This window comes from Papilio machaon, chromosome 29 (genome assembly GCF_912999745.1).
Source record: "Papilio machaon chromosome 29, ilPapMach1.1, whole genome shotgun sequence".
Taxonomy (NCBI): Eukaryota; Metazoa; Arthropoda; class Insecta; order Lepidoptera; family Papilionidae; genus Papilio; species Papilio machaon.
This window is the reverse complement of record NC_060014.1, coordinates 4280631-4352719: the sequence shown is the minus strand read 5'-3', so window position 1 is coordinate 4352719 and position 72089 is coordinate 4280631. Positions and strand designations below refer to the sequence as shown.

Below are 72089 nucleotides of genomic sequence, written 5' to 3'. Positions count from 1 at the left end.
CCGACTACCTTGGACCACTGAACCTCTTCGCCCCCGGATGTTTGGGGGGCAGGTTCAGTGGCTGCGGCTTTGGCCTTTGTGGCCGCCCTTGCGCTCCCTTCTCCGCCAGCAGGTGGAGGGGGGGGAGGGGCGGCTGGTCCAGTCTTCTTGATTCGCCTCTTCGGCTTCGGGGCTGGACCGGCTTTGGCCACAGGGGCCTGGGCCGGTCGTGCTTCGGCGCCTTTGGTGGCACCGGTTGCCAGTCTTGGCCGGGCCACAGGGCGCGGCGGCGGCGGGTGGTGTTGGTCCGCTTGAAGAGGCGGTCTGACCACCGGCTCAGGGGGGAGGCGCGTTTCCAGGTCTCCTAGGCGGGCATTTACCATCCCGCCTACGGACTCTAGAAGGTCGCGCCTCATTTCCTCGAGGGCGCCCCTGAGCACGGTCTCCACCCCCTCCTCCCGGGCCTGAGGAACCTCCCTCGGAGTCGCGGCCGCTTTCCTCTGCGACTCCGAGTACGCTTCTTTGAAAGCCTTGAGCTCCGCGCGGATGAGCTCCACTTCCCTCGCTAGCCTGGCGTTTTCCGCGCGGAGCCGGCGCTGTTCCTCCTGAGGGGTGATCGAGCGGAGCTCCTCCACCGCCTCGATCACCTCTTTTGTGGCCCGGTTGATCTGGCCCAGGACCGTGCCCTTAATGTGGCCGCTCTTTTTAACCTCCCCCTGAATGGCGGCCACATTCAGGAGGGCTTTTGCAGCCAGGGCCTCGATAGTAGCGGCCTCCGGCTGGGAGCACCTTGGCTCCGAAGAGTCTCTGGGCAGGAGGCAAGGAGGCCGGTAGGGGGGGGGGTTCGAGCCGCTTGCTCCACTCTCCCCCTCCTCCGCCATGTGCGCTCTCGCCTCCTGCAGAAAGGTGGCATGAGTCCCTGGGCGTCTAGGGCGGCCTCTTGCCGCCGTGGACACCTTGGTGGCGACCGGGGCCGCCGCTCCGTCATCTTTTAGCGCCCTCTTCTTCGGCATCTTTGCCGCAAATCTGAGGGCGAGTCTCGGGGCTGTGGGGGCGGCCTTATTCGCCTCCCCTGGGTCTTTTATGCCCTCTACCGTGCTGTCCGAGTCTGAGGATAGCCCAGACAATCCCGACATTCCGGACATTTCGGATACAGACACTAGCTCAGCGTCGCTAGTGTCGTCCTCCTCCGTCGGGTTTTTGCCAGTCTTTGGCCCTCTCTCTCTCGACGCTTCCCGTCTTTCCTTTTTCAACAAATCCAAGTCGCTCGCAATCGTTGTCAGTGTTCTTGCAGTGGTCGTGTGGCATCCTTTGGCCCCCCCAGAATACGTGGGCCGGCCAGAGGTCAGAGTGACCTCTGGGAGGGATTCTCCGCTGGCGTAGCCAGCGGTACCCTCCTGGGGTAATACATTTTTCGAGTCTGCCATGGTCATTGTTTGTCCGGCGTTGTCGGACACCGGAAGCCGCCTTTGTTGTGCAGGGTGAGGTCCCCCAATCATGACGCGCGGCCTTGGAGGCCGCCATACTCCGACCGAAGTCCACTGCCTTTTTACGTGATGCCGCACGCCCTCGCCGATGTTCCGCAGGCCTGCCCGGTATGGGTGGCCCTATCCGGTATAGCCCTACGGAACATCCTCCTCCTCCTCAGGGTAATTTTTTATAGAGGTTTTCTTCCTCGCGGCCCCACGCTCAGTGCGCAGAGCCCCCGTTTCCGCTCAGTGCGGACTTACGGTTTACTTGGCGTCCACCGATCATAAAGACCAGTGGGCGCCAAGTGTGGTGTTGCCACCAGGGTAATTTTTTATAGAGGTTTTCTTCCTCGCGGCCCCACGCTCAGTGCGCAGAGCCCCCGTTTCCGCTGGGTGCGGATTTACGGGTTTTTGGTGTTTGGTTCGCGGGGCGAAAAAAGCCCTACCCCAGCAATATGCCGGGGCGTTCCCCTATCCACCACCCGGGGACGCGCCACGTCGGAGTTCACCTCTCCGCCCACTCGGACAACCGAGCAGGTCCGTGGAACCTAACCTAACCTAACCTAACCTAACCTAACCTAACCTAACCTAACCTAACCTAACCTAACCTTTTTTTTTTTTTTTTTTTTTTTTTAAAGAGGGGAATGCTTTATGCATACGCCGTGCCCCGGGGGGGACACGGAGTTATGCGAGATTCTCTCCCAGAATGGGAGCATACCCGCTAAACCACCTCTGTTCCTCCTGCGCATTGGTGACGGGGCTACGGGCACGCTTTCGCACTCCTCCGCGGCCCCATCTGCGCTAGCCGCCGAAGCAGCTCCACCACTGGGGTGGGTAAACCCACCATCCATCCTTTAGGGGAGGCGCGCCGGAACGATACGCGCCATCCTCCTTGCCCTTCGAAGCGGGTGACAGGTCCCCCCGAACCTGCCACCACGGGGCTATGGAAGCCGGAGAGACGAGGTTTTACCCCCGCCTCCCCAGCCACCATCGGCGGGTCCGATGTCGGGCCCCGCCGTTGACCCTACGGGCCGCGGAGGGGCTGGGTATGCCAGTACCCCTCCGCGGCCCCACCACACATCCGGCCACGAGGGCTGCAGGGGGCATGATAAACCAGTACCCACCCGCACCCCCCGCGGCCCCACCTCCAGGCCTGCTCCGAGGCGGACCCCCAAAGTCCACCTCTGGCAGCCTCCTCCGGGTGGGTCGGCCCTGCACGCTGGACCAGTCCAGTCCGGCCCAAGACGACCGGTCCTGCACGCTAAGCCGACCCTGGTTCCTCTTAGCTTCACCGTGGGAGGCAGCCACGGTTACTAGAGCCCCACCGCCACGACAAGGCGGGAACCGTTGGTGGGGAACCTAACCTAACCTAACCTAACCTAACCTAACCTAACCTAACCTAACCTAACCTAACCTAACCTACCTACCTACCTACCTACCTACCTACCTACCTACCTACCTACCTACCTACCTACCTACCTACCTACCTACCTACCTACCTACCTACCTACCTACCTACCTACCTACCTACCTACCTACCTACCTACCTACCTACCTACCTACCTACCTACCTACCTACCTACCTACCTACCTACCTACCTACCTACCTACCTACCTACCTACCTACCTACCTACCTACCTACCTACCTACCTACCTACCTACCTACCTACCTACCTACCTACCTACCTACCTACCTACCTACCTACCTACCTACCTACCTACCTACCTACCTACCTACCTACCTACCTACCTACCTACCTACCTACCTACCTACCTACCTACCTACCTACCTACCTACCTACCTACCTACCTACCTACCTACCTACCTACCTACCTACCTACCTACCTACCTACCTACCTACCTACCTACCTACCTACCTACCTACCTACCTACCTACCTACCTACCTACCTACCTACCTACCTACCTACCTACCTACCTACCTACCTACCTACCTACCTACCTACCTACCTACCTACCTACCTACCTACCTACCTACCTACCTACCTACCTACCTACCTACCTACCTACCTACCTACCTACCTACCTACCTACCTACCTACCTACCTACCTACCTACCTACCTACCTACCTACCTACCTACCTACCTACCTACCTACCTACCTACCTACCTACCTACCTACCTACCTACCTACCTACCTACCTACCTACCTACCTACCTACCTACCTACCTACCTATCTACCTACCTACCTACCTACCTACCTACCTACCTACCTACCTACCTACCTACCTACCTACCTACCTACCTACCTACCTACCTACCTACCTACCTACCTACCTACCTACCTACCTACCTACCTACCTACCTACCTACCTACCTACCTACCTACCTACCTACCTACCTACCTACCTACCTACCTACCTACCTACCTACCTACCTACCTACCTACCTACCTACCTACCTACCTACCTACCTACCTACCTACCTACCTACCTACCTACCTACCTACCTACCTACCTACCTACCTACCTACCTACCTACCTACCTACCTACCTACCTACCTACCTACCTACCTACCTACCTACCTACCTACCTACCTACCTACCTACCTACCTACCTACCTACCTACCTACCTACCTACCTACCTACCTACCTACCTACCTACCTACCTACCTACCTACCTACCTACCTACCTACCTACCTACCTACCTACCTACCTACCTACCTACCTACCTACCTACCTACCTACCTACCTACCTACCTACCTACCTACCTACCTACCTACCTACCTACCTACCTACCTACCTACCTACCTACCTACCTACCTACCTACCTACCTACCTACCTACCTACCTACCTACCTACCTACCTACCTACCTACCTACCTACCTACCTACCTACCTACCTACCTACCTACCTACCTACCTACCTACCTACCTACCTACCTACCTACCTACCTACCTACCTACCTACCTACCTACCTACCTACCTACCTACCTACCTACCTACCTACCTACCTACCTACCTACCTACCTACCTACCTACCTACCTACCTACCTACCTACCTACCTACCTACCTACCTACCTACCTACCTACCTACCTACCTACCTACCTACCTACCTACCTACCTACCTACCTACCTACCTACCTACCTACCTACCTACCTACCTACCTACCTACCTACCTACCTACCTACCTACCTACCTACCTACCTACCTACCTACCTACCTACCTACCTACCTACCTACCTACCTACCTACCTACCTACCTACCTACCTACCTACCTACCTACCTACCTACCTACCTACCTACCTACCTACCTACCTACCTACCTACCTACCTACCTACCTACAACACGAGACAATTCGGATTTAAAGAGCAGACCAACACAATATCAGCCATACACAGCGCATTGGATATAATTAAAACTGCCAAATCAGAGAAACGTCTTGTAATAGCGGTCTCTCTAGATATTAAAGCAGCGTTTGACAATGCCTGGTGGCCGGCACTCTTTCATCGTCTCAGATTACTTAACTGCCCTAGAAACATTTTTGAACTCATCCAAAGTTACACACAGAATCGTAAAGTCACTATGGAGCATGCTGGAGCACGAGTCACCAAAAGCATGACCAAGGGATGCGTCCAAGGCTCAACCTGTGGACCCATCCTTTGGAATATAATCCTAGATGAACTTCTCGATCTACCCCTCCCCCCAGGATGTCATATACAGGCGTTTGCTGATGACGTCTTCCTCACGATTACCGCAAAAAACGTCGAAGAGATAGAACACCATACAAACAGCGCCTTAGACACAATAGTTAAATGGGGAAGGAGCGTTAAACTGGAGTTCGGCCCATCTAAAACTAAAGTAATTTCATTCACACCCAGATGTAAAAGAGCCATTATTAAAATAGACAATCACAACCTCATTTTTGATAAAGAAATTAAATATTTAGGCTTAATAATAGACGAGAATTTGACGTTTACCAGCCATGTGCATTTCATTATAAATAAAGCGAGTCGAATTTTCAATAAACTTTGCCTTTACACAAGACCCACTTGGGGCGCACATCCAGAGAACATCAGGACCATCCACAATCAAGTAATAACACCTATAATCACTTACGCGGCGGGTATTTGGGGACACATTGCCCATAAACTATATATAAAAAATGACCTACAGAGATTACAACGAGGCTTTGCAATTAAAGCGATCAAGGCATTCCGCACTGTCTCCACAACCGCAGCGCTAGCGCTCGCTCAGTTCACTCCTTTTGACCTAAAAATTTTAGAACAACATGCTATAGAAACCACCCGACTCACAGGTGCATCCCCCATCATACCCAACAATATCCCCTTAGAACGTCCTACCCCACCAGGCAAGCTTCTTCACCCTGCACTCAGAATAAATACTGAAATCAGTAAACTAAGCAACCAGGAGGAAATCGTCCAAATTTGCCCCCCACACGCCTGTCAAATTTACACTGACGGCAGCAAACAAGAGAACGGGGCGGTAGGTGCAGCATTTGTATGCTGGGACCCACATACCAATAGATCCACACCCAAAAAATACAAACTCCACCACACTTGCACAGTTTTCCAAGCAGAGCTTTTTGCCATCGCAGAAGCATGCAACTGGGCACGCAATAAAAAATTCATAAGCACATATATCTTTTCCGACTCTCTCTCATCCATACAGGCCATTCACAATAGGAGTAACACCCATCCACTAGTCACTAAAATTCATTACATTATACACTCACACAGAGATATAGGGGAAATCAAAATTTTATGGGTCAAAAGCCACATTGGTATAACTGGCAACGAGACCGCAGACTCCTTAGCCAACTCAGCAGCCACATTACATAGAAGCCCCGATTATGCCTACTTCCCCCTTTCACACATCAAGCAACAAATACGTCTTCGTCATCGTCAGTCTTGGGAGAGGAGATACCAGAGCGCGCCTCAAGGGAGTCACACACGTTCTTTGCTCCCCACTTTAGACAGCGTTGACAATCTATGGTCTGCTGCTAAGACATCTTTTCAATTCACGCAGTATCTCACAGGGCACGGCTTTCACAAGTCATACCTCTACAGATTCAAAATCGCAGATAACGAAGCGTGCCCCTGTGATGATACCACTGCACAAACTTTTGATCACTTAATTAAGGACTGCCCACGCTTTCAAAATTATAGATTAGACCACAAGCTCCTTTGTAGGTGCCTCAAGGTGTCTCCATACTCCCTGCCCGAACTCCTGTCTAAGAAATCTGCCCTTGATTCTTTCACTAAATTCATCACATATATAGTTGACCATTTAAAAGCATTCAACAATCCCAACCCTTAAGACTCAAATTGACCCTTCTTGTTCATTACATTTACACATATGTCATATCCATTTATATGTTTTATTTTGTTGTATAAAATTTTTCTATAATAGTCTAGCTTTAGGTTTAATTTTAAGTTAGTCTTTATTATGAGCACTGTGTCCAGGCAGCAGTCAGACAATAGTATCAAATCGCTAAGGAAGACTGCTGTCTGGACCACGCGAACAATGTTTTATATAATTTAATGTGTAAGACCATGTATAAAATTTTGTGGAACATGACAATATACTCCCACCCGGGAGGGTGTACTCTCGGGTGGAAAATAAAAAAAAAAAAAAAAAAAAAAAAAAAAAAAAACCTACCTACCTACCTACCTACCTACCTACCTACCTACCTACCTACCTACCTACCTACCTACCTACCTACCTACCTACCTACCTACCTACCTACCTACCTACCTACCTACCTACCTACCTACCTACCTACCTACCTACCTACCTACCTACCTACCTACCTACCTACCTACCTACCTACCTACCTACCTACCTACCTACCTACCTACCTACCTACCTACCTACCTACCTACCTACCTACCTACCTACCTACCTACCTACCTACCTACCTACCTACCTACCTACCTACCTACCTACCTACCTACCTACCTACCTACCTACCTACCTACCTACCTACCTACCTACCTACCTACCTACCTACCTACCTACCTACCTACCTACCTACCTACCTACCTACCTACCTACCTACCTACCTACCTACCTACCTACCTACCTACCTACCTACCTACCTACCTACCTACCTACCTACCTACCTACCTACCTACCTACCTACCTACCTACCTACCTACCTACCTACCTACCTACCTACCTACCTACCTACCTACCTACCTACCTACCTACCTACCTACCTACCTACCTACCTACCTACCTACCTACCTACCTACCTACCTACCTACCTACCTACCTACCTACCTACCTACCTACCTACCTACCTACCTACCTACCTACCTACCTACCTACCTACCTACCTACCTACCTACCTACCTACCTACCTACCTACCTACCTACCTACCTACCTACCTACCTACCTACCTACCTACCTACCTACCTACCTACCTACCTACCTACCTACCTACCTACCTACCTACCTACCTACCTACCTACCTACCTACCTACCTACCTACCTACCTACCTACCTACCTACCTACCTACCTACCTACCTACCTACCTACCTACCTACCTACCTACCTACCTACCTACCTACCTACCTACCTACCTACCTACCTACCTACCTACCTACCTACCTACCTACCTACCTACCTACCTACCTACCTACCTACCTACCTACCTACCTACCTACCTACCTACCTACCTACCTACCTACCTACCTACCTACCTACCTACCTACCTACCTACCTACCTACCTACCTACCTACCTACCTACCTACCTACCTACCTACCTACCTACCTACCTACCTACCTACCTACCTACCTACCTACCTACCTACCTACCTACCTACCTACCTACCTACCTACCTACCTACCTACCTACCTACCTACCTACCTACCTACCTACCTACCTACCTACCTACCTACCTACCTACCTACCTACCTACCTACCTACCTACCTACCTACCTACCTACCTACCTACCTACCTACCTACCTACCTACCTACCTACCTACCTACCTACCTACCTACCTACCTACCTACCTACCTACCTACCTACCTACCTACCTACCTACCTACCTACCTACCTACCTACCTACCTACCTACCTACCTACCTACCTACCTACCTACCTACCTACCTACCTACCTACCTACCTACCTACCTACCTACCTACCTACCTACCTACCTACCTACCTACCTACCTACCTACCTACCTACCTACCTACCTACCTACCTACCTACCTACCTACCTACCTACCTACCTACCTACCTACCTACCTACCTACCTACCTACCTACCTACCTACCTACCTACCTACCTACCTACCTACCTACCTACCTACCTACCTACCTACCTACCTACCTACCTACCTACCTACCTACCTACCTACCTACCTACCTACCTACCTACCTACCTACCTACCTACCTACCTACCTACCTACCTACCTACCTACCTACCTACCTACCTACCTACCTACCTACCTACCTACCTACCTACCTACCTACCTACCTACCTACCTACCTACCTACCTACCTACCTACCTACCTACCTACCTACCTACCTACCTACCTACCTACCTACCTACCTACCTACCTACCTACCTACCTACCTACCTACCTACCTACCTACCTACCTACCTACCTACCTACCTACCTACCTACCTACCTACCTACCTACCTACCTACCTACCTACCTACCTACCTACCTACCTACCTACCTACCTACCTACCTACCTACCTACCTACCTACCTACCTACCTACCTACCTACCTACCTACCTACCTACCTACCTACCTACCTACCTACCTACCTACCTACCTACCTACCTACCTACCTACCTACCTACCTACCTACCTACCTACCTACCTACCTACCTACCTACCTACCTACCTACCTACCTACCTACCTACCTACCTACCTACCTACCTACCTACCTACCTACCTACCTACCTACCTACCTACCTACCTACCTACCTACCTACCTACCTACCTACCTACCTACCTACCTACCTACCTACCTACCTACCTACCTACCTACCTACCTACCTACCTACCTACCTACCTACCTACCTACCTACCTACCTACCTACCTACCTACCTACCTACCTACCTACCTACCTACCTACCTACCTACCTACCTACCTACCTACCTACCTACCTACCTACCTACCTACCTACCTACCTACCTACCTACCTACCTACCTACCTACCTACCTACCTACCTACCTACCTACCTACCTACCTACCTACCTACCTACCTACCTACCTACCTACCTACCTACCTACCTACCTACCTACCTACCTACCTACCTACCTACCTACCTACCTACCTACCTACCTACCTACCTACCTACCTACCTACCTACCTACCTACCTACCTACCTACCTACCTACCTACCTACCTACCTACCTACCTACCTACCTACCTACCTACCTACCTACCTACCTACCTACCTACCTACCTACCTACCTACCTACCTACCTACCTACCTACCTACCTACCTACCACGCCACGCCAACAATTCGGTTTACAAGTGATCCTATAGATGTTTCACATCAATAAATATAACGTGAAATACAGTATTAGAATTTATATTCTAAGAAACAGAACACAGCTCCATCTATTGGGTATATTTGCAACCTAGATGTCAAACGATATTGAAGAGTTTTATGGATAAATCAACGTACACCGCCATCTATGAGTACTTCATAAAACTAAACATTAAATAAACACTTGCACAAGAAACAATTGATAAATTTTATTCACGACATAAGCTAATAATTGAGATGATAACCATTCTATCAAGTAAGTTAGACCAAAATACGGGTACATGTGAATTTTTAATACGAGCCACCTCCTACATTTAAGTCATTAACACCCCCCCCATTTTTTTTTTTTTTTAGCTCCATGGGAGGCGGTAGTTATTTGCCAATTTAGCATATTTTATGCTAAATTTCGCAGATTTTAGTCAGTTTAGCATTTTATTTTTCGTTGTTTAGCATATGGCATTTTATTTTTATATTTTTTTATTTAGCATATCAACTTAGATACCTCTAAATGAAATTTAAGAACGAACTTGATACAAATTTAGACTTATTCAAGAGAATCCAAGGTGATAATTTTTTTTTTAAAATATAATTAAGTTCGGCATTAATAACAACAATTAGCAATAGAGCCACTTTAATAGGCAACATTTGACACTTTGTCAAAATTCAACAATGTACAACTTAACGTAACTTTTAACGGCGGCCATAAAATAATAATTATCTTTTTGAAGTTAGACCTATTAAATTATAAACTAGTTAGGGGGAGGAAAAGCGGTGATTTAAGGATTTACTCGAGTGAGACAGTTAGGCTGAAATTTATAGTCGGTACTCGGACTTTGCTTAGACTTATCTTACCAGTTTGAAATTTATAGTCACATGCTAAGCTTACCTTAGACGTTTGCTTAGCAAATGCTAAGTCACCAAAATCGTTGACTTAGCGAAATCTGACACGTTTCTCGACTACTTTTAAATTCGTATAATATATGCATCCGTAATTGCAGATACGTTGCCTACATATAATCGATGGAGGGACAGAAAGGGTATATTTCCCCTTCCTAGGCATCCACTCCTCCGTCAAATCCTCTTCCCCTTCCCATCCTTTCCTTATAAGAAAAGGGTGGAATAATGAAGAGGACTAAACATAGGCCTCAGATACGCCCATTCATCAGACGAAACAAGGAATTACTTCTATTTCCACCTGTCTTCTGTGTGGTCGTGGTATTTCACCGGGTGAGCCGACCCATTCGTGCAAAAGATATTGTTGTTTTGTGTTTTTTATATATTTTGGATTCACCTGATGACCACTCCGTTTCCAAGGATTTTGTACCTGCCTACTCTTACAAATACTTCTTTCTCGCTTCAAAGGATTTCAATTTTGCTTACGACATGGATTGCTACAATAAAGTAAACAAACAAAAACCATATTCTGAACATTTAAGAAGAAATATTTAATTTAAGATAGAAGAAAAATTTATTAATATTTATTTATTAAGAAAAATATTGTTCAGGCCATGCAGGTTGTTAGTGCTACCCAATTCTTCGAATTGCGTATGTAGGTGGATAGGGAAACGTATAAAATTGCGGTAGAAGTTGACTCAATTTTCTTGAAACTTTATTTATGATGACGGGGGGGCATTAGTGTGTTCCACCTCCTCGCGTGAGTAGAAAGCATCCATCCACGCGGACGTAACACCCCAAATGGATTGATTACGAGACTCCGCAGACCTCCACGCCAGCACAACCAACTGACATGCCCACTCCACAAGAACAGGAGCAAAACACCAGAGACAAAGTCGCCGACGATGCGTCGACCAACAGTTCTGCAGCAGAGCAAACCAAAGGGGATCAAACATCACAAGATCCCCAGGTAAGCATACCAGGCACGTCAGGCTTGCAACAAGTGTCCTCCCCTGCGGCTGGGGAGTCTCTCGGTACCCTATCGGGAGCCTCCCTCTCCGACGGGGATGATGCTGAAGCAATGCTGGCGAGCCTCTACCTCGACGAAGAAGGCAAGGACATCAAGGAACGTCAAAATGCCGTCCCTTTCGTCGAGTAACCACACCCAATACCTACAAATCAACCTCCACCACAGCGAGACTGCCACGGCTCAACTACGTAAGTGGCTGGAGGCACACACCAACACCGTCGCCCTAATACAAGAGCCGTGGGTTAGGGCTGACAAAGTTCTAGGACTTTCTAAAATATCAGGTAAGATTAACCTATTCACAAGTCACGATCGGCCAAGGGCATGCATACTCACGTCTAAAGGTATACATGCCTTTCCGCTGACGGATTTCTGTTGCAGAGACAACTGTGCCATAAAGGTGACAGACACGCAGGGAAGCGAATTTGTAGTCGCCTCCACCTACATGCCGGAGGCCGATGAACCACCGCCGGCCAACCTCGCCAGACTGGTCAACTACTGCGAATCAGCCGGCCTGGAAATGATCATCGGCACCGATGCGAATGCCCATCATCAGCTGTGGGGCATGGACAAAAACAACGAAAGAGGTAAAAATCTAGTTGATTTCTTATTCACCACCAACCTAAACATTCTTAACATAGGTAATGAACCAACCTTCGTGACGAGGAGGTGCAGGACTATCATTGACCTCACTTTAGCAACAGACAACATTGCGTCTAAAATTGAAGCATGGCATGTCTCAAAAGAGGCGTCATGCTCAGACCACAGGTGGATACGTTTCACTCTCTGCGTTAACACAACAACCACCATGCAACCTAAAAGGAACCCTAGGAAGACAAACAAAAGTTTGTACACTAAATCCCTAGCGGAAAAATTAAAAAAGTTAGACTCAACCGCACCCCTCAGAGGGTCAGAACAAGAGTACATAGAAACACAGGCTAATAGTATTTTGGAGAGCATCATAACCAGCTACCACGAAGCCTGTCCAGAAAAAATCGATGCTCCAAAACCTGGTCAACAACCATGGTGGTGCAAAGAACTGGACAAAAAGAGGAAGCTGGTTAGGAAAGCTCTAAATAGAGCCATGAACACTTCGTATGACACCGACTGGGACGCTTATAAAAAGGCAAAGTCGGACTACAAAAAGTGCATCAGAAAGCGCCGCACCGCAGGGTGGCGAAACTTCTGTAGCAACATAGACAAATGCGCTCAAGCAAACCGTGTTAGGAAAGTCCTTTCAAGCCAACAACTTGAAGGACCTCAAACTATACGCACCACGGACAATACTTATACAACCTCATCAGACGAAACACTAATAGCTCTACTTAATGCACACTTCCCTGGCTGCAAATTGAGCAGAACTACAGAGTGGTCTGATGACGTCAGTTCACCCACTTCCCATGATTGGGTACTTGCCGAGCAGGTCATTACAGAGTCCAGGCTCAAATGGGCCATTAATAGCTTTCACCCCTTCAAAGCTGCTGGACCAGATGGAGTTTTCCCAGCCCTGCTCCAGTGGGGGGAACGCCTTCTAAATCACAGGCTAGTTAAACTCATGCAAACTTGTCTAGCATGCAAATACGTGCCTAAAAGTTGGCGAGAAGTTAAAGTCATCTTTATACCTAAACCAGGTAAAGGCGACTATACCGACGCCAAATCCTTCAGACCGATAAGCCTAACGTCATTCATTTTAAAAACGATGGAAAGACTTATCGAAAGATACATCAGGGAAGTAGCCCTAAGGCAAAACCCCCTACACCCATTACAACACGCATATAGTGTTAGCAAATCGACCGACTCGGCCCTCCATCTTGTAGTTAGCAAGATAGAGAACGCGTTGAATAATAAATCAATTTGTATGGGCTCCTTTATTGACATAGAAGGAGCCTTTGACAAAACCAACTTCAAATATATTGAAAAGGCCCTACTAAATCACGGAGTTGACTCCGCAATATGCCAGTGGGTCACACAGATGCTAAGTAAAAGGATCATAAGGACTAATGACTCTAAAATAGTGACAATTATGAGAGGGTGTCCCCAAGGGGGAGTCCTCTCACCGTTGCTGTGGAATCTAGTCATTAACGATCTAATTAGCATCCTAAACAAGAATAATTACTACACGGTGGGATATGCCGACGATCTAACAATACTGATCACAACTATCTCGGCTAGTGTCGCCTGCGACCTCACCCGAGCGGCGCTACGAATTGTAGAACGCTGGTGTAATAAATTCGAATTATCAGTCAACCCAAAAAAGACCGAGATAGTAATGTTCACCAACAAAAGGGTTCTTGGTGAATATAACCCCCCCTCGCTATTTGGCACAAAAATTCAAATATCAACTGAGGTGAAATACCTAGGCGTGATATTAGACAGTAAATTAAACTGGAACAAACACCTTGAAAGCAAGGTAAATAGGGCAACTATAACCTTCTGGCAATGTAAAAAGATGATTGGTAAAAGATGGGGGCTCTCACCAAAAACGGTGCTATGGCTATACACGTCGGTTATAAGACCAATCATCACATACGGAGCGGTAGTCTGGTGGACAAAAACCAAACAAACTACCGCATGCAACAAACTCCAAAGGTGTCAAAGACTAGCTTGCATGGCGATAACAGGCAGTATGAGGACGACTCCCACTACTGCTTTGGAAGCCCTACTAAATTTGACACCTTTAAACATCCATATACAACAAACAGCAACCTCAACGGCGCTAAGGCTGCGCACACTCAATCTATGGAGACAATACAGGATCCCTCATACGTCTATTTTGGACACGCTCACAGCAGCGCTGCCCATCGTAGATGCCAAACACGACCTGATCCCCAAACAATACATCTTTGACAAGAAATACAAAATACACCTCACTGAGTCTAAACACAATGACACGGGTAGGCACAACCACACCCACCTGATGATCTACACAGATGGGTCTAAGACTGACCAAGGTTCAGGTTCGGGAGTATTCTCGGAAGACCTGAACATTAAAATACACACATCCCTAGGTCAGTACTGTACCATATTCCAAGCAGAATGCATGGGTATAATCTTAGCAGCACACGCCATAGCTGCAAGGAAAGCAAAAGACGAAAACATCTGCATACTTACCGACAGCATGGCTGTGCTCCAGGCACTTAACAGCTACACAGTTAACTCAGGCCTTATATATGAGTGTCACCTAATTCTGAATGATTTAGGAGCAGTCAACAATATCAACCTCCGATGGATTAAAGGTCACAGCGGCTCCAGAGGCAACGACGCAGCGGACGAGCTGGCCCGCAAAGGTTCCGGTAGCCGAGCAATCGGCCCTGAACCCATCGTCCCCCTGCCTTTAGGATACTTAAGGTCGCAGGTAACAAGCAGAAGCCACGACCAGCACAGCGCGCTTTGGGATTGCATTAGTGAATGCAGGCAGACCAAAGAAGTTCTGCCGGAAATTAATAAGCGAATCTCAAACACGCTACTTAAATTAAGTAAGCCACAGCTCAGAATAGCTGTAGCTGCTCTGACAGGTCACGGCCACTTTAACAAACACCTTTTTAACTTAGGTATCACAGACAGTCCTTTATGCAGGGCGTGCATGGAGGAAGAAGAAACAGCATTGCACGTTATACAACACTGCCCGGCAGTGTCCGACTACAGGGACAGATACCTCGGTCCGCCGAGGTCGCCGCCAGAGATCACCAGCAACATTAAGGGATTGCTGGGGTTCTTTGGCGAGCTGGGCTGGCTGGAGTAACCCACAGCCTGCCTTCACGCAAAATACGCGCTTGTCGTGGAGTTGCGGAGAACTGAGCCCCTACTACTAACTAACTAACTATTTATGATGACGTACAGTGTAGGTTGGCTTAAGCCTGGTTAATCACCACAAACAGTCTACAACAGAAAGGAGAAAATTAGTACAGAGTTAATGAACATTGTCCATACGTATTTTATACGGGGCTCTCTTGTATTCACGTTTAGCTGATATACTCGTAGGTAAAGATCTATGGTGTAAATGTAACAAATATTGGGTTCCAAGCTTGTCAATTTTATCTATTCGAGACAATATCCAATTTGTCCGTTCAATAAAATCCATTCGAAAATCTTTGTTAATTCGTTAGTCAAATCAAAATTAAAGATAAAGTATGGAAAGTCCGTAAGAATACGGGTCCAGGGTAAACATCAAAGGATGGAATCTTTATATGTCCAGGTAGATAAGCCAAATTCCAGAAGAAATGCACAGAAAAGCGTAATGGAATGCAAGAGTCAACAAAAATTAAGATATTAATCTCGACAATAACAAAATCTAATTAATTTTGTTGTTATTTGTTTGACGTTGTCATTTACTTTGTCAAGTCAAATAATCTCGTTCCTTTCTACCGTATACCTAACCATAATTTTACAAAAGTGTTAATTTAATAATGTTAATTTCGTCGTTTTGCTTATAATTTCGCTAGCAAATTATAAATAAATATAATGATTCGATTTAATCAATAAGTTAAATGATATATGGATCATGTATTTTAAATATATTTTTTCTAAATACTGAGAAGTACCAAGAAGATATTGTGCAAATAGAAACTTTGTCAAACTCTCTTGCTTAGCAAAATCACTGTTGCCACCTCGGCTTCTTCAAAATGTGCTTAAAGACCTGTTATAATATGCCTAAATATACTATCTTCTTAAAAAGTCCTCTAAGTATTAAATGTGGCCTATTAAAGTGGATCTGCTATACTCGTTGTTATGAATGCCGAACTAAATTATATTGAAAAATATATAATGATTACCTTGTGATTTTTTGAATACGTCTAAAATGCATCATGTTCATTTTTAAATTTCATTTATATCTATATAAGTTAATATGGTAATAAAAATAATGATATATGATAAATGAAGAAAAATGTGCTAAGCGTAATAAAAATCTGCCTAATTTTGCATAAAATATGCTAAATTGGCAACACTGACAAAATCTCAGCCCAGAACGACTATAAATTTCAGCCTGAGATAACTTTAAGCAAATGCTTAGATGAGTTTGCCATAAGATAAACCTAAGTCAAGTCGGAGCTAAGTCCGAGTACCGACTATAAATTTCAGCCTTAAACAAAAGGGGTGAACCTTGTACACAGTCAAGTACAAATTCGATACAAGTTCAAATTTCAATTCCATGTCAATTATAATAATGTCAATTGAACGTCTTCGTTACAATTTGAATTTTGTAAGCGAAGTCTTTTATTCAGAAAAAAAAAACAAACAAAATAGTAAAAAAAATAAATAAATATGATTAACCTAAGTACGAAAACTCACACCTCCGCGTGCATATGTAGTAATTTACCTAAATAATTGTTGTAGGCTCTATTGTACAGAACTACAAAGATTGTTTTAACTTTCACACGGAGAATATTTGGACATCTATTACTTGGACAAACTCGGGTAGTTCTACGTAAATCCAGTCTGTATCTGGATATTTTGTAATAATTTTGATAAAAAAAAAAAAATTACATTTACCTATTTAGCATTTTATTTTAACACTTTAAAAAAAATAGCTTATTAAACAGTACTGTACCGTCATTCGAAGCCTAATAAACATGAGAGTAGCGTTCGTTTTCGTATTGTGCTCATAGTGTACTTCCGGTCCATCCCTTCTCCTATCCCCTTCCCTCGTTTCTAGTCAACTCCATTTCCGTACGACTGCAGCGCCACCAAAGGCAGCTGAGACGTTAGACTCAATATTTCTTCATTGGCGTTTCGTTTCTCGCCAGAGGCGGTCGTGTCTAGCCACGTACGTGCTGTGAGCCGTCTCGACTAAGTTTGTAGTGTACTTCAATACGTAAGGTTTTATTTGCGGTAATTATTTTTCAAGAAAATCGTAAGTACAATAAACTTTTTAATTCATGTTAAAGCAGCTTAACGGCCTTGCCGTTCGATAATTTAAAATTGTTATATTCAATATTTTTTGTAGTTATCATGGAGGAGTGTCCATCCAAAGGGGAAGATCGGAGCCAGGGAGGAGAAGGCGATAATAGCGAAGACCGGAGGGAGCGAAGAAGGGAATCTAAACATCTGGCCAAGTCGGTTGATGAAAAAAAGAAGAAAAGAAAGCGAAAGCGATCGAGAAGCTCATCTAGCTCATCCAGTTTGTCGAGCGCTTCTGCTTCGTCAAATACTTCCAGTTATTCGTCAGACTATAAATGCAAACCTAAAAGGAAGAGCAAGAAAAAACGGAGGAAGTCAGGATCAAAGCAGGACCGTAAGTTAATTATGGATTTAATTAAAACTGTCACTTCTCTCCAAAAGCAAATTATTCCGAAAGAAACTTCCGTATCCGGAAATGATGTTGCTACAAGGCCACGATCACAATCAACATGTGACTGTGACGATCAAATTGATCTGGATGCAAGTGGTGAGCTTTTCGAAGAGGTTTCCGGCGGCAATGACGCGAATACGCATGAGTCTAATCAAGACATTCCCGTCATGGAACCGGAATTAAATTTAAGTGTAGGAACTAAAATTAAGGAACCTGCTATTCCTCATACACCAGATGAAATGCTTAAGCAGCTGTTCGAGTTACAACTTTTCGATCAGGAGGACTGGAATAATGTTCGTTATGCGGACGTTCAAAAGTCATGTTTACATAATCCTGGTTTTACGTCTCTGGAGCCCAATGAGGAGGTAAAGCGTTACGATAATTCAAAATTTTCTGCCAATATGGAAAAAGCATTTGCCGGTATCACATACGCACTTCTCAAACAACGTGACGTGTTACAATCTGAAATGCGAAATTTTTTAATTTGGGCTCAACTGTCAGATTCGTTAAATTATACAGAAATTTACACAAAGATTAACGAAATTTTTACTGAAGGCATTTTTTGTAAGGCTTCCTGTGATGTACTCCAGTTAGTATGTGGCCATCGGGCTGAACTCATCCAACATCGCCGCGAAGGTATTTTAGCAAACGTCAAGGATCCCTTTTATAAAAATGCCTTTCGTAAAATCCCCCCTTCTTGCTCGACCTTGTTTAATGCAGAAAAATTTAGCTCTGTTATAGAAAAAGCTGGTGGAGTGAACAAAGCTTTTTGGCCAAAAATCAAGGATCGCAAACCTGCCCTGCAGAACGATCCGCATTCTTCGCGGGGCCCACAAAAACCATCAACATCTAAGGGGTATCCGAAGAATAACTTTCCTGCACCACAAAAGAAACCTGGTACTTTCAACAACTCTTCAAGGGGACGAAATGGTAAGCGACTGGGAGATCACTCCACTCGTAAAGGAAATGCTGCAACCTCTCCCTCATCCCGACGGGATAGGAGAGATCAGCCAAGGAAAAGGACCTGACTCGCCGAGTCATCTTTTCCGTGCAGGGCAGCTTCATGTTTACGTCGATCAATGGGAGTATCTTGGGGCGCCGCCTCATATACTCCAAATGGTTACGGGGTACCGCATCCCATTCAAACAGAAGCCTCCTTTGCACACTCCCAATTTTCAACACCAAACAAATGTGTCCCCGGAAATGTCAAAAATTATAAAGAAGCTGGTACTAGAAGGTGTGCTAGAAGAAGCACGGGTAACACCCAGCTTCATATCCACAATTTTCTTACGTCCAAAAAGCGACGGCACCTCAAGGCCAATCTTCAATCTGAAAAGGTTAAACAAGTTTGTTCACGCCGGCAAGTTTCGGCTTGTAAATGTCCAGCGCGTGCCAGATTTCATACAAGAAAACGACTGGATGGCCAAAATAGACTTGCGCCAGGCTTATTTTCACCTACCGGTTGCACAAGCCCACAGACGTTTCCTTCGGCTGATTTATGCCAACAAATTATGGCAAATAACCTGCCTGCCATTCGGCCTGAGTTCCGCGCCGAAGGCATTTGCGTGCCTGACCAACTGGATAGCTCAGTGCCTACGAAATCGCGGTGTGCGCATTCTTGTATATCTCGACGACTTCTTCTTGGTAAATCAGGACGCAGCCACTCTGCAGAAACACATTGTCGTCACTATAGGTCTGCTGCGGTCCTTAGGTTGGGAAATAAACACAGAGAAGTCGGTGCTCACACCGCGGAAGGCTCTGGAGTTTCTAGGTTTGATTTGGGACCCTTGGCAGAACTTGAAATACCTTCCAGACAGATTAACGACAAAAATAGAGAGTCTCGCTGCAAATTTACTAGCCAAGAAAAGGACAACTTTGTTAGATTTACAAAAGATTATTGGAATGATGAATTTCGCATGTTTCGTTGTCAAGAGGGGACGTCTCCATTATCGCGCGTTGCAAGCGCTGGCCAACAAAATGTTAGCTTGTCCCCGTATAAAAACTCTACCCTTACCAGCTCAAGTCATACTAGAGCTAATATGGTGGCAGCGCAATTGTCGAACTCACTCGCAATTACATATTCCCGCTCCCCGTCATTACCTTACTACAGACGCGAGCGATCTGGGTTGGGGAGCCATATTGGACAACCAAAAGCTGCAGGGATGTTGGACTCATTCTCAACAACGGTTGCACTGCAACCAGAAGGAAATGTTAGCGATTCTGAACGTTCTCAATCTTCGTGGAAAGTCCCTAGCATCCAAGGGTCTTTTAATACAGTCCGACAACAGGTCAGTAATAGCTTATCTTCGCAACGAAGGCGGGACGAAATCTGTAGCTTTGACAAATCTCACCAAAAAGGTGTATCAAATTTTGGACCTTTACAACATTCGAATATCCGTGTATCATATCCCGGGGAGCTACAACTGTTATGCGGATCGGCTGTCCCGTCGGCAGATAACACCAGAGTGGCACTTACTACCACCTTTAACTCAGATCGTGTTCAAAAAATGGGGCACGCCAACAGTCGACCTCTTCGCGTCACGAGACGCACACGTAGTGCAGACATACTGCACACTAGACAGGACCGACAAACAAGCGACCTATTACGATGCTCTGGGTATGGAATGGAATTTTCACCTGGCATGGCTGTTTCCACCCCCGCATCTCATTCCCAGGGTCCTAGCTCTTCTGAACAAAGCACTAGGGTCCTATTTGATAATTGTGCCTCGCTGGGAGGGCGCTTATTGGAGGCCAGACTTGAAAAGTCGTGCTCAGGACGCTCCGTTCACGATCAAGAATCTGTCACAAGTCCTGATCGATACTACAACAGGGCTCCCTCCACCGAAAGTGTCGGAGATGAACCTCGAGATATGGAAATGTGGGGGTGGAGCAAACAGTTGACAGGTTGGACTAAGGATCAGAAGGATTTATTATCGGCTAGCTGGCGTAGATCTACCTTAAAAACATACAAGCCAGCCTGGGCCAGATGGTTATCTTGGGCACGAGCTCAACAAATCAGCATAAACAATCCTACAGCATCGGATTTAGCTAGGTTTCTCGCTGATCTTCACCAGAAAGACGGTTTTTCCTTAAGTACAATTCGGGTACATAAATCTGTTGTTGTCACTTTCTCTAATCCCGATAATCAAGAAAAATTAAATTCCCACACCTTAGTGCGACATGTTCTGAAAGCTATCGCCTTGGAAAAACAAAGACCTCAGAAGCCACCTATCTGGGATACTAGCATAATGGAACAGTTTTTGAATACCAAGGATGCTAATACTTCTAGCTTATATGAAGCTTCAAAGTGCACAGCAGCAATACTTCTGCTTTGTTCGGGGAGACGGGTGCACGACTTAACGCTTTTGAAGATCTCATCACAACATTATATTACTGAGGAGGATGTTATTATATTTAAACCTGCTTTTGGTTCAAAGACCGACTCTAGTACTCACCAGCAATCGTCTTGGAAATTAATTTCGAACAAAGACAATGTACGTCTTTGTCCTGTTCACTGGGTTAAACACCTTATCCATCTCTCTCAGGAGAAAAGAAGAGTAGCTAACTCTGATAGTCTATTCATTGCCCTTACTGGAAGCCCTCGACCTGCATCTAGAACAATCATAGCAGGATGGGTTAAGAAACTTCTACAAGAAGCTGGCATTAAAGCTACTGCTGGAAGTTTTAGGTCAGCTGTGGCCTCGAAAAACTGGGTCGAGAATTTCCCACTTGACGATATTTTGGTGCGCGGAAATTGGAAATCGGCTAATACGTTCAAGAAATTCTATCGCAAAGATATCACAAACAGCATGATTAATTCCAATACAGTCTCAAGATTATTTGTACCAACTGATGATTGATTATTATCTATTTACTTTAAACGAGCTAGTCTTGTATGTTTAACTTACATTTATAATATGTTTGCATCTTCCGATTTTCTCGTCAATCGCTCGATCGACGTATGTATCTTAGGAATCAATAACTTGTTCTCAATAAAGCAAATGTAAAATTTCAAGTTTTTGTTTATTTTCTTATACACGAATAAGTACGTAACACAATAAAACAAAAGAATTCTTATGATTCACTTACCTCTACCTGATCTCTTTTGGTGTAAACAATGGTAACAATAACATTTCACATTATAGGTTATCGCTTCTATCGATCACATTATAGGTTATTACTTCTAGCGATCACATTGGCGTATTATTTCGCGCCACCACCAGGCGATAGTAAACACGTCTCTCATGTTTATTAGGCTTCGAATGACGGTACAGTACTGTTTAATAGCTACGTTTTACCTGAAAATAAAACGTTTATTAAACTTACTTACCTAATTCGAAGCCTAATACTTTTAAATCCTACCTGGTGGCAAAGAGACGCAATGAAGAAATATTGAGTCTAACGTCTCAGCTGCCTTTGGTGGCGCTGCAGTCGTACGGAAATGGAGTTGACTAGAAACGAGGGAAGGGGATAGGAGAAGGGATGGACCGGAAGTACACTATGAGCACAATACGAAAACGAACGCTACTCTCATGTTTATTAGGCTTCGAATTAGGTAAGTATGTTTAATAAACGTTTTATTTTCAGGTAAAACGTAGCTATTTTGGCATATTTTAACAGCTCTTTTATCACATTTTGAAGTACCGGAGGTGGCAACATTGCCCACATCAAATGGAATGAGGCTAAAGGACACCGGTATCCAATGCCTTAAGAAATTAAAAAAAATGTAATGGCGCCGTTGACATTTGACAGGCTTACTTCGAAACTTTGTTTTGTATTGTTTTGATCTCTATTGTAGTGTTTGACTTTGGTTGTAATTGAATTAGGTGATATATTTTGTGTTTAATCTGGACAATATCTTAACTGTAATCTAATATAGATTGGATCTTCTACTGCCGTGACCCTGATACTTTTAATGACCCTTGTGATTTTTACGAAATTTGAGAAGTTGTATAATATCGTCTCGTAGCTCGTAGGTCTTGGAAATGTATTCAGTTTTACATTATACTAGCTGTCGCCCACGTCTCTTTGCGCGGAATTACGAATTAAAAATTAAAAAGTAGTACATAATCTAGTTTTATTTTTAGTTTGGTATAAGTATATAGTTTAGTTTAGTAGTTTTAACATATTATTCATAGTTTTTAAATAATAATGTTATGTAATTTATATTAAATAAAAAGTAGCCTAAGTTTTAAGACTATGTTCTACATCTGTGCCAAATTTCATCAACATCTGTTGAGCTGTTCCGAAGATACATACAAACAAACATCCATCCATCCAAACATTCGCATTTTAATTGAAAAATCGATGAAGATCCCCAACGTCTCGTTAAATTGTAGAAAGATTTAAGTTGTGTATGATAATGAATCCAAAATGGAACCGGCATACATTATAAGTCTTTAAGAATTTGCAACAAGCATAATAAAGTTGTGTTATTGTACTCTGAATGAAAAATTTTCTTCAAAACATATTCCAAACATTGAATATATCATTTGATTTAATTCTGTATGCATTTGAATATCTTTCCAACTACAGCACTGTATGTTGCGGCAACACCGGCCCCGGGGGTTCAATGACCAGTGTGCACCGTGCAAACCTTTTTGTACATATCTTTTATCTTCTTTTAATGAGTAAAAAGTCTTCAAAGACTTCAGCTCATCAATACTGTATGTGAACATTTATGTGAAGTAGAAACTATTTTTTTTATATATACTCTGTAGAGAGATAATGCCCGTGTGATGTGACACATTTTGTTCAGGAAAACAAACAGATGATAAAGAAATCAACAAGAGATGGACAGACAGCATTGTATTTATATTTTGAAACATACAAAATTTACTCAATTTATCAGTGAAAGTTTATGATTGCTCTATTTCAATGTAAATGTTAAAAAGTATTTAATTTTAATATTACAGCTTACAATCAGTCATCAGATAGACCTAAGTTTAGTCCTCTTTCCCTTCCCATCCTATTCTTAATAGGAAAGTATGGGAAGGGGAAGTGGATTTGGCGGAAGAGGGGACGCATAGGAAGGAGAAATATCCTCTTTCTGTGCATCCCCTTCGTTGATTAAAGGTAGGCAACGCATCTGCGGATGTCTATAGGCAACGGTCATTCAGGTCCAGGTGGCCGTTTGCCTCCTTATGATATAAAAAAAAAGACAAATATTACATATGGACGAATCAGTCCAGTCTGAATCTTCTAATATTCAATTATTTAAAAAAAAATGAAAAAAAAAATAATGCAAGTGCAAAAGTAGATGTATGAATGGTTATTTTTAGGTATCTCCGGAACAGCTCAATGGATCTTGCAAGAACACATAAGCTAATTATAACATTTTTTAAAATCCGCGTATATGGAGTCGCGGGCGACAGCTAGTTTCATCATTAATGTTTGCACAGTTGTAACGGGGCTAATTTTATATTTAAAAGACAATAATCCAATTTTGTTCAAAGTGACAATGTAAAAGCCGAAGCTAAGAAATATTATGTAAATAAAGAGAAAAAAAAACAAAAAAACATTTTGTAATAATTTATTTTAAAAATAGTATTCTGTTTTTAATCTTCCTTTTATTATTTGGAAAAAAATGCATAATATGCTCTTTTTTGTCTAGTGGCATCGCCATCTAGTGGGCAGTTTATTACCTTTTATTAATTCTTACCAATTGATATTTTTAGAGAATTTAAAAATGGCAACATTCCGTTTTTTTTTTTTGGTCAACTTATGACGCTGTCGACTAGAGATGGTCGTTGAGGGTTTTGGCGACAACGAAATATAACTAGTAGATGATTAACTAGTATATTTTGATACAAAAAACAAAATTCAATTGCTTGCAAGAAAAGCGGTCAACGGTTGATTTTATAGATGATATAATAAGTACGACAACGATCTAATGACAGTTTTTTGTCTTTGATAGAGAGGCATTATAAAGTTTGAGTTAGCCCACAGTTCAGATAACTTTTTTTTTTCTTTGCTAGTTCGTTAAATCAACAAATATTGAAAATTATATAAACAATTAGGCGTTCTGGCGTTTTGGCGTCAATGAAATGAACCGATTAATTTACTTTTATTAACTTGTTAATTTTGTTCAACTAGATAATCATACATTTGATAACCAAAGATCCGAAGACTGACAGAGTAAATAAAGACAACCAGTGATTTCTAAGTTTGCGTTGAATTCAACTAGTTTAATGAAAAACAGTCAACAGTTGTTTACACTAGTTCGTTGAATTAAAGCACATCCCTATTTAACATTGTCAATCAATTGTTAGTTAAAACCAGTGTTGCCAATGCAATTACAAAACATAAGGCCGTAGCAAAATCTACGGATTTTCGATTATCCACAATAATTTTCACTTTTAAACTGGTTAATATTTATCAATGATTTTTACCGGGAATTATAAATTGTTTTTCTTAATTTTAAGGCCTTAAATTGTTATCTTTTTTTAATAAAGAATGAAAATTTCCAAATATTTCAATAATTTTTAATATGTTAAAACAGCTTTATTTAACAAATATAAAAAAAAAATTTACTTCTTTCAAGCAACTTTCATACAAACATTGCTTTTCCACACAATGGCATTGGCAACACTGGTTTAAGCACACGTTAGCATTATCTGACTTACAACTTTTTATAAAAGGTCGTAATCGAATTGTTAAAAGAAGGAAGAGGTGTGTTATTTTTAGTTTTGATTCGTTTCTTTTTCGTTACAGGTTAAAATAATTTGTTCTGTAATCTCCATTTTCATTTTGATTTCACGTTTTTCCGACAATTGTTTTGGTTTTTTTTTTTGCCTTATATATATAATATATTGTTTTTTAGTTTACTGAAGGTGTCAGGAGATAAAAATGTCTTGATGGTTTATTTTTGGAAAATGTGAAATATTTTTTAATCCTTGTAATTGTGAGGTATGAAGGCCACATGTCACACTCGCCCAGTGCAACACAATTACACAGAAATGTGCATCAATTTGAGATATTTTCGCGTTACATCCCCTGAGATTTATTTGAAACGAGTTCATAGGGATAATAAATACTCATTTTCTGTGAGTCCCCTTCTTTGTCGATAAAGTTTTAAAGTGTTGATTGTGTGAATTGGCAGTGGTTAGATGGTATTTTAACTAAATCAAGTGACCGCTTGCACCTTTTTCATGTTCTACATTAAATCTTTATGTCGGCAATAAAAATCTTCTCCTTCTCTGTATGATTGATCTTGATGGTAATTTTATTTGTGCAAAGGTCGTACAAGGTTGAGTCTAATGGTCTTTGTGCATTTCTAGTGCTTTATAATATTATCTTATATTAAAGGTACAGTTAAAATTTTTTATATTGTGTTATCTATACTTACTAATATTATAATTGTTTTGTTGGGTGTTTGTTGGAAGGTTTCTCCAGAACGGTTTGATATATATGTGAACCATTGTCCGGTACAACACATAGGTTACTTTGTATACCAGAATTATGTATTTACTTGCTGGTTCTTTTCATAATAAATATTTGATAACATGTTCACTTATGAGACTGTAATGTAACCCACATCTGTGATTGCTTGTTTTTTTCTTGGATTGGCTTTGTGTTGGACTACTGAGTAAACCCCGCTGTGTTCTCCTCCTTCGCTCAACTATGCCATGGCCCATCTATGTTTGTTTTTCCACAGCCATCTGTGACTGGGGTAGACAGAGGTGACACAATGTTTAGATAAAAATGAGTAAATTTTGTTGTTTTTGAATGTTGCCGGAACTGAATAAATATGCACAATGAATTTTTCACTAAGAATTTTACAATGAACAGGAACAAGATAAAGTTATATAAAATGTACAGTATGTAAGATAAAATTAAAACATCAAAAAATAAAAATTTTAAAATATGACAAGTTAATAAGTCAAAGGAGAGGTGATGATACTCCGAGGCTGCAACAGGTTTTACACTGCTCTCATACAGAAACCTCTATACAAAATTTCAAGTCTCTAGGCCTTTTTATTATGCTATGAAAAATATTTAAGGACACAAAGTTATACTCCCATTTTAAACATTAACGTTTGGTTCTCCCACAAAAGAAATATCCTTAGACAGATTCTTAACCTTTCTCAACCGCTGACAGGAAGCTATTCTTATTAAAGTGTCGTTTGATGCGTGCGATGATTGGTCGCAGCTGAGTGAGGGTTGACCGTCGTAATTTTACTTTGTGAGCAATTTCAGTCAAGCATTCACCGTTATTTTCTGGAACTCCTACAATTACAAAGTTTTGATGTCGCACCCACTGCTCTTGTTTTGCGAAGTCACTCTCGACAGCTTTTAATTTTTTTTAAATTTACTTTTTTTTCTCTTCGTCCGAACTACGTACACCTATACAGGGGTGTCATTATTATTACCCATCGGTTACTTCAAACACTGAAGTTTCTTTCTCCGCCTTTAGGCTCACACATAGGTAATGGTAGTGCTTGTTGCATGATGGTTTTATAGAGGGAATACTATCTTTGACTTGAACTACTTTTTTACAAGCACTACAGTTCATTTTAGATTGCTTATGTTATGACAAAGTACATAATTAAGCGACCGCTGTGACGAGCGCGTAAACACCTGCGACGTCGGCAATGATTAGTCACTGCACGCGGCACTAAGCGCGGAGAAATTTAAATTTAACTAGCTGTCGCCCGCGACTCCGTCCGCACGCAGTTAAAAAAAATAAATAGGGGTATGAAAAATAGATGTTAGCCGATTCTCAGACCTACTGAATATGCTCACAAAATTTCATGAGAATCGGCCAAGCCGTTTCGGAGGAGTTTAACCACAAACACCGCGACACGAGAATTTTATATATTAAAGTTATAATAGTACACACTGTTTGTTAGCTTGTTTAGTAAATATTTTTGTACCACAGTTTTTGTAAGCGGAGCGTGTTAATGCAGTTCACATTTGTCAACACTTTGGACTCCCACTTTACACCTTAAAAATATGAAATTGGCAAAAATCTTTTATAGCCCTCGACTGTGTAATATTGAAACCTTCTTCACAATTGGCATTAATAGATTGCCAGCAGTTTGGTGATATGTTTTGACTCCTGAGCTTCGAATGTTGCCAAGAAAATTCTCTACTGAGTTCTGATTAAAGTGTTTTTTTTACCGATGATGTAGACGAGTATCAAACGGACACGTTCGTCACCTACTTTTTTTTTTTATAATCTTGACACTTTTTAAAAACTGTATGGCATCTTGGCTACTAAACTATTAATATTGCAGACATTTGTTGCAATTTGATCACAGACTGTGTACACGCAATATAGACAGACCCGAACTGTGCACATGTTGAAGTACTTCTCTCATTATATTTTTTAGTTCAGGCATCATTTTTTTTTCTTTTATGTCCTTGAGCTTTGTTAATAATTGTCATTGTAAAGCCTACTTTTGACTGGGGAATTCTTTTAAATTGAAATGTTAAATCAGTCGTAATTATTTGAATATGGGATATCAAAACATTTTATCCTGTTGTCATTTACACTTGGGACACAACATTTTACTTGAAAAATGGCTATTTGAAGAGATGGGCACAAACTTTTTTATTTTTATAAATCCTCATTGGATAGGTGTGAGTCTCTTTTAGTTTATTTCCAATGATTGACAATCAAGCCATTCACCCGCATGTCAGGATCATTGACCATCAAATATTTTATTTAATTTTATTGTCTAGAACAGATAATTTGATGAAAGCAACTGAGTACGTCATTATCGAAGGCTGACTCGAGTCCGTTAGCAGTTTTTCAAGTCTTCTCAAAATTATCTGTTCTTTTTTGTTCGGTCGCCATGTCGAGAAACTTGTGCTTTCCCGTGATGTTTTTTTTTCTTTCTTTCCTTTGGTCCCCTGACAATGGCTGGGTCAGAGACTTTGTTTACTGTTTTTTTTAATTTTGACATCGTTTATCCCGTGATGTTTGCTGGGTTTTTGGAAGTTCTTTTACGGATATAAAATTTGGAAATAAGATATTCCCAAATGATAAAGCGGTCTTTATGAAAATTGGTTTAATGCCGTTTTAAATCATAATAAAATTCGGAGAAAGCTCGTCGGTTGCCGGTGGGCTCCGAAGAAGCGAGTGTGGTCGCCGTCGAGCGCCGCGTCGCAGCGACAGTCTTGCCATGTCTCAACAAAACACGTCTTTGAGCAGCCATTAATCGGGAATAAATTATTTAAAAACATTCCAGGTTGATAGGGTTATATTATATTATAGATAAAGTGACTTAAATACTTTACAAACTTCCTTTAGGAGGAAACTTCGCTACTAAAAGCTGACTGAATATTTCATCCTCTTCTAACTTCCCTCTGGCAATACTTCCATCAGAAGACAATAATTTATTTATAAAATTCTTAAGAGGTTTATCATTACAAAACACCAATTCACAAGCTTTTTGAGCTGTAGCCATTGACTTAATGCCATTCTCCTCAAAGGTAGCACTTAAGATGTCAGTTATTTCTCTGTCTGAATACTTATCTTTAATCATAGTTAATATACTGTTAGTTGTGAGATGAATAAAATTGAAAGTTCAGCTATAAAAATATTTTTACTGTTGATCATTTCGTTTTCTTTGTGACATCTTATTTCTTCCGATGCTTTTCCTCGTCCAGATACAACATCACTTACCTGATTATTGTTTAGGAAATTACCAAACTTAACTGGTATCAGACTGGTTCATGCGGATGTTTCAGACTCCTTTTTAGAGACGACTATACTTCCTATATTCTGGTATGAGGCTTGGGTTGTGATGGTTTTACATTAATTCTTTTAGGAACATTTGTGATCGGATCTTTAATAGGACGACGTTTTGTAGGGTTTGTTTGAAAGGCTCTCTCACAAACACGCTTCTTTACTTCTTTTGTCTCCAAATTAGGTAAATGATTGTTGTTATTTCTCCACTGCGACTGAGCTGCTAGCGGCAAAAGACGGCTACAGTCATAATTTCGTCTTAACGATTGTCATTGTAGTATATGTATTCATAAACAGATGGATGATTTGTTATCTGTGCATTTTATGTTTATTCAGAGGAGGGTACATTAAAATATTAGTCTTGCTCAACATGGAATTTGATGCATTTAATGTATAATGCCGTGGTTACTTCATTTTGACATTTGAAAGAATGAAATCATTGTTGTTTTAGATGCGTCCTCATTCTATTGTTACGAGCGTGGAGGTACCGGACAGGGTTACCGCACAACATGCACTTTAACTTCACTATCAGTTCTGCATCTACTCTTTTCGCTTTAATACTGCCGCGTGTCGGCATCTACTCTCCTTATATAGGGCGAATTTCGATGTTCTTTTCGATCGTCCTATTTTCGGCGTTCCTCTGTTGTCTTTGTTCCAGTAGATTCTCGGAACATTTGAATCCTATGTTGTTAGAAGAACTGTCTCTCAACTTGCCAAGCCCTATTATAGTAAGTTATTCGTAAGTGTTGCGTCCTACCGTTTGAAAATGTTTTAGTCATTCCCCGACGATTGGAAAAAGATTTTTACTCATGTGACCTCCTTTGTAGACAAAAAACCTACCGTTCTGCCACCCGCACAGTGTTACCATATAATAATATATTATCCAAATTTGTATGTGAACTGAACCTTCTATTTTTTTTAGACTTCTGTACCGTTTTGACATCTGTATTGACTATTTTCCACATATGCGCGATGCAGTGAATTCATACTTTCGAGTAAACGAGTTCCAGTTTGTTAAAAAAATCTTCAACGTAGGTTTTGTTCGATGACGTTGCTCTACTCAAAGATGTAGCATCTGGTGTTCATGAGAGATAGTTGAAGATTTCTATCCATAAAACTTCTAAACCAGTCCAGATCAGCATTTTTTAATCGAGTTTTACAGAACATTGGTAAAAACCATAATAGATTACTTCAAACAAAATAGGAGTTTTGCGGCGTTTTTGGCTTCTAGGTCAGCGGCTTCGTTGATATCGATGCCGACACTGCTCTTGAACCAGACAAATTTAACCGGGTTATTTTTACGGCAGAGATTTTTATGTATAGGAACGATGGGTTGGGTATTGGAGCGGTCTAGGATTGAATGTAAGGCGGATAGCTAGTCGGTGTTAATAACAGTGTGTACAGTTAGTCTGTCGGCCGGTTGGAGTAATTTATGCGTTGGTGTAAATTTTTTGAGTGTTACATCGAATGGCAGCAATTCAGTATGTTCGTGTAGTTTTTAGCGTTTGACTGCGGCAATTCGCTCAGCATCTAAAAGCCGACGTGCTTGGTTTTGTTTTTCTCTTGAGTCTCTCGACCTCTTTGACATATATAGCGATAGATCTAAACACAAACGTGTATGAGTGTGCTCCTGAGACTTTTGGCTACTAGAAATTTTCTTAGCGCGATCTCCGATAGAAGCACGCACTAGATTAGATTTGCGTTTTCTAGGCTTATTGGAGTCAGGGGGGGGGGGGGGGTAGGCAGAGACAACGGACCTCCGTTTGACGCATTTCTTTTCGTTTCTACATTTGTACATCAACGCATACATGTACGTTGGTTTCCATTCGTTTGCAACCCTTTAATGAATAACTATCATCCCCGCTGTTACTAAAACATTGGATATAATTATATGCATCAGTTGATTTTGGAATGTCCTGTAAATTATCACGAGTTCTGTCTTCAATTCTCGTTGTCGCTATTAAAGTTTTCAATACTTGTTTTGTTTTATATCAACATCCTTCGAAACATTTTCAAATATTTCAACAAAACAGAAACCTTATTTCTGTTTTTTCTTCAGATCTCGACAAATTAGTAATGAGAAACTGCTTGTACTTTTTCTTCTTTTGAAGTACTTAGTTCCTTTATATTTTCCTCATTAAGAGATAAATTGGAGCGTGAAATTTCTTTGAAGGTGAACATAGAGATGATGGAATTTTTTTAATCTGTTGTCTTGGGGTGGTTGGAGAAGAGGGAAAGGTAATGTGGTGTGGGAGTCTTAGCAATAAAAAACGTAACTTTCACAGTACTTTTTTAATCACAATTTTAATAATAACAGTGTTTACGCGGCGCGGGCGTACGGTTAACAGGCGTGCGGTCAGCTCAGGGATTAGATTGCGACTGCCGAGTGCCGGCACGCCGCGGCGGCCGGTGAGCTGCGTCGATAGCAAATATGTAAAATATAATCCATACCGCGGCTTTGCTTCCGCGATATTATTTTCACTGGTATTCGCAGTGGTTCCTCACAGTAACATTTTGTAATAATGGACAGGTTTCTTCTTGTTCTATGGCTACACGATTCCTTGCATCGTTTTTACTTTACTATTTATATAAGTTTGCATGTTTATTTTTTAGCGAAGCTGTGTCAGGAACAGTGAAAATAAAAATAACAGGTACAGATGTACACAATACATTTATTGTACTTTTAACAAAATTAATTTTGTGTACACGTTTCTTACACTTTCTCCTATTGACCGTACGTTTTACAACATAGTGGGAGGCGAACATTTAAATATTGCTTTTATCAATAACTGTGCGAATCTTCCGTAAATAAATTCAGACCCACGTATTTCTTCATAGAATTCTGTAATTAAATAAACACAACATGTTTATTTTTTTATAAACTTGCTCTGTGAAGTTACGAGCGTTATCAGAGAGAGTGACTGATATCGCAGATCTGCTTTATCTTTCTTGAATTGCAGACTATTTTCTAATTTACTAGGCCTATAAAGACAGGCAAAACAATGTTCACATTTACTTAGTTTTTCTACAGCCTTTATAATGAATTCTGCTATATATGAGATGACTTGCTTCGAAAACTCAGACAGCCACGTGTGAGAGAGGAATTTCTCGTTTCGTCTGGTGAATGTCTAATGTCGGGAGGCCTATTTATAGTCTTTTTTTCTTTTCCCACCATTTTTTTTATAAGGGAAGAATGAGAAGGGGAAGGGGAAATGTTCCCTTTCTGTGCGTCTCCTCCTCCATCGATTAAGGGTAGGCAACTCATCTGCAATTGCGGATGTCTACGGACAGCGGTCGCCTCGCTATTTCAGCGAATCAGGTCTCGCTCGTTTCCCATCATTTCAAAACATAATTTTTCTGGTATATCTATGAATTAATTTCATTAACCTTATGTATGGTCCAATGGAAATCATTTTCTAGAAAATGTTTTGAGCATATTCTATTATGTTTCTTGGTTGCCCAATAGAAATAATCCATGTTAGGAGAACAACTTCATCCTTAAGTCATATACTTTTAACTTTCTAGTAATATGGTGTCCGAGTTAAGGTTGGTTTTACATTGCATCGGAATTTCAAAAGTTAGCTGGTCCTGAATATCTCAAAATCCTTGAAGGTTGATCGAGTTAAAATTTATGTGGTTAACATGTGCGACTTGATCTTTTATTTTGATTATTTTTAGAGGTTGCCCCTTTATCTCGTTGTTGTCTTTCGTGATTGTAAATTCCCTAGTTCTCAAGTAGCAGTCAACTGGGATAATGGTTAGGTAGCTCCCTTATAAAGAGCTAATTGGATGAGGGAAGCACACGACAAAGTGCTGATCGTCCAATATTTCCATAGCCTCCTTAGTCAAAGAGATATTGTTGAATCTGCAGGAATTTTCCCCAACGCGGTTCTCACATCCTTTACATACAAATACTATTAAAATTGGTATATTGTATGAGCTCGCAATGGAAGTTCGGGAATGTGCGAGTGTACAGATTGTTGAAAATCAAACACGCCGGCATTACATTTTATGAGCTACGAATTTATAGTCAAGTAAGTGACAGTTTGTTGACAGGTCGTTGTATACGGTGGTTACGTCCCTTTGATCGCTAAAATTATTTATTAAATTTGTTCTTGTCCTGGCCCAACTATCTGGTATGCCGTTTGAATTTAAAGTGCACGCGGCGGTGCCCGTTATTTTATTTAAAATTCCATTTAAATGGTTTGATGATTCGCTCCCAGGAGTAGTGCTTACATATTTGTCCACTATCTGGTTGCAGATATTAATAAATCGAGTCAACAACGCATTTGGATTGCCATCGAACTCTGGTACGGGACGCAAGGCCTTAAATATGGTGTCTCAGCCGTACTCATATTGCTTTCTAAGTAAATATCTAAGTCTAAGTTTCTATCTAAATCTACAGTACGTCGACGAGCCTGCAGCGATGCAGGTGCCCGCGAATTACCTAAATGTTTAGGGTAAAAAAATTTCGAATAGGATTTCTAAAACTTAGGATTAAAAGGAAGCAACACATGAACGATTCAAGTGTACTTACAGTATCTTAATCATCTGGTTTTCTTCGGTGAATCGATGGCTGGGTTCTCCTCCGGCGTGCAGCAGGTTCGTTGCTGGATACTCGAAATGGGCCTGGAAAGTCGCCCGCGATGATCTTTTATTCTTCGAAGACTTTTGTATTCGCAAATTGACCCGCGAGTATCCTAACGACTGCGCCAATTATGTTTGCCACAGCCGAAGGTTTAAAGAAACTCGAGATTTATACTTATGATTACTTTAATTATAAAAAATTACAATCTAAAACTTATTGCAACTATAGTTCCGTCCGAAGTGAGGAATAGAATTCCACAATCTTATCGTGTCGATGCAGTTTCAGCGCCTCGTCCTCTTGAGTGGGTCGTGGCGAAGTCAACGCACTGCTGCGTTGGCGATGTACTTGTGATACTCCAGCCATTATTGCCCCAAATATACTGGGTATTATTTTAGTTTGCATTAATATTTCTATCCCATTCCTTTTCTCCTCAAACTGTGAGCAGTTATATGTGTGATGCTGTCTCCGTATCAGCAGGATCACAGATGCAATTTGCTGTTTCTTTACATGGAAACCTATATAAGTATTTGGCAAATCCACCGTGCCCGGTCATTGCTTGTGTCGTGTGTTCTGTTACTTTTATTTATTTTTTCTTTTTATTTATTTTTATTGAAATAAATCATTAATGTAGATTTCATTTCTTATGCACTATATATCGTCTAAATTCTAAATGACGACTGTTTTTTGTAGGCACTCCTGTAGTCGGACCCATACATGTGCAATCACGCGACGGCAAAGCTCTGGAGTAATGCTTTGCACTTTAAGACAAATATTGGCCTGCAGAGCTTGAATTGTCCGGAGATTATTCTCATAAACCTTCGGTCGGGTGACCTGGGCGGCCATGAGATGTCTCCGTATTTGTTGATCAGCAGTTTAGTTAGAAAAATTGTTTCTAACTTTTCCATCGACACCCTTTTTTTTTTTTATAGTCTGGAAATGCATTTACGCACCCCTACGCCGGGCTGTGCATTGGCGTAGGGAGTGTGGGACTCGCCGGGCGCAGAAGGCGACCGGAATACCCACTAAAACCTGACTGCCCTCTGACGCGTTACGGCGGGGCCACGGGAAACGCGTTAGCTTACTTCCGTGACACCCTAGCTGTATGCGGAGTTGGTACTGTATTTCTGAAATTGTGTCCTATTGTTGTAACCTGAATACAGCTGCAATTGCGGTAGCAGAAATTCGTCTATCATACGGTAATACAAAGTTTATTAAAAGTTTTTATGAAAAGACACAACTTAAAAATTCAAACAAGATGATGTAAAAACTAAAACGTCAGAAGAACTGAAATAATGTCAAGAAAAAGAATATTCTATAAAAATGTCCAGAAAAGGCTGAAGTAAAAAGGCTGTATTCAACCCCGAGGCCGCAAACAGTTTTCTACCTGAACTTTTCCTATCTGTTATTTAGCCAAACATTTTAACTCTTTCCTTTACTGCATAAAACATACTCTCTTGTTGCAACAAATTGTAAATTTCTATGTCATCATTTGTTTCCATCTTTACTCCGGTCATTAACTGAAATGGTGTAGTATTGATGCTTAGTACTATTTAAGGCTTGCTGAAGAAGTCTAGCAACTTGCCCCTCTTTCCCATCTCCTTCATTGTTAGCATATAATCTAAGCATGTTTCGTTTGATAATTTTTGCCAACTACACATCTCATGCACCGTTTTTTGGTCGAGCGTGTCTGGGAACTCCTTTGACACAGCTTGCTTGAGCTCAGCCCATGTTTTTTTAGCCAAAGCGCTGCAGTACCTTCCAGAGATCTTCTTGCCACTATAAGTTGTTGCAACAGACTCCATTAATAATGTATTATATTTTCCTACATTTTACTGTAGTACAATATGCGATCTCTGCCTACATCCAAACCTAAAGCTATGGCCATTGCACATCTGGGACTAAAGCTACTCCCTTGTTGAGCTGCAAACGCTGCACACATGCCTGTTAGTCGATTCAAGGTATACTCATCATCATGAATAGCTATATTAGTTCCTCCTCTCTTAATGACTAGAGGTTGCCCTTGTCTGATTTGTGCATTACCTATTGTTAAAGTTTGCCCTGGCTGCAAGACCTTAAGTTGCTGCCTGATTTTCTTGCCTTGGCAGAGTATTCCCTCAACTGTTAATATATCCGTCAAATATAAATCATTTGCATGCATCTCATAGAACTGTGTTCCCTTGAAGGTAGCCTCAACCACATTTTCATCGAAATTGTATTGAGCCATGTTGTTATCGGCCACTACTTGCTTCTTCAATCTTCGTCTAGTTCGGACTACAGGTAGCTCTATATTTTCCTCTATCTGCAGGCTAGGATCACGCTTTTTTGCAAGTCGGCTTGATCTTCTAGGTTCTATGGTTATAGCTGGTTATAATATTTTGTCAAATTAATAAATGTTTACACAGTTCACTACTAAAAATTTTCCCGTACCGGGAATCGAACCCGAGCCTCCTGGGAACTAATGTGACTTACGTGCTGTTTCCAAATATAACGCCGATTTGGTGGATTCCGTGTAGATGCATTTTCTTAATTTCACGACTTTCTATTGGCCGATACGTGTTTCTAATTGGCTAAATCGATGTGTCTTTCGATTCTCTAGCAAATGGCATCAAAATAGCCAAAAAGTGACTTATGTGGTGTTAGAACTTCAACGACGATATACAAACTTAGAACTTACCTTTAAATTCACAAGCAAAATAACACTTTCTTTGCATGTTTGATGCTGTTAATCACCTTTCAAGAAAGCCAAACCGTTGAACAATCGGAAATCAAGTAGTCAGAGCGCCAAGGTCAATAATAATAAGTAAAGATAAGTCCAGAGTCGATAGCGGGGTCAATTCGTAAAGGCAAATATCAAATTGGAGAGCACAAGTATTCCGAAAAAGCAAAAATTGTCAAACACAACATCGCACCGCCAACCGTCAAGTTTTGAAAACTTGAATTTTATAATGTAATTTTTTTTTAATTTATTTCTGACCTGGATTCGAGATCCTTTGGCCGTATATATCTTTACAAATAAACAAACTAAATTCAATATTTCCTACTGTGGTTGTTATGAATTTGAAAATATTAGGTCCTTACATATGAAATTGGCGTTTTGTATGGGAGGAACAAAAAGTCGAATATTTTTTTATATAATATATTTAATTAATCAAAGTATGAACCATTATTTTCTATGCACTTTTGCCATCTCATAGGTAGTTCATTTTACATTTCCTTTACTAAAAAAACCAGTCGGACGGGAATCAATAAAATCTTTGAAGTCGATTTGGACTGCCCCATCGGAGTTGAATTTTTTCCCTTGCAAGAAGTTATCCAAATTTCGAAAAAAATGGTAATCTGTTGGTGGAAGGTCCGGGGAGTACGGAGGATGTCTTAGACTTTCCAATTGAAGCTCTTCTAATTTAGTAGCCGTCTGTTGCGCAGTGTGTGGTCTAGCGTTGTCGTGAAGCAGCAGTGGCGTGGAGCGATTGACCAGCCTAGGTTGTTTAGCCGCTAGCTTTTCCATCATGGTTTGCAATTGCTGGCAATAGACATCAGCCGTAATAGTCTGGCCAGATTTGAGAAAACTGTAATGAACAATACCGGCACTAGTCCACCAAACGCTTACATGTAACTTTTTTGGGGTTAATTTTCGCTTGGGGCAGGATTTGGCTGGCTGGCCAGGATCCAACCATTGCGCTGAGCGCTTCCGATTATCGTAAAGAACCCATTTTTCATCACAGGTAATGATTCGGTTTAAAATACCTTCATTATTGTGCCGGTTTAGTAATGTAACGCAACAGTCGACGCGCGTTTGCCGGTTTGCTTCAGTCAATTCGTGAGGTACCCACCTTTCAAGCTTTTTAATCTTCCCAATTTGCTTCCAGTGAATTAAAACAGTTTTATCACTAACATCGCAGCCTGCAGCTAACTCGGACGTGGTTTGCGATGGATTCGCTTCCACAATAGCCTTCAACTCTTCATTATCAACTTGAGTCTCAGGCCGTCCACGGGGCTTGTTCTGCAGATCGAAATTTCCAGAACGAAAACGTTGGAACCAAAAACGAACTGTGTTTTCTTTTGCAACACGACCGCCATACACATGCCGCACAGGCAGTGACCAAGCCGCATTCTTGTTATAATTGTTATGAATTTCCGACTTCCTTTTGAGCCAAGTTTATCATACCACGGTCTTATTGGTAAGTCTTTCTGCACCCCAGCATACCACTTTCCTTTGGTCTCAACTGTAGTATTCCAGTGATCTTTTCAAAGCTTTCGCCAATTGGTTTTGAAGTAAATATAGTAATCGGAGAATGGTACTTGTGATTGACTGTCATCTCGATTAGGATCTGTATGTGTTATACTATCAGCAATCTCATTACCGTCTATACCACTGTGGGAGGGAACCCATATAAATTCTATATTAATGCCGCTGTTGTACAAATTTTTTATGAGAGTATATATTTTAAATAAAATATCCACCTGGTTCCTTATTTTCAGCATACTTTTTATCATCGAAAACCTACAACGTAATGTAGAAGGTTTTAATTTTGCAGAGTTCGGAGAACTATGCCAACATAACATTTTCTGAAAAACTATTTACTTTTTTCTCTTCTCTCCAGTTAAGTTGAGACACCGGGTGGGCGAGTTTTTAAAAAGCAAACTCGGGGACTACTGTCCCTTAGCTGTGTTGTGAGAGAACTTAAAGTGTGGGAGATCCAATAACAAAGGACTATCAATGTTATCTCGTGAACAGAACACTAATTCGTATGATGCGTATTGTATTATAGTTTCTATTATTTCCTGTTTTTTGTAACTAAAATTTTGCTACGAGGATGTAACTCCACGCAATAAATTCGTCGTATGTTGACATGATGTAGCGACTTTTTGACTATTCAAGTAAAATGTTCTCCGAAGCATTTTGGGCAATTGTACTGAGTTCCGGTGGTATTACTCATTTTGTGCAACAAACAACTAAACTCGTAAAGAATATTTCTTTAAAATGGTGTCAACCGTAAAAGAATATAAGCAGAATTTTTGTTTTCTTCACCCATTCTGGGTAGGCAAAAGAAACTATGCCCATACAGCCAACAAGTCTTCAGTAGATTTTTTTTATTGATATGAAATGAACATGAAATTTAATAAGATGAAATGAAATGAAATCTAACTAATTGAATAGAACCATTAAATCAGTTTAATTGGTACATAAACCATTATCGGACTGCCAAAAACACGAATATGACTTAAGTCTGGTTTCTTATTGAACCATACTTCATAAGGTGTTTTATTTTCCAAACTGGCAGTGACAGACCGACTTTTCAAATACACAGCTGTGTTTGCTGCTTCAGTCAAAAACTTTTTGTTTAATTTGCCATCAAAAAGTAAACATCGTGTTTTTCTAGCCGAATTCAAAAAGAAGGATCAATTCGTCTGTATTTTTTTATAAGAGCTTTTGTGAAAAAGGGTGGGAACCCCACCAAACACCTGAAAGGGAACGAATATAGGATAGGAACGATAGGACATTACATACTTAATATTTTTTTTGTCTATCGAATTCAGGGCAGGTTTGGTCATTGGCTCTATGACTTCCAGAGCAGTACAAGCAAGTTGGTGATTTTTTGTCACATGTTTCTCCTTCATGAGGTTGGGAACAGACAAAGCAGCGGGGTTTCGACCTGCATTGTGACTTGACATGTACAAATCTGCAACACTTGTTGTATTGGATTGTTGGCAACAAATATATTTCAACGGGTATAGAATTATAAAAGCCATAAACATGTTCTGGTATCCTTTGTCCTGAGAAAGTGAGTACAATTGATTGAGTGGGAACCCACGAGGGGGGCCCACCTTCACTTCGGACTTTTCTATTAAGTCTGCGAGTACTATTTTTCCGAGGCCTCGCTGGGTAAGGTCAGAGTTTAATTCCTCAACAATTTCATCTAACGACCACTGGGGTAACATTGTATGAGGGGATTACCGCCTCAAAATTATATTGCGTAAGAGTGGGTAGTTCGAGAAAAGAGTTAGCATCTGACGCTGACTTGAAATCAACCGATATGCGATTGCGACCAACACGTTTCACACAGAGTAAATTCAGGGGTTATGTATGTTGATTGAATAGAAGGAATAGGGAGATCACCAGTTTTTTAACAACGTTATGTTGAACATAATCGTGATCATAATTAGTCCGTTTTCTATTATTATTCACAGAACCTTTTGTCTGTGGACGTACTTTACAATTTTCATAACCACCCCCAGGATCGGGAGGGTCGGTATCCATTTTCATATCGCATCAATAAGCGAACTCACTGTTAAAATCACAACTGATGGTGAAGTAAAGTTGGCCTGGAAGAGGATGAAGCATGCAATCAAAGCAAATTTGTCAATTCTTAGGCAAGAATGGTGGTGAAAAACCAAAGTCACCATCTCAGGAAGACCAGGAATTTATGGCAATAGCTCCATATGATTTTGTCAAAATTTTCGGAGGGACATGCACGGTAGATAAACCTGTCTCGTCTATATTGCAAATGTGAGCTGCTTGCAAGTCAGATGGGCATTGAGAAAGTGCTTTCTTATAATTTTCGAAGGTCAATTTTATTGTGTGTTTGTTGAATGCAGATGAACGAGACAAATTCGTCGCTTTTGGTTTACGAAGTAAAAGTTCATTCTTAAAACGTTTCCTAAATAATCGCAGCCAAAACATTCCCGCCATTTTGTTTGAATCCCATTCAGTTGGATACTTCATTCCATTAGACTTTGCTAATTGATAGGCCAGTATTTGTACGTCTTTCAAAGTGAGACCAAACTGGAGATTTGCTGCTTCTTTGATATACTGCACGAGAAATGTTTCCTGGTTTTCATAGAAAACTTTCTTCACCGAAAGATTTTTATACAGATCGGTTATAACACCCTCATCTCAGACATTGTTATAATAGCGCCTCAAAGTGCTTCGTGAAATATTGAATATTTCTGTCTAATAAAGATCTTTTAAAATTATTTTTGCTCCGCGGCATTTTTCCTGTGACAAAATATATATTTGTTACATGATAAAATAAATACAAAACAATAAGAAATATTTATTGTTCAAAGTACAACGTCAGTTGGGTGGTCAAGGTCCATACAACAGCGGAGGGTTTATTTATAATAGGCTTCATAAGCACACTTTGAATTGAGGTTAGGTTTTAATTACCACAGCATTTAATAGAGGAATAAACCAAGAACAAATTGCAAACAAAGTGTTTTTGTATCGTGTTAAATAAATTTGTATTTGTATTGTAAAGTCCTATCTAATTATCGTACTTTTTAAGCAAAAAATCAATAATTACGCACGCAGTGCCGACGTACCGTAACTAACTTCACGCGGGACTTGACGATGTTTTAAATGTCAGACAAGATTGATTTACAGCGCGTGATATTTTCAAAATAAACGATTGTCTTACATACAACCATGTTCAAGGTTGTTGAAATTCTTTTTTTTATTTTTTTTAAATTTGAATATGAGTATAGTATGGTAATAAATGTGGTAATATTATCAAGTTTTAACAACTACAACACTAAAGTATATAAGGTTCTGTTCCTGACTTATAAAACCCCCATTGGTATCAACCTCATCAGGAAACATATCTTCTTTCATATCTATAGCAATATTATGCAGCACAGCTCATGCCACAATTGTTTTTCTTGCTATTTCGTTATCACAGTACATATCCCTTAACAAACAACGAAACCTTTGCTTCCACAAACATCTTTCTACAGCGTTTCTTGTTTGTATATGAGCTCTGTTATGTCGTCCTTCTTGGTGAGTGACTGGATTTAAAACAGGGGTGAACAAATATGAAGTACAAGGATAACCACTATCTCCCAATAAAATTCCTGTGAATGCACCAGCTTCAAACCTCTGTTTAACCGACACTGTTTAAATATCCTTGAGTCATGGACACTACCCCGCCACCTAGTAACAATACCCATGATTTTTAGATCAGCATTGCAAACAATCTAAAACAAATAAATTGTTTTTGTGTAATTTACAAAACTACCAAGTCACATTTTTCAATGTTTTGATATGTACGAGTAATAATGATTAAAGAATGCCTGCTATACCTGCACATTAATTGATGCAAATCCTTTCCTGTTAATGTACAGAAGACCACTATCACTCTTTACTTTCTTTATCCGTATGTGAGTACAGTCTATTGCACCTATTACCATTGGAAAGTTGGAAATACTGCAGAAATTCCTCATTATTTCATTTTGTTCTTCCAATGTAGCAGGCATTTTCAGAAATTTTTGCGACATTTGTGCCAAGATTCCTGCAATTTTTTTACATGTCTTATGTAGGGTTGCGATACCCCATTCAAATCCGCAGTGTCATCTTGGATTTGAATAACGGCAGCGATAGAGAGCCTCCCCTGTGATCGCGAGTTATATGTTCTTTCAATAAATCCACTATTTTTTCCGCAAAACGTTTGGTAAATCGGTACTTTTGTCTGAAATCTTCATTCTACAAAAGGATCCAAACGAATTCGACGTTTATTATGTTGACGTGACATTTCTTATATCTCTATTGTTTCAATATCTTCCATGTCCATTAAATTAACCAAATCAGATTGCATTTTTAACAAATAAGCCGATAAGGCATAAAACTCGTAACAAAGCGGATAGCAAATTCAAATGAATAACCTTAAATTTGACACTTCTGACATAAGTCCAAATCTGTGGACTAAATAGTTAAACCTGGGAACGCAATGGGTTAAAATTGTTACCATAGATAGTCCAGGTTTAACCTTAAACTATGTTTTGGAATATGAATTTTAAATAAACCACTTTGAATGTCGGTTTAAACCAGGTTTTATAGTTAGACCACGTTTTGTAATAAGGCGGGAGGAGTTTGAGGTGTACTAGTGGCGAGAGATGAGAAAGATTAGTTAGGTGGATAAAATCGCAATTCAAGAAGTACGGAACATTGGAAAAGAAGATAGAACCATATTAAAACAGTCAGTTCTCGCGTCTAACTCGTAGCGAACAGCCGCGCGCATCGTCTTTATTCACCGCTACCGCACATTACGGACAAAATAACGAATAATTACTATTACGCAAACGTTTGTTACCTAAATATGTTTGCTAAAAATAAATCGCCGCTCTGCAATAAATGTCATGAAGCTGTAAGTGACTTTGTTCTCTGCCGCGAGTGTGAGAATAGATATCATCACGCTTGTGCCGGTATTACTGAAAACGCCTATCGACGCATGGGGCAGGAGAAACGCGCCAACTGGAAATGCACCTCCTGTCGGAACCCCTCACCTGAAAATCCCGTTTTTGCTGATCTCCTTAATGAAATTAAATATGCTTCCGTGAAGATTTTTGCACAATGAAAAGCGACTTCAACTCTTTTAAGTCAGAGATACATTGTATTGCTCAAAGTGTGCAGGATCTCACTAATAAGTGGAGTGACTTGGAGTTGCGCCTCAACAACATGGAGAGCAGACTTGAGATCGCGGATGGAAAAACCTCTGTTATTATGAATTCAATGAAAGATTTTGAAAACACTAACCAATATCAAGACCAATTTTCCCGCCTAAACAATATTGAGCTGTCTGGGGTTCCCTCACACAGAGGAGAAAACCTCAACAAAATTCTAGGTGATCTGTGTAATGTTGTGGGCTTCACTTTGCTCAACACTGATGTTGACACTATACATCGTGTCCGGCCGTACAACAATCCTGCCTCTGACGCAACTAATCTGCGCTGCGACATCCTGTCTTCGTGATCGGCTTCTGCCAGCGCCGGCGCAAGGACGAGCTGCTGGCTGCTATGCGAGCGCGTCGTAGCCTCACCACGGCGGACCTCATATAATAATAATAATAATAATAATGTTTATTTAATTCAGACTACAAAGATCCATATTATTATACTAGGGTTAGTAAAGACTTAATAAGTAATGTTAGTAACAAAAATAAAGAGAAGAAATAAATAAAACAAAATAAAATAAACTATAGACTATTCGTGACCGGGATATGGTTGTTACTCAGTGATACAAGAATACGCTAGCCAGCATCATATGCACAGCCCAGTGCTGCCCGTCTACCTCAGCGATCACCTCATCCCGCATAACAAACTCCTCTTGAAACGCGCACGACAGCTTAAAGTGCAGCATAATTACTCTTACCTCTGGGTGAGGGACTGTAAGATATTTATGAGAAAAAATGATAAATCAAACATTATTCGTATCTCTAAAGAAGCTGATTTTCAAAAGGTAAAGTGATATTGTATTTGTCAGTTCGGTACAGATCTATTTGTTACAATACACATACTATCCCCTATTGGTCATACATCTTCCTATTATGAAAACAACTCATACGGTTAGTGAACTACAATACACCATTGATCAATTGCTTGACGGGGTTCAACAGGACCCTCGAAGTAATCAAAGGCAAACGTCGGGGTGGGGACTATCGGAGCCTGGTATAAAGGTGCCGGGAGGAGTTCAAACCACCTCGAAGACCTCCTTTCGAAGCAACCTTGACTTTGACAACACCGACAATACCTCTGCCAGACTGTCAAGCCGGAAACGGAGGAGAATTTAGTACGCGAGAGTACAGGAACTCTATCGTTAGTCCAAGTGCCATCGATTGGCAGACGGCGCCTGGTCCGGACGGTATCCACCCGGAAGAGTGGCGCCAAGTTCTCTGGGACCTAAAGGCGGAAATCGTCAACTCGCTGGCGAAATCCCGTAGCCCCTGCGGCTGTGCCGGACGGTCTTTGTGCCAAAAACAGACGTTCCTGCTGGCCCGGGCGAATATCGGCCGATTTCGATAGCGTCGATACCGCTCAGGCGTATGCACTCTGTCCTGGCCAAAAGCCTGCTGGACTGCTGCCCCCCTGATGTACGACAGCGTGGATTTGTGCGCGCCGACGGAACGTTGGAGAATTCCGCCGTGCTGGACGCAGTACTAGTCGATGGGTCTTCTGATCAACCATAAAAAGAGCTCCGTTCTGTCGATGGTACACGACTGGAAGTGCAAAAAGCACCACTATGTGACCGAGAAGACCTTTAAGGTCGGTCGGATGTGGTTGCCACAGATATCTTGCACTGAACGTTGGCGCTATCTCGGCGTAGACTTTCAGGTTTCTGGATGCGTGACGTTAGAGCACGACATCAAAAATGACTTAAATAATATCACTAAGGCACCCCTCAAACCGCAGCAGCGGCTCGAAATTGTGAGGGTGCACCTTATTCCGAGGTTCTTGCACGGCCTTGTGCTAGGCAATATCTCGGATGACAGGTTGAGTATGCTCGATGTCCAGATCCGGGGCGCGGTTAGAAAGTGGCTGAGGCTACCCAAGGATGTGCCTGTAGGGTACTTCCATGCCGATACTAAAGACGGCGGTCTAGCAATCCCTTTTCTTCGGGCGGTCGTTCCGGATCTCATCATAAAGAGATTCGGACGGCTCGATTCGTCGAGTTGGTCAGTGGCTAGAGCTGCCTCCAGATCCGATAAGATCTCGAAAAAGTTAAGCTGGGCCCATGGAAAATTCCGAAAGTTCACCATAGAAGACCCGGTTACGGGCCTTAGGTCCGTCGCACGATTCTGGCGAGATAAGTTGTGGGACTCTGCGGACGGATTCGAACTACGCGAATACGCCCGCACTCCTGCGTCCTGCGATTCGGGAGGAGTTTACAATTAGCAAGAGAGGCGTCGCCGCGGCTCCATCGCAGGAACCGTGTGAACCATGGATACAAGCTAAAAAGAAACACGAATATATAAGAACTTACCGGGACTCTGATAATGACGGCGACTGTCGAACCGGGCGCGGTGGCTTTGCCAAATGTTTAAATGGCTTTAAATGTAAGGCAATAGCAAGAAGTATGTATATGTGATCCCGTCGAAATCAAGACAGTACCGCATGTACCAAATACTGCTTACAGTTCAACAAGACAAGAGAGATGGAAGTAAAATTTTGCACACCAAAATGGTACCCAATTTTTGGGGCAAAACGTTGGCTAATAGGCTCTAAAAGATGTTAAGGAAAAGAAACAAAACAAAAATAGTAAATAAGTATGCTTGTAATAATATTAATACATATATTACTTATAAGCATAAAATAACAGTAGTAGGAATAAGAATTAGTAGTAAGTAGAAGTAAAGTAAGAGTCCTCTTGAAGTCGCACGCGTGTATAGCAGAAACCTGTAAATAAACAAAAGAAATTAATAAAGATGTTAGGATAAGATAGAATAAGCTAGAAAATAAGTACTCACCTGTAATAAAGATATCTGGAGCTGTTATTCTTATTGTATCTGTAATTAAGAAACTAAAGATTAGTTAGCATAGGAAAATAGATCGGGCATCCCGCCCGAAGCAGAATAAAAGATGAAGGATGATAGAAAGAAATAGTATGCTGCATGAAAGTACGAGAAGAAAAATTGCGAGAACTGGAATGAATGTGAATTAGATGAAATACTCTATAAAAATGGCTCTGACCCAAATATGTCAGAGGTAGACAGAATAAAAAAAAATAAGAAACCCTCTTGTGTCTGAAATCAATTGTCTATTGGTAAAAATAAATTTGTCTGAATGAATATCGAGGAACAATATCGTATTTCGCACTCGTGACTTTTTTTAGCTTAGTCTCGAAGTGTCCAACTGCATCGGCTTTTGTCGTGTGGTGGTCGACCTAAGTCCAGTCGCTTGTTTCGGTTGGGACGAACGAAAGTGACGGGCGCTCCCGGCGGAAGGGCTTGCACCCTGACCGTCAATGGGTTATCCAATAAGTAATGAACAGAAAAAAGGAAATTTTATCTAGTCACCCCGACCACCCACAGGAGTCGGGGAGCTTGGCCCATACTCCAGCCACGCGAACTGGGGCCTCGGCCCCGGGACCGGTAGTCGCTTGGACTTGTCCGGTGTCTGAACGCACGTTCAGCACCAAAACGGGTTTGGGAGTTCACAAACAAATGACACAGGAGGAGTACACAAAAGATCAGTCTTTTCAGTCAGTCAGATCTTACAACTGAGGTATAAAGACAGGATCTACAGGGAAACCAGCAATTATTAAAATGAATACATTAAAACACTTTAACCGTGCATCGATTTTACATTTTCATAAATCTTAATTTTGTCTTTTAGCTCAGAGTATGTATGTGGCCAATCCGTGCAACATAATCTTGTTCATCTCTACGTCCTTTATGCCGTCTACAATGTACTTAAGGGCCACATAGTCTGGCAACTTGGCCCTCTTTCTCATCTCCTTAATTGTTAGCATATAATCTAAGCATGTTTCGTTTGATAATTCTTGCCGACTACCATAATCTCATGCATCGTTTTTTGGTCGAGCGTGTCTGGAAACTCCTTTGACCTAGGGAACCTTGTTAGCGAACTTCACATATATCTATTATTGTTGTTTACCATTCAACACGCTGACAGTCGCCGAACATAGCTGAACTTACGAGCGTGGCGTGGTGCGTAATTTAAATAACAAAATGACAACACGTCTACAAGTTTCTAATGTAACGATTAACGGTCTAAATTAACGAAATTTGAGTTTACCGTAAGTCAACAAAAGCGTTAACACTTTTTAAAATTAACTTTAAAGTTAATCCGTTAAGCAAAATGTTAACTTCGTTAGTTAACAGATTAAAGAGTTAATGCCCACCTTTGCGTAAACATGTAATAGTAAAGTGGAAGAAAACATTTCCAGATATATAGACTCTTAAAGCGATTTAGAAAATTCTGATGGATGGATGTAGATACTTTTCCTCCAGGAAGTCCAGATTTGTAGCCAACCGAAAATTTATGGGAAAAAATTATACAAGTTTGGGATAACAGAAACATTAGGAATGCAGAAAACTTGAGAATTCATATTCAAAACGTGCGTGCGGAGGCTAGGGTACTCGAGGAGACCGGCCGCTGTAGACATGCTCAATTGCTTGACGGGGTTCGACAGGACCCTCGAAGAAATCAAAGGAGCAGGACTATCGGAGCCTGGTACAATGGTGCCGGGATGAGTTCAAACCACTCTTGGGATGAGTTCAAACCACTCTTCTGGGGCGATAAACAGAGCAAGGATTCGGTACAGCTGGTTCAGGAAACTGAGAGTGCCGAATCATCCGCCCAGCCACAAGCATTCTCACCTAGAACGCTGTCTGTTGTGGATCCTGGCATCCCAGGTACACCATGCGCGTCTCGACTCATCGATGACCTCCTTTCGGTGGCCACGGCGAGGAGAGCGCGCTATGGGCTGGGCGCCAAAAGCGCGAAGCGCTTCCGCTGTAGTATTAACCCTGACTTAGACGACACCAACAATGCCTCTGCCAGATTGTCTAGCCGGAAACGGAGGAGAATTGAGTACGCGAGAATACAGGAACTTTATCGTAAGTCCAAAAGTCGGGCAGCAGCCGAAGTGATTGATGGAGCGCAAAGGCGTGTGGGGCACAGGCTCGAACCGCTGGAATCCTACTGGAGACCAGTTGTAGAGCGTGTGTCTGATGCGACTGGGCCCAAACCGGAGGCTCTGCGGCATGTAGTGCAGAACGGGAGCGAGCGCGATTACTCCGAGCTGTGGAGGCCTTTCAGCTCTGATGAGCTAAAGGCAGACGGCGCCAGGTCCGGACGGTGTCCTTCCGGAAGATAGTCGCCAAGTTCCTTGGGGCCTTAAGTCGGAAATTTTCAACAATTGGTTTTCCTCTGGCAAGATCTCAGAGCTCCTGCGCCGAACGGTTTTTGTCCCAAACACGGCCGCCCCTGCTGGCCCGGGCGAATATCGCCGATATCTATCGCGTCGATCCCGCTCAGGCTTATGCATTCTGTCCTGATAAAAAGACCGCTGGACTGCTGCCCCTACCCCCCTGATTTACTGTACGCAGTACTAGGAGTCTGCAGGAAAAGGTTAAGGGAGTGTCACGTGGCGATCCTCGATTTCTCGAAGGCGTTCGACACAGTGTCCCACAAGGTGCTGGTCGGGTTACTTCGGGCTCGGGGGCTGCCCGTGTCATTCTGTGATTACATCTGCCGACCGTACAAAATGGCAACCACCACCCTGGTGAAGTAGATTATTATTAGCTAGGACAGCAAATAGTTCATCGGCAAGGGACGAGACTTTGGACGGTGAAGGGGTATCAGACAGTTTTGAGAACATTTTGTTACGTGCTAGGGTTCGAAGAATTTGGAGAGAAAAAAAACCTGCTGACTCTTTTGAAGACTTTATTTACTAACACTAGATCCAACACAAAGCACTAGGTCCAAATACTAAGCACTGACGATGTCCTAGGTCGTAGCCAAGTAGTAGGTTTCACTTGTATCTCTGGTTGTCGCTTCGAAGTCGCCTCGAAGGTAGCTCAAACTGAACTGACTCGCTCGCCTCCCTGCGGCTATTTATATAGGCCGAGTCGAGTCCGAGACCATTCCAGAAAGTTCCTTTCTGGAACGTTTCAAAAAGGCGCGAACGTCATCGACCGGTTTGGACGCTTCCGGAAAGATGACTCATTTCTCACGCTCGCTCGCCGCGGTTTTCGAGATACTTCCTTGTTTTTATAATTCCACAACAGTACCTCTAAAGCCATCTAGTGTTGAGTAAAGGGTTTCACGTGACTTTGTTCGTTCGTAACAATATTAATTAGAGATTCCGATTAAGAAAGAAGATCCCATGCTTACTTATAATTGTCTCCGGAAAACTCAATTGATTGTATTACAACAGCAGCGGCTCCCTTTAGAGAATTACGCAAGTAATGGAATTTATTTATTTGGGGAATCATATCTACTTGGTTAATAAGAGAATCAAAAGTGTCTCTAAATTCTAGCCATTATAAATAGTTTCCATCAAACACTGGTAAATTAATAATCGGCAGTTTAATATTTAAATTGTTATGAACACAAGAACTCTGAACTGAGCCTTCATGGCTGCATGAACGATTAGCATTAGATGTACTATCTATAATCAGCTGTGTTGTTGCAATTAGACTACAAAAGGAATTTTCTATTTTTTCTTTCTTTAATTTGAATTTCTAAATTATCATCGCTAAGTGTTTCTATTTTATTTTGAACATCATCAAACAAATCAAATAAATTTCTCAATCTTTCTAATCTTAATTGCAATTCCGAACACATAACAGCAGTAATTTTTTTGGGTTCTATGAGTTTCATTGGTTCCAAATAATTTTGATAAATAGTTATTCTCGCTCTTATTTTTGACCGACTTGAAATTAACGTTCTTAAATCTTCTGCCATTGTAATTTTGAACACAATATAAAAAGATAAAAGGTGAACAGAACGGAAATAAATAAAATTCCCAAACCGTGCTGGCCGCGCGTAATGTTACGCAGCGGCTCGACCTGCAGCCAGAAGCAGCTCTGCAGCAGCTGCACCAGCGCAGCCCGAACTCCGGTGATTTCAAAAGGCGGTGCGCAGGCAGCGAAACCTGGAATTGTCCGTCAAATAAAATTTAAATTGAGTTGACCTTTGTGGACGGAGAAAAAAAATTAGTTTAGTTACGCTTTACGACGAAATAAACAACAATACAAAGTGCAATTGGTACGAATTATTTAGTATTCAAATAAGTAATATAAACTTTTAAATAGACTAATTGTTATTTGCTTTTGGAAAATGTGACATTTCGGAAATCAACTTACGAATTCGGAAATTAATTAATCAATTCGGCAATTTATGCACTTTAATTTATAAAAGGAAGGTAGGAAAATGCGTCGTAACAATGGAAGGTCTAGAAACTTCTAAAATATTTTCAATACGAAGGTAGTACAAAAAAATACGTCTGGTTAGAATATTGCAATACTACGATGTTACGATATTTTTTGCCTAAAGCAAGAAAATAAATTATTTGCACAAATAAAACATTTGTTAAATTTGTTTGTCCATCGCGACGAAGGGGTCACTTTCTGCCGTCGATCACGTCGGGGTCACCATAAATGTTGATGAGAATACCTTGAACTCTGGATTTTTCTTTTCGGTATTTATTATTCGGTAAGAATTTTTGGGCGAGTGACCCCGACACCCCGCACAGTGTGCAGGCGCATCCTCCCCCGCACTTCAGACCCCTTCGCCGCATTAGTCGTATAATAATATAATCCTACCAATTTAAATTGGTGGCTCGGAGTATGGCGCGCTTGCAACTAATATTATTACTATTAAATATTATCATTAACAGATAATTCAACAAGATTATCATTGGGAGAAAGAGTATCGAAGAGCTCAGAGCAAGAATTGCAGGCGCAACCATTGGCTTGACAAGATTTAGGGTTTTGTGTGATGGAGTTGTGTGAGGCTAAATCAAAAGATTTGCCTAGCACAGGTTTTGGCCTGGGGGGAAGAAATACAGTTTTGTTATAAGATCTAGTGACTGGACGGTTGGATAAATTAATAGGAGAGAAAGTAGAAGTCTGATGCGAAACAGCAATATCTGCATACAGGGGCCTAACCTGGGGGAATCTATTTGCTGCCTCTATGTAAGATTTCTGTAAGATTTCTACCACCATGGCAAAGAAAACAAGATGAATTGGAGTCGGGAACGTTACAGCTTTCTCCAGAGTGTGGCTGGGCACATCGGAAGCAACGAGGCTTTGATCTGCACTGCTTGGCAATGTGACCAAACCTACAGCAGTTGCGACATTGGATCGTTGGGAGGTGGTACAATGAGACCGGGAGAGAAGCATTAAAACAATATACCTTCTCGGGAAGACCAGCGCTGACCAGTAAAAGTTAGAACAACTGTATTAGAGGGGACCCGGGTAACAGTGTCCTCCCTCCTTGATTTAAAGTTAAGTCTTCGGGCTTTGACTACTTGCCCACAATTGGGCGGGGTTGTAATACCTGACAGAAATTCCTCCAAAGTCCATTCAGTAGGGATGTTCCTGACTACTCCAAGGCGGAAGATGTGAAATCTAGGTATATGGGTTTCTAAATTACTACTGGGAAGAAGAGGATTTTGTAGAAAAAAATTAGCCTGGTCTGGGTTTTTGAAAGTAATTGAAATTTTGTTTCTACCAGCTTCCTTGATACCACCTTCAACTATACCTGGGACATTATTTTTTTGCAAGAGTTGGGCTACTCTAAGACTTTTTAAAGTTGAGCCGGATGTTTCCCTACGGGAGACAAAAACTGTAAATGGACCTTTATCACTCTCACTGTATTGAATTCGAGCATCATTTTCTAAGCCAGGTTTAGTAAATACTGACTGGATTGACTCGGATGGAGGTGATATTTTCTTTGAGTCAGCTCTCGTATCTTCCGCAAGCCTTTTAACACCTTGTTTCGGTTGCTGGTCAGCCCCCTTATCGGGGGCATCCATGGCACTCATCGTCTTTTACAAAACAAACTTGTTCAGTATTACTGCACCGCCGGCGGGGGAACCGGACGGTGGCCCTTTCAGACTTCGCCGCCCGCGCGCCTCACTGCGGACCATTCATTATGCATTCGCTCTTTTTAACTGTTCGCATCAATCTACCGCCATCATCTACTTGTGTTCTCATTTTTATATTTTAAGCCTTTAGTCATTTTAAGGCCTTTTATTCAACTTAAATACAGTCCACTCTTAACATATGGTCCTTCAACCGGCAAAAGAAAAAAGAAAATTCGCTGAAAACACTAAGCGCGAAGTTGAAGGTCGCTTTATAGTTACGATACCATTAACCCTAGAACCGTACCCATATCAGAATTTCATTAACAGTACCCTGGGGTACAGATGCGCCCAAAAAAAAAAACGCATTTACTAAAGGATAATAAACTTTTATTTTGTGTCTTTTTTATCACAATTTAGGTAAACTAATTAGGAACCGTTAAACAATTTTGTTTCATATTTTGCTTTGGTGCTCATTACAAATGAAAATTTTACACGTAGTACATTGTGTGCACGATTTCCGGTCCTTGGACCTTGGACAAAAGGAACACCTTCCAAATTTTGAATTTGAAGGAGTTGCCACAGCTACCTACTGGTCATTTTTTTCCTAAAATACTTCCAATACTTATTTGCAGGGACGTTGGCAAAGTTTGGTACTGAAATCTTTCTTCCAGGTGAGGTTTGATGAGATTAAAAGCGAGAGACTTCAGGTAACTGCGCCTTTGCCTGCCTTTAATTTTGTCCAGCCGCGCGCCGCACTAGCATTTTTCGAATGCGCGTAGTATTTTTCTTTTAATTCGCTGTCTATAGATATAAATAAATCTTCAACAACAAAGTACTCGTCATTAGTAAAATACGGCAACGTTTCCTTTTGTTCTTTTGTCGTAATTTTAACAAGTTCGTGATGTGCGTTCTTGAATGTTTCCCAGTAATCACTTGTTAATTTTAATCGGGAACCAATATATCCAGGCGTTAATCGTGACTTTGGACATTTCTTGATGTTAGATTGTGTTTTTCTTATCAAACACGCCGTGTCTTCCAATATAGCTACGATTTGCGTCGCAGAAGACATCTTGATTTTCACAAAAGAACTTCGTAATCAAAGTACTTGATGATATTATATCTTGCAATTTGCTGATATTTGGCTCGAGTTGGGACCAAATGTTGGGGATGCAATGTGGTTCTTGAACTTTTTGAATAAAAATGCTTCTACAATGTGTAAGATGTATAATTTTCAATCACGTTTTTACAATGGTTGCAATAAGAAGGGGGAAAAAGGTTGCGATTGCGTCGTCAAGTTTCGTTCAACAAATGGTTATTGTGAGAAAACTATAAAAGATAGATATATGCTATCGCAGACTTTTATTTAGCACATTTAAAGAGCTACAATTCGTCCATACATCATTTTTATGTAGGTCCTATAGTTTAACCTACGTAAGCGCTGAAAGCAAAAATGTCCCTAATTTTCGCAACAAACTTTGAAGCTAAATTCAAAATCTACTAGTCTTCTAGTAATTTAAAAAAAAAGTCAAAAAAATGGGACCCATCTGCAAGCACTTCCTTTCGATTAAAATATTGTTTATCAAAATCGGACCACCAGGGGCGGAGTTTCGCGGTAACACACATAAAAAATACAGTCGAATTGATAACCTCCTTTTTTTTTGAAGTCGGCTAAAAAGCAGATTATTGAATCGACATATCGCACCCTCCGGAGAAGAAAGCCATAATGTACAATTGTGCAGGAGAATTAAAAAACTGTTTTTTCGTTATAAATCGATTATTAATAGATATGTATATTAAAATTTTAAAAATTCCAAAATAAAGATATTTATTTATCTATATATATAAAAGAAAGTTGTGTTAGTTACACCATTTATAACTCAAGAACGGCTGAATCGATTTGACTGAAAATTGGTGGGCAGGTAGCTTAGAATCAGGAAAAGGACATAGGATAATTTTTAACCCGTTTTCTATTTTTTATTCCGCGCGGACAGAGTCGCGGGTAAAAGCTACTATCTATATATATAAAAGAAAGTCGTGTTAGTTACACTATTTATAACTCAAGAACGGCTGAATCGATTTGACTGAAAATTGGTGGGCAGGTAGCTTAGAACCACGAAACGGACATAGGATAATTTTTACACCGTTTTCTATTTTTTATTCCGCGCGGACGGAGTCGCGGGTAAAAGCTAGTAGATATATAGATAGGGTGATTAAAAAAAAAATTTTTTTTTTTTTTTTAACCGATACCCTCTCTAATGTTTCTATTTGATATAAAAAAAATTCTCACCAAACCCGAGCCCTATAGCTCAACTCTAAGGGGTCGCTACTGTTTTTTTATTTTCCCATTTAATTAACATGGGAAAAATCGTTTTTTGTTTTAAATTGAATTTACACATAATTAACGCAATTTTTTATAAAAAACAATTTTATATTCTTAAAGTAGAGTCTTCGAGCTTTCCAAAACTCTATTACAAAGTACAATTATCTTTACATAAAGACTAAATACAGCTATTTAAAAATCACTAAATTTCGAAATTTGAAAAATGCTTGGAATTATTTTTTTTTTTGCACAATCCTCAAAATTTTTACTTAAACTATTAGTAAGCATTGAATTTTTATATATTACAAATTTTGAAAATGGTTTTTAGTACGTAGTGTAGGTTGCAGCACACATGATATCAATAAGATAAATGAATTAAGTGTATGATTACAAGTAATCATGGAATATAATTTTGTCACATATTTTTTATATTAATAATCTAAATAAAAAATTGAACATGTTCATTCTAGTTAATAGTTTTTTATTAATGATAATTAGAGTACAATGTAGCAGTTAAGATAAATACGCCTTTCTGATATGCTATTAATTTGAATTATTCTGCATTAACAAGTGTTGTTTTAGTACAGTTTGGGAATTTTTGCCTGTGATGTTGAATTATTTGGAGTAAAAATTGTTTTTGCTCTTCGTTTCTCGTTAAAGAACGATTGTAAGCAGTAATAAGAGCTACACCTCGCTCCGCTACATCATTGACGACTTTTAAACTTTCAATGTAATCTTGATTTGTTTCCCACAAATATTACAATAATAAAAAGTAAATATAAAATGTATGAATTATAGTTAAAAGTAAAATTTAAATAAATTTAAAAATCTTAATACTAATTTTTGGTCTTATCCTTATTGTCCAACTAATGACTTAACTATGTTTAACGACGCCCTATTATTGTATTCGAGTGCCGGCCGCTGCATTCATTCCTTTGTTCTGCTAATGACTGCGAGCGAGCTCTCGAGACACACAATGGCCGTATGTAACAATGTATTGTTAGTTAAAATGTAAGTTAAAACGTAAACAAGTATTCTTGTTTACGTAATATAATCTTTTATTTATTTTTCAATTTCTTATATTTATATATATTTGTGATTCTAACTAAATATTAAAGCGGAAAAGCCTGTCAAATAATTTAATAATAAAATAAATAAAATTTTTGAAATGTAATTAATTAGACAATATTTAAAGTTTTTTAAATTTTTGTTAAATATGAATTTAAATAAAATATACTATGACTAATTTGTTTAAGTCGTTTCCTTTATTTTTCCCAATAAATATTTTAACCTACAATACAAATTGATTATTTTTACTTTCTAATATTTATACAAATTTAATATAGTGTTAAAATATTAAAGGCAAAAGCCGCAGTCAATATGTTGACATGGACAATTTGGATCTTGACTAGTTACAACTTGAATTTTTAAAACAGTTTCAAGTGAAGTCAATATAGTAAGATTAAAAATAGGATTTATAATTAATTGAATTTAGTAATTTACAAAATAAGATTTTCAATTTAACTTAAAATTTAAATTTACAAAATTAGTATTTAAATCCACCAAACTATTGCAAAATATTAGAAATGACAATAGTAGTAGAATGAAATTAAACAAATAATAACAAAAAGCAAAATTTTAAAAACAATTTCTTTGGATTTTTATAATAAATTTAACTAAATTTTTAAAATTTCAGAAATTTTTCCAATAAAGAAACCTATTTTAATCTTAACAACTAAGGATATTATCACCTTTAAAATATAGTCCAATATAATTAATTAATAAAATAACTATGTAATAATTTAGTTATTTGTCCAAATGTCCAACTTATAAACTAACTGCAACACCACCGTATTGTACCGAGTCACGCCCACCTCGTACGCGGGGTTCTCAAGTTGAAGGAATGTAAACAAACACTTAATGTTTCTAAAAACTATGTTTAAACTATGTTTTCTCCACTTTTTTCGACAGTTATCTATTTAGGCACTTTCACTAATATATTTTCTATGTCCTAGAGCTTTTTCCTGTGTCCCTTTGTCCTTTTTTCCTTTGTTTTTATTTAATTTTTGTCAATTCTTTGTCAAATGTTTACTTATTTTGTAAAATTGTCAAAATCTCCTTCAATTTTGATCCGATCAAGGTATCAAATTATAGCTCTTGAATTGCCGGTTTTAATGATGTAATAAAAATAAATATGTCCTCGATCTTGTTTACGAGTTATGATTTTTTGAAAATGGTGTTATTTTTTTTTCCAAATTTTGTAAATTTAATATCTTCGTAAATATTTGTTCAAATTTAATTTTGAAAATATGGCGTTAACCGGCTTTTTAGGGGCTATCTAGATAGGTATGCCACGTACCTCCGGCACTCCTGGATCCTGATCTCCTGGTCCACGCGGTTTTAGTTTTCCTAGATTTTTTCAAGGATTTCCCACCTGGAAAAATCTGGAACCTGGCTGGGGACCTAGGTCTTGATGAGAGCTATCGTTTGGTGTAATAAAAACGATAGGTCGTCGCTTTAGTTTTAGCAGCGTGATTTTTTGAATGTATACAAGTGATGAAATTTTGCCGTTTTCACGTATAACTTTCACCACTTTCACTCGATGTAAATAATAATTACACCGCCTAATTCACCAAATTTTTGCGCTTCTTTTGATGTAATAGCACTCACTATTTCTCGAAACTTTTCCCGCAACTTAGAATTTTCGTAACTTTTAGGTGTGCGGAGCAACTTTTCTCAACTTTGCGCGTGCGTAGTCGCCAGGGCGGGCGGCGCGTGCGTAGTCGCCAGGGCGGGCGGCGCGTGCGTAGTCGCCAGGGCGGGCGGCGCGTGCGTAGTCGCCAGGGCGGGCGGCGCGTGCGTAGTCGCCAGGGCGGGCGGCGCGTGCGTAGTCGCCAGGGCGGGCGGTGCGTGCGTAGTCGCCAGGGCGGGCGGCGCGTGCGTAGTCGCCAGGGCGGGCGGCGCGTGCGTAGTCGCCAGGGCGGGCGGCGCGTGCGTAGTCGCCAGGGCGGGCGGCGCGTGCGTAGTCGCCAGGGCGGGCGGCGCGTGCGTAGTCGCCAGGGCGGGCGGCGCGTGCGTAGTCGCCAGGGCGGGCGGCGCGTGCGTAGTCGCCAGGGCGGGCGGTGCGTGCGTAGTCGCCAGGGCGGGCGGCGCGTGCGTAGTCGCCAGGGCGGGCGGCGCGTGCGTAGTCGCCAGGGCGGGCGGCGCGTGCGTAGTCGCCAGGGCGGGCGGCGCGTGCGTAGTCGCCAGGGCGGGCGGCGCGTGCGTAGTCGCCAGGGCGGGCGGCGCGTGCGTAGTCGCCAGGGCGGGCGGCGCGTGCGTAGTCGCCAGGGCGGGCGGCGCGTGCGTAGTCGCCAGGGCGGGCGGCGCGTGCGTAGTCGCCAGGGCGGGCGGCGCGTGCGTAGTCGCCAGGGCGGGCGGCGCGTGCGTAGTCGCCAGGGCGGGCGGCGCGTGCGTAGTCGCCAGGGCGGGCGGCGCGTGCGTAGTCGCCAGGGCGGGCGGCGCGTAGGTTCCACCGTTAGGTTAGAACCAAATATATTTCTGCATCAATATATTATTGCTTTATTCGTTGATAATTTAGATGCAGTCACTGCACTATAATATAACATTATATGTCTTTTTTCTCGTTAGATATAAAATGACTACAGCAGTTAATTATCATTTATACTATTATTCTATTACAATCACTTTAGAATAATGTATTCATTGTTATACTATAGTTTCAAAATTGGATTTTTGAAGTTGAATGAAACGTGGGAACATAATCGGAAAGTACCAATACTTATCTCTCTTTGGGATTGTAGATGTGAGTTTATTCTTAAGTTATGTAAAACTTTCGCGCATAAATGAAGTCATAGATAAAGGCACTTTCTTAACGCAAAATTACGGTCAAAATAAACATACAATCAAACATAATTATAATCTCAGAAAACCAATTAAATTAATTTAGTTGGTACTCATCAAAACCGGGTTTACAAAAATAATAGCGTACACTAAAATGTATGAATAATTCACCCATCATCGGTATTTTCATCCTCAGTATCAAAAGGTTGCGCTGCTCTCGGGTCTTCGGATTTAAGTGACCTATAAAACTCTTGATAATACCTAGGAATGGCATCTGTGTTACATAAGCTAATCAAATCAGTGTATAGTGGTTTAGGGATTACAAGAAGCTCATTGTAAGCCTGCTGAAGTTCAGAAGAATCAATTGATGTGCCAGCATTCGTTGTGGACTTTCTTCCTCGAGAGGATCTTGTGTTCATTTGCGTGTTCAGCACGAAATAATCATCGTCAAAGTCATATTTGAACTGTAAAGAATCTGGCTGAGAGGTCGAAGCATTAACTTATTTTATTTTAGACAATAGAACTTTGTTACCGGTTGTTTCACGAATCCAATTTTTTCCGGTAGCAAGCGCCTTAATATCCAAAAAGTCTGGCTGTTGCATTTCCTTTCAATTAAATTTATCATTACATATTATGTAAAAAAATCTTGAGAGGTGTCAAGGGACACCCGGATGGAACGAAGTTCCTTTCGATAGTGAAGGAATCAATGTTTATTCTATGAATAAAAAACTTAAGTCTTCACAAGAAGTACATTTTATTTCTATGAATTTTCGATAAATATTGTCAGGTCGTTGCCATGGTTAGCATGCCATGGTAGCAAAAAGTGTCGTGACAACTTTTCGTAAGAATATTTTCCGTCTAGAATCTGTCGAATTTGTGTTTTTCTTAATTATTTACACAACAATGTGTGTTCTGCTAATTTTGGAAAAAGAAATCGATGAGAAAAAGTAATAATATCATTGTAAATTTTATCACGTTCATATATTTTTATATTTTTTTCTATAAGATAAATAATGTTAGTATTTAAATAAATCTTTAAAAAGTAAAAAAATATATACCTCTTAAGTTTGCTCTATTTTTTTATGGTTAATTTTAACATTGACACAGATATATTGTAAAAAAAAACAATAAAATAAAGACAACTACATTTAAAATATGAATACTATAAATTTTTATAGCATATATGTTAATATGTTATGTATAATATGTTAACAATTAAAGAAAAAAAAAACGCCGTTTATCACGAATCTTCATGTATTTCCGTTAGATGATCCACAAGCTTATTATTTCAATATTTTCCTTTTTTAGCTGCAAGTAATTCTTCACAGTAGGGTAAAAGAGGGTAATGGGGGTCACTTAAGCGAGAACTCAAATAAAATTTTAATTAAAAAGAAAGTATTTATTATAACTGCGTATAAACATAATTTGCTTATTAAACTATCATTAGAGATCAATTTCAGTCACTTTGGCAGTCAACTTTGGAAATTATAAGAGTTTAAAAAAAAACCAGATTTGACTCCCATTACACCAACGTAGGGGTAATGGTGATCACCCTGGGGGCAATTGGAGTCAAATAAAATCTAGCATATGTCGCAAACATAACCTTCAGCTGACTCCCATCCAGTGCACTCCGCGTGAGCCCATAGTCCACACGAGGTACACCTGTACCACATCTCGTTGTTTCTTCCGAATTCGTCGCATACTAGGCATCTGTTCCCAGCATCTTCTGCGTCATCATCCTCATCGTCCTGGCATAAGTCGTCAGTGCCAACATCTGATACAGAAGTTTCGTTCTGTTCTTGTAATACTTGGCGCTTTGCCTTTTCAGGACCCTTCTTCTGTACTTTAGTCTTTTTTCCTTGTCCTTTACCTTTCCATGTTTTCTCTTTTTCTTTACCTCCTTTTTTCTTCATTTTATTAATTTCCTTTTCTAACAGATTTTCTTTTTGTGGCGTTGAAGTTAAAATTGTAGCGTGTTGCTTCTTTCGGCCCTGTCTTGTTTTAATAACAGATGTTTTCTCGGGCATTTTTATTAAATCATGCAATACACTAGATTGATTAGACGTGCCAGGAACTTGTGGTACAACATCTGATTCAGAATCAAGTGGGACTTCTTGGTTAGACATCATAAGATCTAGTGAAACAATTTGTGTTGACGTGCTCGGAACTGGCGAGTCTTCTTTTGATGTACTGGGAATCACACAGGCAGCTGCGAGAGATTCATTGCACTCTTCGATTACAACGGTCTCAGATTGGAGAGTTTCTGCAGCGAGAAAATCTTCTTCTGTGAATACCTCCGGATTTAGTGGAAATATTCCAGTTGATCTCCCCCCCCCCCCCGACCCCGATTCTCCTTTACTAATAGAAGCAACATTATTAAATGCTTTCCTCACCAAGGACGCTACGTCGTAAGGGGTTATCTTTTTTGCTAGATGGCTTTTCAAAAACAAGTCACATTCTTTTTTGTATGCCATTTTGAGTGGGCCAAAAAAAGAAACGTCAAGAGGCTGCATTCTATGAGACGTGTGTGGTGGCAGAGACAACATATGAATGTGATTGGACTTGCAGTATTCGTAGACGGAAAGAGAAATGTGACTAGCATGGTTGTCTAGTATTAAAAGGATGGGTTCATCTGCAGACGGTTTAGCGTGCTGTTTAAAATGCGCCAACCATTCAAGAAAGAGATGCTCGTTGATCCATCCGTTGTCTGAACATTTGTAAAGCGCGACTGCTGGACCATCCTTCTCAAGTAGTGGAGTCATCCTTTTTCTAGGGAAGATAAACATAGGTGGAATGTACCCCCCAGCACTGCTCATAGCACACAACAAGGTGATGGTTTTCCTCTCTCCCAACTGGTAATAGATCCTACTCTCTTCTGTCCTTTTGCAGCTAAAATTTTTCCCGGTGTTTGAACCGTTGAAATTCCGGTTTCATCGCAATTATAAATATTTTTTTGGACGAATTTGTGTTTTTCCATCAGCTGCCCAAGTAGCTTTTAACGAATGTTCTTCTTTCGTCGTTAAATAAAACAATATTATAGTTATAAACGATTTACTTAAGCGCAATTAAATATACACATCACAAAAAGACTTTGAGAAGCTATCTGTATCAAGTATTTACGCTGTCGGGACTCAACGGTTACTGTTCAAAAACCGCGTCTCGCCCCCACGCGCCCGATCGCCCCCGAGCGCCGCTCGGCGCCGTCAAGCGCGAGTCGGGCGCTAGTGGCGGGTAATTTAAATTATCCGCCACATCACCCCCCTAGGCAGAAAATAAGTCCATCCAAAAGAGAGAAAAAATTATATGTAACAAACAAATAGTAATTGTAGTAAGTATACAAAAATAAAACAAAAAAAAAATGCTATTTATAACTAAGCTATGTATACAGGTTTGAATGGAAGAGAATTAAAGGTCCAAACGGTCCTTAAAGCGGACGGTACGGCCTGCGCGAGTGGTGTACGAGGGTGGTGTGTCACGTTTGTGACATGCAGGAGGCACAGTTGAGGCAGCTGGGACAGCTGGAGCTGCAGCTGGGGTGACCGATGCAGATGGTTTATCAATCGGACCACTAGGAGCTGGTGCAGAACTGTCTAATATGTATGCCGGTTTCACCCGGTCTAGGCTCACTTACATCGTACAAAGACCATGTTATCGGTGCACTCCCAGAGCTTTTCTGGCTATCTTTTATAAAGGCGCTTCAACGTTTCCCATTTTGTTTTGCATTTTTCCGCAGCTATACGCGGCCAAACCCTGCTGAGTTTCGTTGATTTTCGTAGCAATTTTGACCCAAACATCACCTTTGGTAATATTTGCATCCAGAAATTCAAGCTGGTATTCTTCATCGTATTTGATGTTGATAAAATTTTATGAGATTGAAGAAGTTGACCGAACTTCAGAAAATTAATACACTTAAGAAAATTGAATAAATTGAAGAGGTGGTAATTTAAAAATTTATTGATAAAATCTATTTAAAATCCAATCTCCGCAATTCATTTATGGGAAAAAACATAAGAACTATCAAATGCAGTTCATTCATTAACTGAAAATATAATTGTTCGGCTTCCAGCATTACTTACCTGTACTTTTATTATTGTCATCTTGTTATTTCTTTCTTTACCCGATGATTCCATAGTCTTGGGTTTGTTAAAAGATTTTTCAGCCGTTGACTACGTATGAGAAGTATCAAAAGATGTCCAAGGTGTATCGGAAAATGTAGCAGCTCCTGACGAGCCGACTTCTGACGGAAATTTATTTTCTTTTCCGATTTCTTTCGAATCAAAAAGCAAAAGGCCGTTTATTATCATTGAAACGAAGATTTCTTCGCGATTCGGTATTAAAGGATAGGTGTTTAGACTTCATGACGAAATATGAACGCTTAGGACATATGAGTGATATTTCAAAAGTACCAAAACAAAATCAAGTTCAAGGCTATTCCAATTATTTAGTTCATCACGGTGTTACTCGCGAAGCTAGTACCACTACTAAATTACGTGTAGTGTTCAACGGGTCAAACCCCACTTCTAAAGGCGGGAAAACATTTGATAGCTTAGAAATGGTTGGCCCTGTCGTTCAAGATGATTTTTACTTTCCATTTTATTGCGCTTCCGACAACATAAATATGTAGTATCAGCGGATATTGAAAAGATGTACAGAGCCATTCTAGTTAATCCTTCTCAACGATCATTACAACAAATCCTATTCAGATATCATCCCAGTGAGAAAATAAGAACATTTACACTTAATACGGTAACTTACGGTACCTCATCTGCACCGTACCTAGCGACAAAATGTTTAGTTTCGCTGGCAGAACAATGTTCCGATCCCGAAACAAAAAGGGCTATTACTAAAGACTTCTACGTAGACGATTTTTTAAGTGGTGGAAATTTTATAGAATCGGTCATTGAACTCTGCAAAAATGTCGACAAAACATTACGGTCAGCGAAGTTTAAGCTACGTAAATGGCAGTCTAATAACTTAGAAATCTTAAAATCTACTTGTGCTGACAACATACCAGAACAATGTCCTACAGAAAAAACATTAAATTTAGATGATTCGTTACCTTGTAAAACACTCGGTCTTCATTGGGGGAAAAAAATATTGGACTCGATGAACAAAGATAAAACTACCCGGGAGGGTCCCGCTAGCGGGGAATCCCTTGGTGGGCCGGACAGCCGATCCGTCGGCCTCATTGTATACTGGGGGGCCATTCGGCGTATGAAGGAGGTGAGGTTAGGTTCGGATGGAGGAGACAGCGAGAGAGAGAGAGTGAGGAGATTATCCGACTCAGAGTCGGACAGCAGGAGCTCCATGAAGATATTGGTGCGAGGGCCGCGGCCAGAAGAGGCCCAGAGACAAAGAATTGAGCGGCAGCTCCATGGACACCTCCACTAAGGGGGCTCACAAAAGGAGAGGACGCGGCCGTTCGCCAACTACCGGCGAATACGTCGGGCTGGCGGCCGCGAAAGAATCCCTACGGAAGGCGACAGAGGCGGAGACGAGGGCACGAGCCGAGGTAGAGCTTCTCGATTCAGTCTTGGAAGCTCGCAAGACTCGCTCGGCCCTGGTCACAGCGGGTTCATCCCCCGATGCGAGAACGAAGAAGACACGGAGACCACCGTCCAAACGGATTGGGACCAGCCTCGATGTAGTCGAAAAGGTAGCAAAGAAATCGTTCAACTTAAAGGGGACCTTCGTGCGCGCACTGCAAGACGCTGTCAGTGCTATAAAAGACGTCGCTGGCCTCGCGCAGAGTTCAAAATCGGATGAGACGCAGGCCGTTAACACCCGCCCTGAAAGCCCAGATGACCAGCCTCCGCAAGGAGCTGTCTGAACTGCGCCAGGAAATGGAGAAGGTGCGGAAACAGGGTTCCGCCAATACCTTCATGGATGTGACAATGGAGGCCGTCCCGTTCCGGCCCCCACAAACACAAGCAAAGCCCTCTCTAGAGGATATTTGTCGGACAGTAATGGTCCAGGTGGACGGTATGCTCAATGCCCGCCTGGCTTCCCTGGAGGATAGGTTGCTCCCGGAAAAGAACCTGCGACCACCATTGGCGTCCGACAAGAAAAAGGAAGCCCGCACATACGTGACAGCGACCGCGAAGCCTACACCCGCGCCAGCTCCGGGTTCTAAGCAAACGGCTGGGATGAAGGTGCCCCCAGTGCCAGCTCAGCCCGGTCCCAGTGGACCCACGCGCCAGGCGCCAACCGTGCCTAAGAAGGGCAAGAAAGGCCCCAAAAAAGGAGCAAAAAAGAAGAAAAGTCGGCCGCCGACTGGCGAGAACTTAATATTGAAACCCGTTGTTTTTCAGAACAAAAGAAAAGACATTTAATACATTTTTTCATCAACCATATTTTATTTTATTTTTTTCAATTGACAAAATGACAGTTGACAGTTCCCCTTTTTTTTAAAGAACGTTCAGAAACGTCGTCATTCCTTTACATCCTCCAACGCCAAAGAAAGATTACTAACAATGACTAAATTACTAATCAGAACGCTAATCGCCTACAGAGGGTGTACAATAAAAATGCGAGCTTAAAAATATTATTTAATATTTATTTTAAAATAGAACTAAAAATGACATGCATGAAAATTAAATGTTATAAGGCAAGTGTTGCAATAACAAAAAAGAATAAATAAAAAATATCTTCTAGCCAGGTTGCCATTTCAATATTTAAATGTTAAATATCTTCTAGCCAGGTTGCCATTTCAATATTTAAATGTTTAATATTTATTAAACAGAGGGCGTTATACAAAAACTATTAGACAATTCCTTCTATTCGACAATAGATGACGTGACATGCTTAATTACACGTTTTACAAGGTATTGGAATAACGCCGACTCAAACAGTCTGTCGCGGTCTGTTACGATATCCGTCGGGCAGCCAACATGTGATATCCAGCACGAAAGCAACGCTTTAGCCACTGTCTCCGCTGTAATATCCGCGATCGGTACGGCTTCGGGCCACCGAGTGAAGCGATCAACGCAAGTCAAACAATATCTTCCTGTTCATGAACACTGTGTGTTGACATCACGGAATAATAACAAATTAATACAAAAAAAACTTCAAAAACAGTTATCCTATCAGTTACCTATCAGGTGAAATTGGATAAATCAACTTAAACCAAGCTACAACGGAGTAAAACTCAATTTACGTAGAACGGAATTGATGATCTTATTCCGTTCCGTCCTTAACCAAAAAGAATTTCGATTGGTTAATGTTAATGAAAAGCCGGTATTGTTTATCGAATAATATGACATTATAATTTTTTTGCACTATTTTTTACACTAATTAATTCTGCCGGCGCAACGCGCGGGCGCGGCGGCGACCAGCCCGATCCGCCGGTGCGTCCCCCCGCTCGCCGCGCCTCCCGCCACCGCTGTCCACTCGCTCGATGCGTGAACATCCTCCGGCGAGTTGAAAGCCTTAGCTTTCAAGAAGTAGACGAGACGGCTCTCTCTGGTTCGTTATCATCTTTAGATTCTTAAGTAGGCATAAGACATAGTTTATTTTTAACCCTTCGTATAATGAATGCCCCTCGAAATAGACGTCAGCCACCCTACTGACGCCATCGGCCCCTGGGTAGAGGCGACATACACGCCCCATCCGCCATTGTAATGGCGGTAAGTTCTCTTCCTTTAGTACCACCACGTCCCCGCAGGCGAGTCCTTGTTGCTCGATGCGCTGCTGCAACTCGGAGATGTACTCCCGGTGCCATCGCTCCCAGAAGTGCTGCCTTATTTTCTCAATGAGCACGTATCTGTTTGGTCTAGTAGCAGTGATGGGCTTCGTTGGAGTAGACGTAAAAAGTGGCCTGGGGTCAGAGGAGAAAGATCAGTACAACTGGACGAGAGCGGAGTCAGCGGACGTGAATTAAGGATAGCTTCAATTTGCGTAAACAGCGTTGCTAGCTCTGCTTGCTCCTGTTCGGGGAGAAGTAGACTCCTATGAGCACTACTTCTCCCCAGTTTGCCGCCACGTAACCCGCGCCCTTCTCCCTGAGAGAGAGGCTTTGCGGGCCCGTTGGCGGCACCACCATTCCGACCGACCCCTCCGTGTCCCCCACCCAATGAGATTGGGAATGGATGAGGTAGGGCTCGGCCACGACAGCAACGGCAATTCTCCACTCCGCCAGGACCTGCATGAGCAGGTCCTGTGCGCGGGCGGAGTGGTTGGCGTTCGTCTGCAGGAACTCTGTATGCAGGTGTCTGGGCATTAGGACACCTACATACGTTCCTCTTCAGGCTGCGGCTGCAGCCTGGCCGGCGGTTGCGCTTGTGGCGCAGGGCGGGGCCCGGTGGAGTGGGCCTTCCCCCTCACGGTGGGGGGGGGGGTGCATTTAGCTCCCCCATCACGTGTGCGTGCGGGCAGCCTGTCCTGTTGCACACAGCGCAGTTGACAGGCGCCTCGCACGCAGCCCTCTTGTGACCTTCTTGGCCACATCGGAAGCAGAGGCGGCCATCCTCTACCTCCGATGGGCATAGGGCCCGGGTGTGGCCCAGCTGCATGTACTTGAAACATGGCAGCGGCCGGGCCCTTACCGCGGTGACGGTGGCCATACTCCACCCTATGGCCACCTTCCCTATTTGGGCGACGGCTTTCGCCGCCGCCGCCGGACACCTTACTAAGGCAGAGCCCCCACCCCAGTAGCTGGGCCTGATGAGGCCCACTTTGACCGACTCGGGGTGGCAGCCCCCGGTTTTTTTTTTTTTTGAAAGGTTTGCCGTTCTGGGCACTTCTTGCATGGCAAGAATTTTTGTTTCTAGGTTGCACTGACCTGATTGTTGCAGTTTTCCGATCTTTATGATTCGGCAGAACCCATGATGGTGCTGTTTTAATACTATCAAAATTTCCTAAACCTTTCCTTTTGATTTTAAGCCTCCTGACAGAACCGAGTTCCTTCCGGACTTTTTCCTCCAAAGGGTCCCTGAGGCTCAGAGCCGCGCGTTTTACCCAACAGTTGGAATAAGTAGCTGGGATATGTTCCCCACCATCCGCCTTCGATCCACGGGTGCAGAGGGCACCATCGTAAGTATACCAACTGCACCCGCGGCTCGCGCCGAAGGTGGGGATGCCTCCGCCATTTGACCAGCGCGGCTCCGGGCACTCAGGGGTCTCCTTCGCAGCCACCTCACAACCCTTCTCATCTTCACATTTTCTCCTCAGACTATTCGTGCGCCCATTTCCACCCACCTGGACAACACCGATGCAGGCCCGATGTGCAAATCCGCGCATTTTCTGGAGGTAAGAAACAACACCCTCCGTACCCCCAGGGTGAGTAGGGACGGCTACTCTGGTCCAGTCACCAGTTTTTCGGGCGACGGCCGCAGTGCTCTTTGTGAGGGTTTGAGGGTTCTTAAGAACCCCCAAACCGCCACCAAACACCGCGACCGCCGGCCTTACCAGTTTTGTCCCGGCTGTCCCTCTCTGCACCGCCCTGGCGCTGCGGAGGCTGCCGATCCACCTCTCCGAACCGTCGTTCAGTTTGCAAGCATAGCCCGCACCGGTGCTGCCCATCAGGATGGACGTGCTCCACCCTCCTACACTGTGACGGTCCCGCCGGGCATTTGCCTGGTTTTGTATCACCGACATCGCCACGGCGGGGCCCTCAGCAGTAGGCTATTGATGCCCGTGCTAATCTGTCCCATTTTTGTCTGATGGGACAGTCGCCGCTGAAGGCAGCGTGCCTCGCGTCCCGTAGCCCGGCCAGGTCGCAATTCCTGCAAACCGGGTCCCTTCCGTCTGCGCGGGAGGGGCAATCCGCACGCTCGTGCTCCCCCCCGCACAGACCGCAAAGGTCCACGGTCTCTTTACAGGTCCTGCGGCCATGGCCGAACCCGAGGCAGCGAGTACACTGCAGCAGCGGCGACTGATCCTCGGCCGTTAGTCCCTGTATGTCAATAAATATGGTCCTCGCCTCTACCATCCTGCGCCACATCTGTGGGGACACCTGCAGGACTGCATGGGCCTGGTGAGGATTCCGCGCCTATTTCCTGTAGACCTCTTTGACCCTAAAGTGATCAGGGTCCATGTCCGCCCACAACCTTTTATTCTGGACTTTTAGGGATTCAATAATGTCCGCTTCAGTGTTGTAGGCGAACACGTTCCTGATGATCACTCTAGGGTCTCTACTTGCCGCAGGTTCGGTCTTTAGGTCGCTGCTGGTTTTAAGCCGACCTTTCATTTTTTCCAGTTCTGGTTTGTTGCCACAGCTTATAACAACTTTCCCATCTCTTATTTTCCTGATCTTGTCTATTTGTATACCCGACTTCCGGGCGTCTAGGGCCACCCTTACTTTGTCTATGACGTTTTCACTGGTATCCATCTCTATGTTGGAGGATACGATCAGGGCGTGGCTAGGTTGGCCTGACGAGAGGTGGGCCTTGGATGTTTGGGCCTTTGCCGTTTCGGCGTACGTTACGGCCCCGGGGCCTTTAAAGGCCTCTAGGGCCTTTCCGGTCTCCCTTATGGTTATTCCGTTTTCTTTCACTCTCTCGCCGATCTCCCCAACCCGTGTCCCGACCGTCTCCACTTTCCTGCTAGTTTCTTCAATTTTCTTGATTACACCCTCTGTCATTTTCTCGGCGCCCTCTGTTACCTTGGCGGCTTTTTCCAGTATTTTCTTAGTTTTTTCCACGTTTGTCTTTATTTCCTTAACTGTATCCATTAAACCTTCCAATTTTTTGACATTGCCGCACAATGCCCTGCCCGGTGGGTATTCGTCAAATCTGCTCATTACGTCTTGATTAATCATGGTCTTTATCGATTCCGTGTTTGTAATGAGTTCCGTTAACTTTGTTCCTACATCCTGTCCACTTTTGTTCCGAGCCAACTCTTCGATGATCTTGTTCTTCTCCTCTATCTTTTCCCTAATCTCTTTTTCTTTTTCAGACTTCAGCTGCTCCAACTGGAGGTCCAGGTTCCGGAGCCGGTCGTCCGCCTGGAGGATTACCTGGAACAGCCCGGAGAGGCTGTCCAAGACGCCCTCCTTGATGGACGACTTCAGGTTCCCCGAAAGCTCCAGCTGGGCCTTCGCGGCCAGGAACAGCCTGTTGGCCCGGATCGTGGCGTTCTCCGTTGGTTGGGAGGTTGGCTGTGGCACAGCTCGCGGCTGTGTCGTGGCGGTACCTCTCGGCTTTCCATTGTCGTCGTCCTTGCGTTCTGCGTGTGCGATGGCAACGTTTTTTACGTTTTTGCTCATCGGAGGAGCCATGATTTCTCAGGAGAGTACAACCCAAACGTAAATTTTGTTCTAACCTAACCTATTCGCCACCAAAAGGGGTGGCGGTCAAAAGACTAAATTGACAATTAAATAAATAAACTTAAAATAAAAATCGTAATGTCCCAATAGAGGACGGTCGGACAGCACAAAACAAATATTAATAAATTCTATAGGTCTATGACCGGTCTATTTTTAAAACTTTATACCTAGTATGACTACTTAAATTTTTCTTACTCTAGGGTCCCAATAGGGGAACAGTCTTTAAGATTAAAATTTATATCTAGGTGTCCCAATAGGGGACACAATCCTAGTCTATCTAAGTTTACCTTAAATACTAGTATAATTACAACTATTATTTTCTTTTATAATTTTGAGCGAGAGCGCCTGTCAGAAATTAATAGTAACTTATGTTTAATATTGACGAAAAAAAAAAAAAATCTAAGTCAATATGTCTATTTGAAACAATAAGGATCGACCTGTTTTGTGTATTCAAATAGTACAAATTTTTTGTTTTTGCAAATAAGTAGTTTTAAAACAAACAAGTCGATTTATAACAAATAAGTAGTTTTAAAAACAAATAAGTTGATTTATGAAAAATATATCGTTTTAAGACAAACAAGTCGATTTATAACAAATAAGTAGTTTTAAAACAAATAAGTCGATTTATGAAAAATAAGTCGTTTTAAAACAAACAGGTCGATTTATAACAAATAAGTAGTTTTAAAACAAACAAGTCGATTTATGACAAATTAGTCGTTTTAAGACGACCAAGTCGATTTATAACAAATAAGTATTTTTAAAACAAATAAGTCGATTTATGAAAAATAAGTAGTTTTAAAACAAATAAGTCGATTTATGAAAAATAAGTCGTTTTAAAACAAACAGGTCGATTTATAACAAATAAGTAGTTTTAAAACAAATAAGTCGATTTATGAAAAATAAGTCGTTTTAAAACAAATAAGTCGATTTATGAAAAATAAGTCGTTTTAAAACAAACAAGTCGATTTATGACAAATAAGTCGTTTTAAGACAACCAAGTCGATTTATAACAAATAAGTATTTTTACAAACAAACGAGTCGATTTTTGACAAGTAAGTCGTTTTAGAACACTCTATTCACTTATTAATAACCATTTATAAAAGTTTCTTACTATTTTACAATTTTTGTTTACATCGATGTTTAAGTTTTATGAATTTTCAAAATTCGAAATAAAATAGAAGGAAAATTAAAACGGGTCAAAAAACCCCGTCAACCTTATTTTTTACAGGTGCTTGTTTAGCCTATTTACAATTTTTGTCAAAAAACTTAAAAATAAAAAAAGTTATTTTTCGAATTTAATTACGTAAATTTTTGGTCCACTTTTTGTAAACTTGGCTGCATCTTGATAAATACTAATCAGAAAAATCTGAGTAAGGTGTCTATTTGAAGGTCTTTAAATGCCGAATCTAATGATATAATAAAAACAGTACCTTATAGATTTACTTTTCGAGATACGAATTTTTGAAGTTGTCACTAATTTTTCACTTTTTTCCTCACTTAATAACTTTTGATCCTTATGTCTGATTTCAGATCCTGAAACGGCGTTTTGTTCACCTCGTCCTCAGCTATCCGATGGTGTGCTTTGTCACGCTCCAGCTGCCCCGGATCATTGACCTCATGGCCACGTGCTAGTTGTTTTTCTGCCTTTTTCACCCGGTTTTCCGGGTCAGAAAAATCTGGAAATTATCCAGGCTCCTAGATCTCGACGAGCTCTTCAATTTGACACCAAAAAACCGGTATGTTGTCGATCGTTCTTGGCCAGCGTTAATTTTTGAAGTTTGAAAACTTTGAAATTTTGCACTTTTTTAGCTCTAATTTCTAAACGGATTATCCAAAATTCACAATTTATACACCGTTATGTTCCTTGCACTAT

At 41.5% G+C, this 72089-nt stretch overlaps 3 protein-coding genes and 1 pseudogene across 3 annotated transcripts in view; 2 read left to right on the top strand and 2 right to left on the bottom strand.

Moving 5' to 3' along the window:
- LOC123722731 (actin cytoskeleton-regulatory complex protein PAN1-like) overlaps positions 1-1406 on the bottom strand; it is a 2355-nt gene extending 949 nt beyond the window's left edge. Inside the window, exon 1 of the mRNA XM_045685246.1 lies at positions 1-1406. This exon is cut by the window's left edge and continues 949 nt beyond it. Within this exon, the coding sequence (XP_045541202.1) occupies positions 1-1406 (1406 nt within the window).
- A 3597-nt stretch (positions 1407-5003) lies between these two features.
- LOC123722730 lies at positions 5004-6758 on the top strand. Its single transcript, XM_045685245.1, has one exon. The coding sequence runs from the start codon at positions 5004-5006 to the stop codon at positions 6756-6758; it is 1755 nt and encodes a 584-aa protein (XP_045541201.1).
- A 35193-nt stretch (positions 6759-41951) lies between these two features.
- On the bottom strand, positions 41952-42745 carry LOC106708514 (annotated as a pseudogene).
- Positions 42746-57458: 14713 nt separating this feature from the next.
- LOC123722729 (paraneoplastic antigen Ma6E-like) lies at positions 57459-58618 on the top strand. Its single transcript, XM_045685244.1, has 2 exons — positions 57459-57465; positions 57828-58618. The coding sequence occupies exons 1-2, from the start codon at positions 57459-57461 to the stop codon at positions 58616-58618; spliced, it is 798 nt and encodes a 265-aa protein (XP_045541200.1).
- Positions 58619-72089: the final 13471 nt, after the last annotated feature.

Bases quoted from the DNA above. Each gene is read 5' to 3' on its own strand.
- LOC123722730 (XM_045685245.1), top strand. From the start codon at position 5,004: ATGGAGCATGCTGGAGCACGAGTCACCAAAAGCATGACCAAGGGATGC.